Source organism: Pseudophryne corroboree, chromosome 4 (genome assembly GCF_028390025.1).
Source record: "Pseudophryne corroboree isolate aPseCor3 chromosome 4, aPseCor3.hap2, whole genome shotgun sequence".
Classification (NCBI taxonomy): Eukaryota; Metazoa; Chordata; class Amphibia; order Anura; family Myobatrachidae; genus Pseudophryne; species Pseudophryne corroboree.
Window position 1 is genome coordinate 390,125,816 of NC_086447.1, and position 72,089 is coordinate 390,197,904.

Below are 72,089 nucleotides of genomic sequence, written 5' to 3' on the forward strand. Positions count from 1 at the left end.
CGGGTAAAAGAGCAATGTCATGCCTTACCTGTCTGAGAAAGAATATTGGAAAAGCAATACCTACAGAACCATCCCATATCCCACCTGCCGGCGGCCCTTTCCAGGTAATACAAATTGACTTCATTCAATTACCCCCATGTCGAAATTTGAAATATGTACTTGTTTGTATAGATGTTTTCTCGAATTGGGTCGAAGCATTTCCAGCAGCTACAAATACCGCTATGTTTACAGCTAAAAAAATTGTACAGGAATTTGTATGTAGATATGGTATCCCTAGAATCATTGAAAGTGATAGGGGTACCCATTTTACCGGTGATGTCTTTCAAGGAATGTGTAAATTAATGGGTATTGATAGCAAGCTGCACACTCCGTACCGTCCACAGGCGAGTGCGAAGGTCGAAAGAGTGAACAGCACTATTAAAAATAAATTGAGTAAAGTAATGGCAGAGACAGGATTGACGTGGCCAGAAGCTTTACCCATTGTTTTGTATAGCATCAGAACCACTCCCAGGTCCCCTCTTAACCTGTCCCCTTTTGAAATTCTGTTTGGTCGACAACCGCATGTCATGATTAACCCTCAGGATGATTTGAAATGTAACAATGAAGTAACTGTAAAATACTTGATTAACATGAGTAAGCAGTTGAGGAATCAAAATGATAATCTGAAGTTGGTGATTCCTGATTTACCAGATAGTAATTGTCATGACATTGAACCTGGGGATTATGTAATGATACGAAATTTTCTACGCTCAGGTTGTCTTATTGATAGATGGGAAGGACCATACCAGGTCTTATTGACTAGCACCACAGCATTGAAGGTTGCTGAGAGAGAGACTTGGGTCCATTCATCCCACTGCAAAAAGGTTGCTGATCCAGAGAAGTCCCGTGATAAGGAACAGACGGTAGAGGTTGTATCACTGGAGTGTCTGTTCCAGGAGGACTGAGGCGGCACCTGAGCCTTGAAGACCGAAAGCAGTTGTTGACTCCCTTCTCCCTTTTATTGTTTTTCTCCACTCCCCATCCCCTCTCCCTTAAAATTTCTTTTTCCCCCTTCTCATTCTTCTCTATTTCCTCCTCAAAGATGGACTTGCCCCAAGAGACTGTGATCCGGATTTTGATGTTAACCATGATGTTGACCAGAGCAGTCTGTTCCGGCGAGAGTACCATAGAGGTCGAGAGAGGTTCTGGAATGGGTTCCGATTATGATGATGGAGGCGTAGTTTTCCAAGATCAACCAAACCAACAAGCAAAGGCGAGTATCAGAAAACGATCCGATAGAAGAAATTGTGATGGATTGTTAGCTGAAGAAAACTGTATCTGTAGGCTCTGTGACAATTTGATTGAGGATGGGTGCATAAAGAAATGCCAATCCAGTTTTAATATCCATATGGACCGGCATCCATTGAGTGACTATCACTCCTTAGTGGGTAACGTATTAAACCAAACAGATTGTTGGGTATGCTCTCAAGTACCTCAGGGTCATAGCAAATCAGGGCTAGTACCATTTCCTTTAACGTTAGGGGAGGTACTTGAGCTAAGTGGTGGGAGACCGGTGGACCGGAGGTTTAACATCTCCAGCCCTCCTAGTTTGAAGCTCCACCAATACCATGTGGATAGGTCCCTCTTATGTTTCAATATCTCCAATCCCCGTAAGCCGGGAAATTGGGAAGTGTCATGGAGCAACCTTACCATGACCTTTTCACACAGAGCAGATAGAATGCCTACAGATACAGAGCTTGTACGCCACATAGCCAGTAGAGGAAAATCTTTCCGGTATCGATATACCTTAGGAAATAGGATTACGAGAGTTGGAGAAGTATCACCAGGATACTGTGCATATATCGTACAAACTGATACATGCATTAAGCAGATGGAAGAATTAGGGTCAGGAGATTTCACCTGGAAGGTGTGTAATATGGTAATGTCCTTCTCTGTCCCATATGTTCTCCCCGATGATGCATATTTCATATGCGGGAGAAAGGCGTACAAGTGGCTTGCCCCAAACTCTGAAGGATTGTGTTATATTGGAAAAGTATTGCCTGAAGTGATGACGGTAACACATGACAAAATGAAGGACATACACCGTGGTGCCCAAGCTCCTTATACTCACACTCATTACGAGCACCGAGTTAAAAGACAACTGTCAGAAAGGTTAGAGCATCCGGCCTCTGATCTTATCCATGAATCCACCGGGATTCAGGTTCTGGTAGCGTTAGATTTCACTCGCACCGCTCGAGGAGTGATGAATTATAGATACATTTCCGCACTCGCCAATTTGTTAGATAATATCACTGAAATGTATGATGACACGTTCAGATACACTGGAAGAGAACTTCAAGCTTATAAAACAGAACTAGTTCAGCATAGGATGGTTCTTAATTATCTTACAGCAGTAACAGGCGGATATTGTGTTACATTGGCAACACAGTACGGCATAAAGTGTTGCACGTATATCACAAATAGCACCGAGGATCCGGTAGAGGTCATAGACCAAAAGATGGACGATATTCTCCAATTAAAATGGGAATTTCGCCGAAAACACAATCTCACCTTTGCCGCTGTAGGTAATGAGCTGACTAGTTGGGTGTCATGGTTGAACCCGCGAAATTGGTTCTCCGGTTTAGGAGACTGGGCTCAAGGAGTCATAATGGATGTTGGAAAGTTTCTCCTATGTATCTTAGGTGTTGTTATATCTATTGGATTGATATTTAGATGCGGGCAGGCTTTAATGAGGTGCAAACAAAGTACAAAAGTGATGAGCTTGAGGAGTGAGGAAACTGTAATTAACCTGGATTTGATTTATGACCCAATGATAGAAACCAAGATGTGATGAAAAATGCGATTATAAGGTCCGTTTCTTTCACCTGTTTTTCTGTTTTTTTTCTCCAAGATACAAAGACCCCCTTGGACAAGGAAGTAGACGAGACGCTATACAGACAACAGACAAGCACCAAAGATGAAGTTCTGACTACCTATGATATGGACACTTGATGAACTTTGCCATGGATCCCCAGTTTCCCTAGTATTTTTAAACTCACGCTAGCCCAACATTTTTTTTTGTAAATCTGATGGCACTGACAAAGCTATTTGCTCATGCCCAAGGAGCAATACAGCGCAAAGAAGACGACTCTCAACAGATACCGAACAAAACTTCAACGACAGATGTACATTTACCTGACATAGAATATCATTGCATTTTCCATAAGTGTTCTTCATCCTCATCTCTACAACCCTCAGGTAAAAACACACATAGTATAGGGAATACAGGCACAGATATCAGCAATCACATATTCCCCCATTCATGTATCATCAACTAAAATGTGCTCCCCATTCTGTTCAAAAGCCGAAAAGAGCTCGGTAAAGTTTGACAGCCCATCCACAGACCTGTACCACGGGATAAGAAGGAATTCAAATGTATACTTCGCAATACCTCGAAGCTTGATTTACCACACGTACGGCACGATGATACATGACCCTCCAAACATGGACTCATACACACATACTTCTGCTATCTCACTAGGTCATACCCTCTTCACACCTACTCCTCTCTTCTTCCTTACTCAACCATGGAAATGAATTAACCCCTGACTTATATTTTTCTCCTTTTTGAAATGTTTTGAAGGTGGCAGTTATTATTGACTGCCAAAGGGTGGACTGTCAAAGTCAGAAAAATATCCCCATACACTCTGCCATATTTGCACCGCACACTGGTCTGCGCTGCGCATGCGTACGCTCTCCCGTGAAGGCGCATACCCGCAATAGCGTGCACCCGCGGACGCACGGTATGCGTATTTACGGTAGAGTTTATGTAACCGTGGCGTGCAACTCATTCGTTACATATTTTCACAATTAATGTAGTTTGTAGACCATGGTCCCTTTGATAGATTCTGAAAGTTTGGTTAATATAGAATGTCCCTGAACGGAGGAATCCCTCTTTGTATTGTGCGAAGGGTCTAACAGGAATCATACAGCAGTGTTTGGTACCCATCGGAAGAGTATGTAATTAACAATATTCCGGTGTTGGTTTGGAGCGTACTAATCGCTCGTGCGGATAGTTATGGACATAAGAAGTTTATGTCCATTTCTATTATTTACTCATACTCAGGTATGCGGCGGGAAACCTAGTTTCCCACCCACCTGAGCTGTTTGAAATCGTCACAGCCCACCTGTATGAATCACCCTATGACCTTTTGTTATAATGCGAAGCCGAATTCCTGCGTCCAATGGACAATGAGGTTGTAGGGACCATTAGATTGCATTGTGTGAGTAGCATAAAAGACGGGCCTGTGGCATCCAGCTTTCACTTCTCATCAAACGGTTCTCATTGCTGATAATCGGGAAGCTGGATGTCCAGAGGCGCATGCGATCATACCCTTTGTGCGTAAGTTTTTCTCCGTAATCATATTGTCTTACTGTGAGCCAATCTCTCTCTCTCCGTCTCTCTCTCTCTCTCTCTCCCTTCTCTTTCTCTCGTATCTCCCATTGACTAGTATTGTATTGTATTAGATCAGCATAGTATTGTATTGCATTTCTTGTATAGTTATTCGGTTAGGAAGTCTCTGTTATATTGTAGTGTATCATTTGTACTGTGATTCTTTTTGCAAGTATAATAGTTATAATACAGATAATAGGCTTTGGACCCTAAACCAGTATCTGTGTATTTCCTATAGTTTTAAGTGTTCACTTGAGCGTCGGTGACGCTCAAGCAGCTTTGTAGTTAGTCAGGTTACACAAGGTTGCACTTACACCCTGTATTCACATTAAGGTATTCTGTGTATTTCATTGATAAAAGGTTTAGACATAAAGGTATAGCGTTGTGAGCATCTGCGCCGCTGGTGATCTCCTCGTGGTCTCGAGCGTCCGCTACGCCATAGCGAATCATTACTCTAGTCATCACCAATAACGTGCTGTCCTGTGATCACTGGGCCGTGAGCGAACGTGACGCTTGAGCGTCTCGCCTACGGCTAAGCGATCGTTACGCAACTAGCGTACCCTTACGGTACTTCTTAAGTAAACAGCGTACTGTGTTCTTAGACTTCATTAAGGGTTGTTTATACGACAAAGGAATTTAGCATTGTCAGTGTGTATCTGGCACTGTGGGGGCATATGTGTATCTGGCACTGTGGGGGCATATTGGTATCTGGCACTATTGGGGGCATATGTGTATCTGGCACTGCACTATTGTGTATCACGCCCCCATTTTCATTGGCCATGCCCCATGTGGCATGTGGCCACAATCAAAGGCGCGCGCACACAGTACCACTAAGATTTTTTTCTACTTGCACCACTGAGTAGTGCGCTGTACTGCACTTCTTTGCACTACTATTTGATTATACTACCTGGCCTTGGGTGGCATTGCCTCCTCAGCCAGGCCAGGCACTGCTGATGTCTCCTCAGTGTTATAAGAATTACTGTGTGGGCATAATGTGTAAAGGGAACTGCTACTGTGTGGGCATGATGTGTATAAGGGTTACTACTGTGTAGCGTAATTTGAATTGGGGGAACTATTGTATGGTCATGCTCCTTTCCCACAAGATCATGTTCCCTTTTTTGCACACGCACCTTCCCTATATCAAATATGGGGGGCGCCAGTCCCTTACTGTGCCAGGGACGCCCGGACCCATAGATACACCCTTGGATATAGTATACGTGGTGACAGTGCCAGCTCTCGACAGAATTAGCTTCTGTTATGTTAAATGCTGTGTTTAAAAATAGCCAGTTAGGAGCTGATTGGTTGTTACTCTTTCTTTTTCCACTTTATTTCTGTCCAAGCTTTGATAAATCTCCTTCCAATCTCCCCTAATCCTGAGAACAGTAATAGATCCACTCTCCACACTTTCAGATGCCTTTTATTTAAAAAAATAAATAAATACAATTTTATATATATTTGTATATACACTGCTCAAAAAAATAAAGGGAACACTTAAACAACACATCCTAGATCTGAATGAATGAAATATTCTTATTAAATACTTTGTTCTTTAAATAGTTGAATGTGCTGACAACAAAATCACACAAAAATTATCAATGGAAATCAAATTTATTAACCCGTGGAGGTCTGGATTTGGAGTCACACTCAAAATTAAAGTGGAAAAACACACTACAGGCTGATCCAACTTTGATGTAATGTCCTTAAAACAAGTCAAATTGAGGCTCAGTAGTGTGTGTGGCCTCCACGTGCCTGTATGACCTCCCTACAATGCCTGGGCATGCTCCTGATGAGGTGGCTGATGGTCTCCTGAGGGATCTCCTCCCAGACCTGGACTAAAGCATCCGCCAACTCCTGGACAGTTTGTGGTGCAACATGGCGTTGGTGGATAGAGTGAGACATGATGTCCCAGATGTGCTCAATTGGATTCAGGTCTGGGGAACGGGCGGGCCAGTCCATAGCATCAATGCCTTCGTCTTGCAGGAACTGCTGACACACTCCAGCCACATGAGGTCTAGCATTGTCTTGCATTAGGAGGAACCCAGGGCCAACCGCACCAGCATATGGTCTCACAATGGGTCTGAGGATCTCATCTCGGTACCTAATGGCAGTCAGGCTACCTCTGGCGAGCACATGGAGGGTTGTGCGGCCCCCCAAAGAAATGCCACCCCACACCATTACTGACCCACTGCCAAACCGGTCATGCTGGAGGATGTTGCAGGCAGCAGAACATTCTCCTTTGTGTCTCCAGACTCTCTCACGTCTGTCACATGTGCTCAGTGAGAACCTGCTTTCATCTGTGAAGAGCACAGGGCGCCAGTGGCGAATTTGCCAATCTTGGTGTTCTCTGGCAAATGCCAAACGTCCTGCATGGTGTTGGGCTGTAAGCACAACCCCCACCTGTGGACATCGGGCCCTCATACCACCCTCATGGAGTCTGTTTTCTGATCATTTGAGTAGACACATGCACATTTGTGGCTTGCTGGAGGTCATTTTGCAGGGCTCTGGCAGTGCTCCTCCTGTTCCTCCTTGCACAAAGGCGGAGGTAGCGGTCCTGCTGCTGGGTTGTTGCCCTCCTACGGCCTCCTCGACGTCTCCTGATGTACTGGCCTGTCTCCTGGTAGCGCCTCCATGCTCTGGACACTACGCTGACAGACACAGCAAACCTTCTTGCCACAGCTCGCATTGATGTGCCATCCTGGATGAGCTGCACTACTTGAGCCACTTGTGTGGGTTGTAGACTCTGTCTCATGCTACCACTAGAGTGAAAGCACTGCCAGCTTTCAAAAGTGACCAAAACATCAGCCAGAAAGCATAGGAGCTGAGAAGTGGTCTGTGGTCCCCACCTGCAGAACAACTCCTTTATTGGGGGTGTCTTGCTAATTGCCTATCATTTCCACCTGTTGTCTATTCCATTTGCACAAAAGCATGTGAAATTGATTGTCAATCAGTGTTGCTTCCTAAGTGGACAGTTTGATTTCACAGAAGTGTGATTGACTTGGAGTTACATTGTGTTGTTTAAGTGTTCCCCTTATTTTTTTGAGCAGTGTATATATATATATATATATATATATATATATATATATATATATAAAGTAGTATTTTCCCCTGTGTGGAGGAGCGGTCCCGTTCCACACACATAGCCCCAACAGCTTTAGGAAATAGGGATTTAAAGGGACAGGTTTGTTGTTTAATCTTGTACTTTGTTATTGTTATGTGTGCTGTTTTCTGTGGGTGTAGTATGTGTTGCCGGCGGTCTGGCTCCCGGTGACCAGCATACCGGCACCGGAATCCCAACCGCCGGCATACCGACAGCTGGACAAGCGCAAATGAGCCCCTTGCAGGCTCGCTGCGCTCGCCATGCCACGATATCTATTCTCCCTCCAGGGGGGTCGTGGACCCCCAAGAGGGAAAAGAACTGTCGGTATGCTGGCGGTCGGGATTCTGGCGTCGGTATGCTGGTCGCCGGGAGCCCGACCACCGGCAAAGTGAAGACCACCCATTTTCCATGCAGGGCAAAGTTTGTTTAAAGTTTGTGCATAGTTTGTGTTGCACCATATACACCTTAGCTACAGTAGTTTGAAGGCTCTGTAATGGAAGCTAGTGTAGCGGACGCACACTAGGTTATCTTTTGGACCCAAGTACAAGATTGGCAATGGTGAGCATCATCTGTGTCTGTCTGTCCCTGTGTCTGTCTGTACCCTGAGCGCCGGTTCAGTAGACCTTGCTCGGCCGTGCAAGGTCCAGCTACACCTCAGCGCGTGAGTGCTGCATAGGTGAGAGTTGGGTGGTTGAGGCTTAGTGCCGATGATGATTTTCATCTAACCGGTGAAGGTCGCCGCCACCCCTGGAGTATCCTCTTTTCCTTTGGAAGAAGATTTGATACTCCTTTATTGGTTTGCTTTCCTTCCTAGTGCGGCTGTTGTCTGCTTCTGCAAGGGGATCGCCGGGTCTGGGTCCAAGAGAAGGTTCCGGGTCTGTAGAAAGTTCTGTGACCTGAAGGTGAGAGTGTGACACGAGGTAAGCAGCGAGACTACACTTGCACGGCAGCAGGCACTGAACCCACACCCCTCTCACATTGCAGCAACGTGAATGCAGAGGACTGGGACCAAGGGGGTTAAGTATAACTGGACCAGGGCCATAACTAGGTGTGTGTGGAAGAGGCACCGCACATTGCGCTGCAGGGTAGGGGGCGCTGTTGGCGGCACTTGTCAATTATCTGTTTTAAATACTTTCACTTGCAACTTCCCCCATTTTTGAAGCCCAGAATCTCGTGACCACCTCTGTCTCCTACTCTGACTCATTCGGTCACTAATACCTATGCACCATTCATGAACTCAACTTGAGATTTCTTTGTTATTCAGTCACACTGTCCTTTATTACATTGCAAGATGCAGACATACCCGTGATTCCAACCCCTTGCATGTAGCATTGCAGTCAGACAATCCATTAATTAAGCTATCTTCCCTTGCATTAAAAGGTAGATAATTCTAAGCTACAGAATTCTAACTATTTTAAGCTTACCTTGTACTTTGTGAGCAAATGATCAGCATCCTAGCTGAGCAGAACTATGTAGTGTGTGGCTGCAAGGGATTGGATGTGTGGCTGCACACTACATATATCTGCTCAGTTGCAATGCTAATTATTTTCTTTCAAAGTACCAGTAGCTTCATATAGTGCTCATAGTTTTTATGAAGGATCAAATAGCTCAATGAGTAGGGTGTTTGATTAGAAATCAACAGGTTATAGGTTTGAATCCTGGGTATTGGCAGTATATTAAAATGTGTTATTTAAGAAAGGGTATTGTAACTGAATAACAACGAGCTCTCAAGTTAAGTGCATGAATGTGGTCTACAAATGTGTGTGTGGGAAGGTGCGTCATAGCATTGGGATTTTCTGGGATCAATCTTCTCATGCCCCTTCCCCGCAAGGCATGCACTTTATGTCCCAATTGAAAAAAATGGGGGGCGCCAAATCTCTCTCTGGCACAAGGCACCAAAAAGTCTAGTCATGGCTCAGAACTGTACTATAACTGTACTATAGAAAGAGGCATAATAAGATAGGAGGGGGGTACGTGTCCAGGTCTCCATCTGGCCCCCCTCCTCTCTAGCAGGCAGTGCCAGCACAGTTACAGTATACTAACTCTGAGCACTAGGTGTGTGCAAATCTCCACCATTTTCCTGCCTATTTTTCCTACTGGTCATTTGCAAAATTCCGGGAAAATGGCCATCAACACTATTGTACCTGTGATTTGTGCAACTCTACTGCGGCGACTCGGGACTCCGAGTGCTAAGTATTGAAAATATGGATGCAGGGAGTGCGATGTGGGCCCTGTTGGAGCCAGGGGCCTGTGTGGACCGCACACACTTTAAATCCATTATAGATGACTGGAGTGGCAAAACAGCTGAGGGGGTGGTACAGCTGGGTGGCCCAGCACATGCTGAATTCATTTATTTACTAGTGGGACATAAAGATAGACATACACACGAATGTGACAAACACACACACACACACACACACACACACAGATACAGACATACAGTACACATGATGCAAATGCTGATAGAGCTTCCAACATCTGGAATCTATATACTGTAGCTAAAATATCCAAAACATATGCACCATTCATGAACTCAACTTGAGATTTCTTTGTTATTCAGTCACACTGTCCTTTATTACATTGCAAGATGCAGACATACCCGGGATTCCAACCCCTTGCATGTAGCATTGCAGTCAGACAATCCATTAATTAAGCTATCTTCCCTTGCATTAAAAGGTAGAAAATTCTAAGCTACAGAATTCTAACTATATTAAGCTTACCTTGTACTTTGTGAGCAAATGATCAGCATCCTAGCTGAGCAGAACTATGTAGTGTGTGGCTGCAAGGGATTGGATGTGTGTCTGCACACTACATATATCTGCTCAGTTGCAATGCTAATTATTTTCTTTCAAAGTACCAGTAGCTTCATATAGTGCTCATAGTTTTTATGAAGGATCAAATAGCTCAATGAGTAGGGTGTTTGATTAGAAATCAACAGGTTATAGGTTTGAATCCTGGGTATTGGCAGTATATTAAAATGTGTTATTTAAGAAAGGGTATTGTAACTGAATAACAACGAGCTCTCAAGTTAAGTGCATGAATGTGGTCTACAAATGTGTGTGTGGGAAGGTGCGTCATAGCATTGGGATTTTCTGGGATCAATCTTCTCATGCCCCTTCCCCGCAAGGCATGCACTTTATGTCCCAATTGAAAAAAATGGGGGGCGCCAAATCTCTCTCTGGCACAAGGCACCAAAAAGTCTAGTCATGGCTCAGAACTGTACTATAACTGTACTATAGAAAGAGGCATAATAAGATAGGAGGGGGGTACGTGTCCAGGTCTCCATCTGGCCCCCCTCCTCTCTAGCAGGCAGTGCCAGCACAGTTACAGTATACTAACTCTGAGCACTAGGTGTGTGCAAATCTCCACCATTTTCCTGCCTATTTTTCCTACTGGTCATTTGCAAAATTCCGGGAAAATGGCCATCAACACTATTGTACCTGTGATTTGTGCAAGTCTACTGCGGCGACTCGGGACTCCGAGTGCTAAGTATTGAAAATATGGATGCAGGGAGTGCGATGTGGGCCCTGTTGGAGCCAGGGGCCTGTGTGGACCGCACACACTTTAAATCCATTATAGATGACTGGAGTGGCAAAACAGCTGAGGGGGTGGTACAGCTGGGTGGCCCAGCACATGCTGAATTCATTTATTTACTAGTGGGACATAAAGATAGACATACACACGAATGTGACAAACACACACACACACACACACACACACACACACACACACACACACACACACACACACACACACACACACACACACAGATACAGACATACAGTACACATGATGCAAATGCTGATAGAGCTTCCAACATCTGGAATCTATATACTGTAGCTAAAATATCCAAAACATACTGTAGACCACAAACACAAATGTGTTGAAAGAAATAGTGGAAAAAGTATAGAATAAATAAAATAAAAAATGATTGATTACAAGAGATCAGAGGAGATAAATGATATAAAGGCTATAGAAAAATAAAAGCAAATGCTAGATGCTGAAATATCAATAAAAGCATGTGGACATGTATCAAAAGGCAGCAGATTGGGGGGGATGAGAAACACACCCGCTTTCGCTCAGGTTTGACCCCCTCCACCGAATGTGCTGGATTAACAATGGGGTGGGTAAAACTGCAGACCCAGGCCCCCCATCCAAATAGGGTCACAGGATCTGCTGTTCTGCTGGAGACGGGATGTGATCACTGTGCAGCACTTCTTATCAGAGTCCTCATGCTGACTATTAAACTTGATACATCCGAAACAAAAATCCTGTTTGTCGCATTTGTTCACATTCATGATGTAACTAAGTGACCCATATGCTTTTTAGCAGAGGAGTTTCACTTTTACGTCATCATTTAGTGTCATTTTTCTTTTTTTATCATACACTGCTCAAAAAAATAAAGGGAACACTTAAACAACACAATGTAACTTCAAGTCAATCACACTTCTGTGAAATCAAACTGTCTACTTAGGAAGCAACATTGATTGACAATCAATTTCACATGCTTTTGTGCAAATGGAATATACAACAGGTGGAAATTATAAGCAATTAGCAAGACACCCCCAATAAAGGAGTTGTTCTGCAAGTGGTGACCACAGACCACTTCTCATCTCCTATGCTTTCTGGCTGATGTTTTGGTCACTTTTGAAAGCTGGCGGTGCTTTCACTCTAGTGGTAGCATGAGATGGAGTCTACAACCCACACAAGTGGCTCAGGTAGTGCAGCTCATCCAGGATGGCACATCAATGCGAGCTGTGGCAAGAAAGTTTGCTGTGTCTGTCAGCGTAGTGTCCAGAGCATGGAGGCTATACAGGTACGGCCGAACCACACACACTGACTGTCCGCCCAGTGGCATATTTCACTGGTTTTCCCACTTAATTTACAATTGCAGACTATGGGAATATTATATTGTAGCAGGGTTGACTAGCTTTGGCCATATAAGGCTGCACAATATAGCACATAATAGTATAACACATGCATAGTTTTACATTTGAAAAACCAATACCATAAAACAGTGGTTCCCAAACTGAATGCCCTGGGTTAGTGATCCAGGACCAATTCAAATTATTCATGGTCAATGTAACGGGCAAAACCAGTGGTTGTGGTCACAAGTGTAACTAGACCTTTGTGAGCCCCATAGCAAAATGTTGAAAGGGCCCCTTGCCACAGCGAGGGGAGGTACAGGGTGACACACAGACACAGGGGTAGAGTGAGGGTACATGTTGAAACACATGGGTACACATTTGTGTGTCACAAACACACACACAAAGGGGTAGGGGCTGTAAACTGTGTCATATACAGGGGGTAAGGGGAACAGGATTTTATACACACAGGGGTAGTGGGTGTACAGGGTGTCATACACCAGGTGTGGCACACATGGGTAGGGTATGTACAGTGCATCACACAGGTGGGGGGTAGGGGGAAAGGTTGTCACACACACACACACACACACACACACACACACACACACACATATGTAGAGGGGTACAGGGCTCCCCATGCCCTCACTGCTCTGTACTAGAATCCACCTCGATGTGAGCTGCAGGGTGTAGGAAAGGGAGGCCCGCAGACAGAGGTACAGGCCCCCACTGGTCTCCTCACACCGGGGCTGCCTCCTCTGTCACTTTCAGGTCCAGCCAGGTAGAGGCCGATGGTGAGGCCGGTGTCAGGGGTGGGTGTCCAGGTTGGACACTGAGCCGACATAGCGGCTACGCATCATCATGATGCTGCCCAGCCAGTAATGTCCGAAGTGTGAGGCCAGGGGCACTGCCAAGTCAACTCTTTTGGAACCTATACATATATATGTGTTTGTGTGTAAAAATACTCATATGTCACATGTCTAACCACTGACTTTGGCTTCTGGACTCCTGTTGACCACATAGAGCAGTTACTGTATACTGACAGGGCCGGTCCTTGCCCTGGTGGCGCCCCGGGCAAAAGTTAGGGGCGTGGCTTAATACGGGGGAGTGGTCAGTCATGCCCCCATTTGCAGTGCCGCTGAAAGGAAATAAAAAACAAAACCAAAGCATACTTACTATCCCCGCTCCTGATTCCAGACCTGCAGACCTCCGCCGGCGCCGCTCTTCTCCTCGGATCTATGGGAGAGACGTCAGTCATGACGTCTCTCCCATAGCACAGCATAGGCACTAGAGGTCAATTATGACCCCTAGCGTCTGTGCCACAATGCTGTGCGGTGCGCGATGACATCATCGCGCACCGCACAGCAAAGGTCCTCTCCATGAAGGGAAACTAGACGCTTAGCGTCTGATTCCCTTCACAGCGGGGGGGACCAGCGCCATGAAGGGAAACTAGATGCGTAGCGTCTGGTTCCCTTCTCACAGCGGGGTGGGGGGCATTGCTGGGGGGCACACTGCACAGTGGCGGATCTTGCCATGGTGCAGCGCCCTCTGGATGGCGCCGCCCAGGGCAAAAGTCCTGCTTGCCCGTGGCAAGATCCGCTACTGTATACTGATGATGGTGTGACATTTTAAGGACACTGGGGTAGGGAGACATGAACGCCCTCCCCCCACCCCTTTCCAAGTCCCAGAACCCAGGAGTACACATTACAGGGCCCTAACAAAAGCTCACCCGCTGCATCTTCCTGACCTGAGCACTGATCACATTGCAGAATAAATCTTAAGTGTGAGTCCGGCAAGAAGCGCTGCCGCTGCTTCAGTAATTACTTAAGAACAAAAAGGTTCAGGCAAAGTGAGAGCGAAGGCGCCGACGGTAACGTCCCCAGGAGCTTACTCCTGCCAATAGGGGTTGTTCATCTAATTCGGCTGGGTGCACCGCTCAGTCAGAACCACCCCTGGATCAGCCACTGATTGGGGGATGTGCAGTGTGACTGGGTGCAGGTGGAGCTGCGGGCCCTAGAGGCAGCTGAATCCCCTGCACCCATGGTAGTTACGCTACTGCTTGTGGCTTCCAATCATAAAATATGTCGACAAGTAAAAGCTAGAGTCAGACCACATACTGTCATGTATCCATTCTGATTGGATTCATGACTACAGTACGACAAAAGAATAGAATTTTGGGTGTCCACAGACAGGACTAAGAAAAGTAATGTCAGTAAGGCCTTTAGTCACACTTGCCTATTCCCCAAATAAAGTGGGCAGGATGGGGAGAAAGTCACCAAAATTGCGGTACTAGATAGAAGTTGTCACAATCCGGGTTACTGGATGCCATTATCTACCTTTCAGGTGTCTCCTGAGGCTGGCTCAGCGTTCCAGGGCCGGCTCTCAGTCATGCTGCTGACATCCTCACTTCACATTTCCTCTCTGCCACTCCACAGACACTGTTACAAAGAACTCATGTAGTAGTATGGCGTTCTAGCCCTCCGCGGCCTCCGCCGCCATTGCTGCATTGCCAGTGCTCTGATGGGTCCGCATGCCGTCTCCTGTCCGCTGCGGCCTCCGCCGCCATCTTTGTAAATCAAATGTGCAATCAAGTCTGCACGGCGGCTCTCGCCCACTACGGCCTCTGCCACAAGAGCTGTGATTAAAATGTGCAAGTTGTCGTCCATTGTGCTCCGCGGCCTCCGCCGCCATTATTGTAATTTCTCACATGGTGCAACAAGCTAGATTTCCCTCCAAGTGCTAGTATGGGCGCAGCCATGTTGTTTCCAGTCACATGATACTATCTGCACCAATCCACAGCACTGCTGGACTCTGCCTGATTGTCCATCCAATCCGTGCACTACTGCAGGTATAAAGATCCTGTTCCTGATAGTGATGAGCGGATTCGGTTTTACTCGGTTTTACTCGGTTTTACTCGGTTCTCAAAACGGCATCTTATTGGCTCACGGATGTCACGTGTTTTGGATAGCCAATAAGATGCCGTTTTGAGAACCGAGTAAAACCGAGTAAAACCGAGTAAAACCGAACCTCGCTCATCACTAGTTCCTGAACCAGGAAGTTGTCAGTGCTTTGGTGTCAACCCATGGTTAACAGTCTCCATGCTTGTGGTGGTTTGCTTTTCCAGGTTTCCAGCTCCTGCTTCCAACTCCACTAGAGACTCGCACCAAGTTATCATCCAGCGGTGCAGCCTGACTCCACAGTGTCATATATTGCTCTCTGCAATTGGCAGTGCTCAAACACCGGCTTCCAGTGGCTAACTTCCAGCGGTGTTCTGTTCTCAGCAATCAGCGGTGCTTCACCATCGAACACGAGCAATCATCGGTGCTCCACCATCGATTCACCATCGAACTCTAGCAACCATCGGTGCCCCGCCATCGGTTACCAGCCATCAGCGGTGTCCCATCACCGTCTGTTCAATTCCAATGATCCCTAGCATCATCCGTGCATCCAGTCTATACTCCAGCTACAGTGTATCTTCAATCCCTGCTCATTTCATCATTCAGTCCGGTTCCATCCGGATTCCTCAGCAACTAATTCATCTCTCCAACAATACAACCAGCTTCCAGAGAACTATCTGCTGGTCGGTTCCAGTAATCATTGCACCATTCAGCAACTGGGTGCCATTCATGGACATTCCATCTCCTACGTCTATCTAGATGGGTACCTATTGATACCGCACCCAGTACCATCTGCTTTCCAGTTGTATTCATTGGAACTGTGTATTGAATATTCTTTTACCATATCTCAAGTTGCTATCTATGTACCACCTGAACAGTGCTTGAAATAAACTTTGAAAATTTTACTCCTGTTGTCGTGGTCATGCCTTCGGGCTGGGTTACTGCATGTCCAAAACTCCTATGCTACCGCCCAGGTTTCACTACACCTCTGCCCCTGCAACTGAGGCTTCCTCTTGTCAGCTCCAGCCCTCAGTTGTGACAGAAGTGTGATAAGTGACCTGAATCACTGCATGTAGTCCTGCTCCCTAACCACAGACCAATGAATTGCGGTGGTTTTGTATCATTGGGGGTGGGGCCTAATGGCGTGTAAGTCCGGCCCTGCCCCCCAAAGCCTCTAGCAGCGTCTCCTCTCCAGGAAAATGTAGGGAAGTTTGATTTTATTCAAACACAATTTGAACTGTGGAATCTGTCATGCCAATTTAGGCCAGGTGCGCACTGCATTGCCTTAACATTTTTTAACACTAGTAGAAATATGAATGGAAATGAATGGAAAATACGCATGTCACACTGAAGATCACTTTGGGCTTCTCCAATGCATTTACCCACAGTACAATGGTGGTCATTCCGAGTTGTTCGCTCGTTGCCGTTTTTCGCAACGCAGCGATTAGGTGGAAAATGCGCATGCGCATGGTACGCAGCGCGCATGCGCTAAGTAATTTAACACAAAACTTTGGAGATTTACAGAAGCTCAAGCGACGTTTTTTTAACGCTCGAGTGATCGTAGTGTGATTGACAGGAAGTGGGTGTTTCTGGGCGGCAACTCTGCGTTTTCAGGGAGTGTGCTAAAAACGCAGGCATGCCAGGTAAAAACACAGGAGTGGCTGGAGAAACGGGGGAGTGGCTGGCCGGACGCTGGGCGTGTTTGTGACGTCAAACCAGGAACTAAACGGACTGAGGTGATCGCAGTCTAGGAGTTGGTCTGGAGCAACTCAGAAACTGCAGGTAATTATTTAGTAGCAGTTATGCTAATCTTTCGTTCGCTATCCTGCTAAGCTAAGATACACTCCCAGAGGACGGCGGCCTAGTGTTTGCAATGCTGCTAATAGCAGCTAGCGAGCGAACAACTCGGAATGAGGGCCAATATTATACTTTCTAATAACCAGAACACAAATGATACCTTACAATTGCAGTTCTTGTAACAGCAGTAATGGGTGTGATGGCACAAAAACTAGTGTCATACTCATTTACAGGCATATTTGTATTGCTACAAGTGATAGTAAAACATAAATAATAAATGCCAGGCTTTAGTGACATGCAAAATCAAATCATGGGCATGATGTCAGGATCCTGGCATTTGGGATGCCGGCAGTCAAAATAACGACAGTGGGCGGCATACCAATGCTCAAGATCCCAACATCTAGTAGGTAACAAAACTACACTTAATCCCTAACCTCCCTAACCCCCCTTACCCGCAGCCTAACCCTAACCCGACTCTCCGCACAGCCTAAACCTAACCCTCCCTCCCGCAGCCTAACCAACCCCCCACAGCCTACACCTAACTCCCTCGCCCCGCAGCCTATCCCTACCTCCCCCTTCAGCCTAACCCTAACACTACCCCCCGCAGCCTAACCATCCCCCCACAGCCTAAACCTAACCCTCCCTCCCGCAGCCTAACCAACACCCCACAGCCTAAACCTAACTCTCGCCCCGCAGCCTATCCCTAACTCCCCCTTCAGCCTAACCCCCCCCGCAGCCTAACTATCTCCCCACAGCCTAAACCTAACTCCCTCTCCCCATCAGCCTAACCCTAACCTCCCCTTCAGCCTAACCCTAACACCACTCCCCCCGCAGTCTAACCCTCCCCCTCAGCCTAAACCTAACTGCCCCACCGCAGCCTAAGCCTAACCCTCCCCCTGCAGCCTAAACATAACTCATCCCCCCCCCACACACACACACACACACACACGGCTTACCTCTGTGCAGTGCCGGCAGTCCTCTATTTGGGATCCTGAAGTTCAGGATTCCAGGACCGTCATTACGATCCATGTCGGGATCCCGACTTTGGCATTCTAAGCAGTGACAGGATTCCGACGTCAGTATTCCGACTGCCGAGATCCCTGAACGCCAGTATTCTGACCGAATCCCAAAATCATGCACCCTAATTTCTATACTGAACTTCTTGAGCACAAAAGAATATTTGAGTTTCATGCATAATCTGTGTGACAATACACTGTAACTTTGCTATGATTGCCTGCTGTCTTTCTGAATGCTAAGGATTCATCATGGTTTGCTTTTTGCATTTCTTTGATAAGGAACTTAATATTTCAGTCTTAGGGGGAATTCAATTAGCCCGTTTTTCACAATTTTTTTTTCAATTGTTTCGCAATTTTTTCATTTTATTTGATTATTCAATTAAACTCCTTGTTTTTGGTGCCATGAAACAAATTCAGTTTTTAGGTGAAAACACATAGAATCCTTGATGAGTTCACGGACCTATGTGTTTTCTGATTGCAGCTGTGAAAACAGGGATGATTATCTGGGATTTTTTCACCTGCAGGTTATAAAAAATCCCCACTGACTGCATGCTTTGGGGAAAATTGGCAATTAGCCGTGGGAATTCCCCCCTTAAAATTTTTGTGTGTTATGAAATAAAATTAGTTTTAGCCATTATGACTGTCTTCACAACTTCTGCCTATATGATCTGGACCTCCTGCCTCCACCAAGCTTGTAATAGGGTGTATGGACATAATTGACCCTGTATTTGCAAAAATACAGGTAGTTCAATGCTCTTTGCAGACAGGCATTTTTTCTGAACCACTAAAGGAAGCAATTGTTAGACCTCTCCGTAAAAAAACTAATTTAGATACCGACTGCAAGACCAGCTACGGACCGATATCAAACCTTCCTTTTCTAGGAAAGGTTATAAAGTGGTTGCAACTCAACTGGAAACCGACTGACAACCCATGATATTTACGATTCATTCAAATCAGGATTCAGGAGAAGACATAGCCCTGGTCTGTATGTTAAATGATTTTCTGATGGCAGGAGACAGAGGTGACTGTTCAATCTTAATAATTCTGTCTCTCTCTGCAGCTTTTGATACCATGGACCATGGGATTCTGACTGAGCCCCTGAAAAGTTTCTGTGGACTGGATGGCACAGTCATTAGCTGGGTACAATAATTTCTTACCAACAGGTCACGAAGAGTTTTGTCTGGCGTATACTCATCTTTACAAGTGCTACTGCCATGCGGTGTTCCACAAGGTTCTATACTATCCCCCATGCTTTTTGCAGTATACATGCTACCACTGGGTGAAATAATCAACTGCCTTGGCCTGGTCTACTACTGCTATGCAGATGATACACAAATGTACCTGTCCTTTGCTCCAGGTACTTAGAACCAAATTATAACCCTAAATAGCTGCCTAGCTGAGCTCCAGGAGTAGATGAGTGCCAGTTGGCTGCAACTGAATCTTGAGAAAACAGAAGTTCTTACCAACATCAAAGGACAAGACTGCAGCATAGCCAACCAACTGGATTTACACTTTGGGGTTCAGAATTGCAAAACACTGATCATGCATGGAATCTGGACTTTGCCCTGGTTAGTGGCTTGACACTTAAACATCAAATATCAGCCACAATCAAATCCTGATTATTTCATCTGAGGAACATATCCAGAATCAAGCACTTAATTCAGTGGTTCTCAAAGTTTTTTGAATCATGGTGCCCAAGAGTATCAGGATTTTTTCTCATGGCACACCTAGGTCAAAAGTTTCTTATTAAGAAATTTAGAAATAAATATTAAATTAAGTAAAGTGTGTTTATATATCTTTGTTAGATTTGCTTCTGTTTGTCAACATGTTTTATGATTGACAGCCACCAGCACTGGTTTTGCCTATTACATTGACCAAAAATAATTTTGATTGGTCCTGGATCACCAACCCAGGGCACCCCTGCAGTTTGAGAACCACTGACTTAATTCACTCTGAAGATCTGCCAAAAGTCATACATGCATTTGTGTTATCTTGTTTAAAGTATTGCAATGCCCTCTACCTTTGTCTCCCAACAAAAGACTTGCACTGCTTACAGCTGGAACAAAACGCAGCTGCTAGGCTGTTAACAAACCAGCCACGTTCCAGTCACATAACACCCATTCTCTACTCCCTCCACTGGCTGAATGTAAGGTGGCAGTTTGTTTACTGACTTACAAATATATAAGGGGACAATACACAGAGCTAGCGGGGGATTTATTTTTGGTAAAATCAACACAAAAGACGCGTGGACACCCGCTTATGTTAGAGGAGAGGAGATTTCACACACAGAGACGGAAAGGTTTCTTCACAGTAAGGACAATACGTAGTTGGAATTCCCTGCCTGAGAGAGTAGTAATGGCAGACTCGGTCATTACTTTCAAGAATGGGCTAGATAAATTCCCAATGGATAAGGATATACAGGGTTATGGCGGGTAAATTATACACTATAGTAAAAAATAAAAAAAAGAGGAATAGACATAATGGTTAAACATTCACCACGGGTAAAATTAGTCTTAAAAATATAGTGTAGGAGATCACTAACGGGTTGAACTCGATGGACAAATTATCTTTTTTCAACAGAGACTGTTACTTTCAAAACCCTACATAACCAGAGCCCCAGGTACCTGATCTGTAGATGAAGGACTTTTAGCAGTACCTAGAATCTCCCATAATTTATCTGGCGGTCAAGCTTTTAGCAATGTAGCTCTAACTCTTTGGAACTTACTTCCCTGCACACCACTCTAATATCCTTCAAAACCAGACTCAAGACTTTCCTGTTTACTCAAGCATTCCCTTAATATCCCTTTAGCACTTCCATGCTCTCTGTATTTTATAAAAAGCTTTTGTGTACTTCATTGTTTCTGTACTGTATTATGTTCATACTATCTGTTAAGTCCTTTTGGAAAAGGTGCTATATAAATACAATTATTATTATTATTATTATTATTATTATATATAACAGTGACATTATTTTTTATGGAACTACAGTAGATAAAAGTTAATTTGTTTTGTGGAATGACATCACTTCTTAACACTAGTAAGATACAAGATATTTAACAACATTGTACAATAAAGCTCAAATATAATAATTCTCCATTTGGTTATGCCTGGACAATACACAGAATAGCTGGGGGACAGGGACATTTGTACATCCTGTAAGCAGTGGAGGTTTCAGTAGTGGGCAACTTGAACTTTTACTACTTGGGCAATGGAGGAGATTATGTAGAAACTAAATACTATTATATAATGTTAATATAATTGTTTGTAATTAATTTAGTAAACACTGATATCAGTTGTAAAAGCACTCCTTTAATACACTGAGTAAATAAAATATACACACACATATCTGTATCTGAAATTTTTTATTTGCTCAAGTAATATTTTTCATGGAAAAGTTACCTATTATATAACTATTTATGAAATAATACGCTATTTCACATTTTTATGTACTTTGTGTCCAATAGCCAGTGTAAAGCAGTGGCTCCCAACTCGGTCCTTAAGTAGCACTAAGAGTTCATGTTTTCCAGGTCACCTGTGGATTTTCAGAATGTGACAGTTGGCGATAGACAGTGCACCTATCGGGTGACCTGGAAAACGTGACCTGTTAGTGCTCCATGAGGACCAATGCCCTTATTTATCAATGAGTGATAAATTTCACTGTCAGTGATAAATTGCACCAGCCAATCAGCTCCTAACTTCCATGTCACAGGCTGGGTTTGAAAAATGACAGGAGCGGATTGGCTTGTGCAATGTATCACTCACAGTGATATGTATCACTCATTGATAAATAGGGGCACAAGTTTGGGAACCAATGGTGTAAAGTATTGAATATAAATGTTACTGATTAATTGAGAATATACATATGTAGCACCTCTCCATACATTGAATCAATTTGAGTTTTGCAAAAACATTCCACTCCGTTCAAGAGAAAGGCACAAATTCCCCAGCACATTACTGTAGGTTGGCCAAAAAATCTAATTAAACATCCATATATTTCTAAATAAAAGGCAGGAGTTTCACACAGATCTGTAAAGGCACACGCCACTTCTCATCACTTTGCCCTCTCAGTAGTTCTAATTCTAAACAACTCTGGGAGTCCCTACTTTGGGTAACATATTTTCCAAATACTGGGTCATATTTTTAAATTGAGAGCAAGCTTACCTAGAGGTACCTCTGAAAACTCGAAAGTGTGACTACAAAAACCAGCAATCCCTGACAGCTAGTGACTGCTTGCATGCCCCAGTACAGAAATAGAGGTAGTTTCATTAGCTCTTTTTTTTACTGGTTGACAGCAATGTCCTGTGGGATTTGTCTTTTTCTTCCCCATATAATGCCTTTCTATATAATTTGTACTGACTTGTAATTCAGAGAGCCTCCTGCACTAAACTTACAGTATATTGTGTAATTACAATGATGTTTTCTATTGCCAAGCTAAAAACAATACCCTTCATTAAAAAACGTTTTTACATTTTGCCAAAGAATATAAAGCTTTGTGTTCCCTTATGGTTACAACTATTAAATACACACAAGTACTCTAAAACAATTGATAAACCTTGAAGGCAGATATTAGCCAACACAGCATATCATATAATGACTATCTACTGTGTGTGTCATAAATGATAATAAAGAAATATCCATAAATGTGACTGTAGTCTAATTCAAACTTCACAATATGCCTGTACGTTATGATTGTTTTTATCTAGGACTGATGAAAGATTATTTGGTGGGTTATTCCTGTTGCTTAGACATCATGCACTAATTTATCTTGTATACTACTTCCCTTTAAAACTAAAAAAGGTTTGTCTCAGTAGTGTTGTACAAGTTAAGGGAAGCTGTAAAACACTGAATTTGTTGTGGAAAAAATTGAAAAAAAAAAAACTATTAAGAAAAAATAATAAAGAGCAAATCTGTGCATAGGTCTCATGGACCCCAAGGGAATTAATATATTAAGTCAAATCACTTGCAAATATATCTCTTTATGTGGATTTCCATAATAAAAAAAAAAAAAATGTGACTTTGGCCACATAACCCAATCACTGAACAATTTATGTTAGGTTCCACATCAACTAGAGAACTACGGCACTTCTGCTTGTTAGGCCAATTTGGATTTTTAAACTGAATAAAATAAACAATTTTGGGTAGCAATTAGGAACCTGTCCTTAAACAGGACAAATACAAATCATTTCAGATTGGGAAACAAACCTTCAGACAGCCTGTATACAGAATGGGGAGGAGTCCAACCAAAACGTAAGGCACTCTGTAACCCCGCCTGTTATGTGATATAAACAAGCTTGTACAATGCCTTCTGAAACACTGGTGATCTGATCTGGAGTTATTAGCACTTGTGTGATGGATGTACCCAGTTGTAGGCTGGAGGAACTATAGACAGATTTAGAGCACCAAAATTTAAACAAACTACTGAGGGAATGTAAACCAATACAGATATATTTTTAAATATTTGCTTCAAATTGGGGAGCCAATTAGACTTTTGTTGATATGGGTACAAAACACCAGCAATTAATTTATGAAACGGATAGTAGGTGTGGTTAGGTGATGGCTATGTCCCTCTGTTTTTGCAGTGATCGTCCAATTGTGCTAATGTAGCTGGCCATATGCTTCTATTTATGGATAATGTCTCTGATGTTTGGCTTGAGTTGCCAAGGTCTCAGCGTTAACAACAGATCCCCCTTTGTGAAATAAATCTGAGGATGTGGGCTTCTGAATATTGCAAAGCTTGTTTCTTTAACTCCCAATCAATTAAAGTGAACACAAAACAATCAATCAATCAATCAATCAATCAATCACCACAAATGTGTATCACAATATTCTATGCCACTGCCCACACACATATGGCTTCATTGTAAGTCATCTGACACGTGAACTCTGACATGCAATACTTATCTTAACTACCTGCATTGCGTCTATGTAGCATGTGTCTTCTTTTTGGCTGATTTTTAAATGGATGCTCTGTTAACCTTATGTGTGGGCAGGGCTCTTTTATTTTTACATCACAATCACTGGACATACTATTAAGCCTTACTCAGCATTTGCCTAATGCTTCTAGCAATTCAAATGTCTCTTAAATAGCCAACATTGGGGGTAATTCAGACCTGATCGTAGCAGCAAATTTGTTAGCAGTTGGGCAAAACCATGTGCACTGCAGGTGTGGCAGATATAACATGTGCAGAGAGTTAGATTTGGGTAGGTTATATTGTTTCTGTGCAGGGTAAATACCGCCTGCTTTATTTTTACACTGCAATTTAGATTTCAGTTTGAACACACCCCACCCAAATCTACTCTCTCTGCACATGTTATATTTGCTCCCCCTGCAGTGCACATGGTTTTGCCCAACTGCTAACAAATTTGCTGCTGTGATCAGGTCTGAATTACCCCCATTCTTCAGTATATGAACATTCATCTAGGGCAGGCCTGGCCAACCTGTGGCTCTCCAGCTGTTGTAAAACTACAATTCTCATCATGCTTTGCCACAGTTTTGCTATTAGGGAATGCTAAAACTGTGGCAGGGCACGCTGGAATGTGTAGTTTCACAACATCTGGAGAGCCACAGGTTGGCCAGGCCTGATCTAGGGCAATCACTACATTCCCACCCTTCTTATTCAACATTCTGTACATGAATAGAGCATTAAAAAAATATATCACATGACACTAAGGGCTAAATGTACTTATCAGCTCTTTTCAAAGCCCCTGCACCTTTAGCAGTTTCAACTTTGGGATTTAAAGAGGCAATAATATCAAATCCAAATCCAAGCATCTATCAAATATTATTGCCCCTTTAAATCCAACTGCTGAAACCACTGAGGTAAATTTAGCCCTAAAAGACTATCTAGGCAATACGTCTTCAATCTAGTTTATGAGAATTTAGAGCCCTTTACGGATTGGCACTATCAAAATAATAACATGATAGCATTCACATTGTTTTGGGATAATTTAGGTTATATGTGCAGTAGCTTAAATAAATAAGTTATTAACAAACTACATCAGACATGGCCACATTCTGTAAAAATAGTAGACTAGTGGTTAGAATTTTATGTTACATTAGTAAACCCTAAGAATAAAACCTGTTTATTTGCCTTGCCATTAATAAAAGTATAGGATGTCCTTTAAGAAGATCCACTATCCATATAGCTATATGTTCTTTGATGCTGTTTGCAATGTACCGTATGTGAACATGTTGTCATCAATTTTGTACCATATTAAGGCCCAGATTTATCAAGCCTTGAAGAGTGATAAATAGCACGGTGATAAAGTACCAACCAATCAGCTCCTGTCATTTTTCAAACACAGCCTGTAACATGGCAGTTAGGAGCTGATTAGTTGGTACTTTATCACCATGCAATTTATCACTCTCCAAGGCTTGATAAATCTGGGCTAAAATCTTTACTTGATATCATGAACACTTATAGGGGTATATTCAATTGAAGTCGAAAGCTGCCGTCTGTCGAAAAGACGTCAGTTTTCGACTTTTTTAGGTCGGAAGGGGTTACAACATACTTGCCTACCTGACCCTCTCCATGAGGGAGAAAATGCTCTGTTCCTGGACTTTCCTGGTAATGTATGATTGCCATCACCTGTGGTGAGCTAGTTAATTGATAAGAAAGGTGTTTCACCACAGGTGATGGCAATCATACATTACCAGGAAAGTCCAGGAACAGAGCATTTTCTCCCTCATGGAGAGGGTCAGGTAGGCAAGTATGGGTTACAACCTATTCAATCTAACCCCAAATTTTTCGACAAGTCGAGGAATTCAACTAGTCGATAAGCACGTGGATCGGCGGAATAGCTGCCGATCCACGTGCTCGTGTCGAAAATGGGGTCAAAACCGATAGGTTTTGGCCCCCTTTTCGACCATCGCAATTCGACTTTAAAAAAAAGTCGAAGTGAGATGTGGAGAGCAGCACCGAAGATGAGGAGAGCAGTGCCGGAGAATGTCACAGCTACCGCTCAGAGCAGGGACCTCGCTTGCTGGAGCCGGGTGGACGCTGCTGTGAGCGGCGGCTGTGATGCGGGGACTGCCCGTCTGCCCGCGGCTCTCCCCAGTCTCCCCTCCCGCATCTCAATTCGAATTTTTTAAAAGTCGAATTGAGATAGCATTGAATAGCTCAGTTCGGATACATTCCGACAAATGAACGTCAGAATGGATCCAACTTCAATTGAATATATCCCATAATAACATACAAACGTGACTTAAGGGGCCTGTTTATTTTCTGTTGCTACAATTTATCAATAAAATATGGGCAAGGAGTATGTGCATTCATGACCCAGCTAGCCAGTTCTCACATGTGCAATAGATCTGAAAGTACAGCACTGTCTGGACAAAATAAATAAATGTACTGTTAAAAATATTAAAATATATATATTTTTACATTTGTACCATCCTTGTTAAATAGCTTTCACCATGTTTTACATGGAGAAGCTATTGCTGGCAAAACCAGCGTATAGAGTGAAGCCTTATTTTTGCTGGCCACAGGCTTGTTTGCCCTTTAATAAATAGACTCCTTAGTCTCACTTGTTTTTATCAGTAAGATTTTACTTTTATGTGGTTTAAACATGATGCAATAAAAAACAGTTAGGAGTTCATGTAACAGCCTGCTAGTTGAAAACACCCAGTTTAGCCACTGTATTTAAAGCGGCAATAATCTAAAATGAAAAATCAACCTGGTTTTTCTTTTAAATTGTTGCTGCTTTAAAACTAGCCACTAAATCAATGTAAACTTGAAAGTGCTCCAACTCACAGGCTATTACATTTACATCTCAGTATTTGTTTGTGGATGTTGGTACATCTGTCCAATTGTATATCACATTTGCATATAATTCCACTGTCAATTTTATAATCATACAAGGTTGTGTGTGTTATTTATTTCAGTGCCAAGTGAACATTTCACCTGTATATGCTTGTGAATTGCAGTACAGCCTAGCAGCACTGTGCACTAATGTCTGCATTATGGTTGCCTTTTTGAATTCCAAACATTATATTGCTTTGCAAATCATTGGTCATTGACGTGAAGAAGGTAGTTCTACCCAATACAACTGTGTTTACCATTGAGCCTAAAGTGTACATAGTGAACTGTTTTTGGAGCCATTCAGGTTGCAATCATCAATTTCATTACATGGATATTATCCAACGATGCACATAGGAACTGCTTTTAACAGATCTAAAAGCTTTTAAATGAAAGAAACGGTTCCTAAACACAAGCTATAAAATCCAATGGAGAACCACCAACGTGACAAATATGGATTTACTAGTCAACTGTGAAATGACATACCACTCCTGTTAGATTTTTTTCAAATGGTATTTAAACTAGATTTCTAATTGGTTTGCCCTAGTAATAAATCAAATAAAAAAAGTTAAGGGTGTTTATATTTACAATGTTATTAAGCTGGAATTTTCTAACTAAAAATACAGCATTGTTATTTGTTTTGAGTACTCTCTGCAAATGTCTATATGGCGCAACCTCCGGGACTCTGGCTAGGAGTAGAGACCAATGTAGGAAATGTTTTCCTTATGTGATAATGCAGCTTTAAACAGTATTGTACATCCAACAAATGTTATCCAAGCCACAAACCATTATAAATGAATACTTTGTAAATTAAAATATGTTTTAACAAGTAAGTTCATCCATATAACATTCACAGCATACATTTCAAATAAATAGCTATCATTACTATTGTACAGAAAGAATAATCACTTTTCATGCACCATAAAGAACTTACATAACCTTATTAAAATGTTGCCTCTACTGACAGTTTTCATTTCCATGAAATATAGGTCTGTCTTTAATTTATTCTATGTCATATTCTTATTTCTTAAAACAAACCTATAATTTCCAAAGCAATATATAATGCTGTAATTGATACATTCATTGATGGTACACATAATTCCTGCCACTAGTACATACAAACAAGGTATCATTTTCTCCTTGACACTGCTGAGTAATAAAAAATGGATGGGCTAAGACAATTCTTAAATTAAAATTTTTTACAACAGTTACATCAATTTTCTTTTTGTAATATTGGCCTTATGTTTGAGAAGTGATTGTGTTATAGTTGTGGTGCTTTGCTTTTATTTTGTTTGCATTTTATCAATCTTAAGCATTTATATACTGACTGGCACTGAGGACACTGAGCTTGCTCTGGAATCCCGTGTTTTAAAAGTGGGCATGGTGATCGAACAGCAAGATACTCCTACAGTTGCCTCAGGTAATTCATCTTCCTCAGTCCATTCATTAAGATCAGGGTTGTAGCTCTGAATGCACTTCTTGTATTTCTTTTCTACTTCATTCCAGCCACCTACTAGGTAAATTTTGCCATTAAGTGTTGAAGCACCTGCTGTGCTCACTCCACTTTGAAGAGGAGCAACGTAGCTCCATTGACCAGTGTGAGGGTTAAAGCATTCAACTGGGAGGACATCGACCCTCTCACCACGACCACCGAGTTGACTACCACCCATGACGTACACTCGATCACCAAGTGTAATAGAACAATGCCATCCTCTGGGTGTGCTGAGACTCGCTCTATCTTGCCAGCTATCACTAGATGGGTCATATATGCATGCAGAACGAGAGTATGCATTATTTATGTATCCGCCTATGACCAGGATCTTACCATCAATAACTGAGCTGGAATGGCAGCACCTTGCAACCTCCAGTGGTGCTTTCATTTGCCACTGGTTAGTTGAAGGCACATAACACTCAACTGATGCTAGGCACCCTTCAGAATTGCGACCACCAACTGCATAAAGGAGGCCACTGAAAACATTCAGGCTAAAGTGGGTACGTTTCTGGTTCATGTTTGCAAGGTGAATCCATATGTTGAAACGAGGGTCGTACCTAAAAATGCAAAAATACAATATAACTCAACCAATTAATGTAAGAAGTAAACATATACATCAATTATATCAGTACAACATGCAAGTAGGAAAACTGGACATATCATACACACAGAGTTGGACTGGTCCACAGGGGTACAAGGGAAGCCCCTCAGGTGGGCCTCCCTGCCTGGGGGGCCCACCTCCTCCTCTATGGATCAGGTTCCAGACTATGTTCTTGAATTATACATTATATGTTACCTTATACTGCACAGGACTATGGTTTAATGTCTACAGTGCATTGCTGTTATTAATCTGCTACATTATAATGCATGCACTAACAGTATTTACTAAATATATTTATCAAAGGGCACAGCCCATGCATTCTGTAATGGTTAGTTAAACTAATGTGGTGGTTGGCCACACCCCCTCTGGAGTCTGGACACACTCCTTGATATGGGCCCCTACCACTGTGCTCCTCTGGTGGGTCCATTATTCCCCAGTCTGACACTGCATACACAACTGTGTGGTCTATCAAATTGTGAGTGATTAGAGTAGAAACAGGTGGTGAGAACATGAAATGTCTTTAAAAAAGTTGTGACAGCTGTTTTTTTTAATAATGTTATAATTGAAGAAACTCTTGGCTAGGTTATACTCTAGTAAAATATATAACACTACTTTTAAGTAGATACAAAGTAAGAACACATAACAATGTTTACTTATTGGAAGGTTCGGGTACCTGCAGAAATTACTGACTGCATGTTTTGCTTGGTTCCTGGCATCATTCTGGTCTTCACCACCCGCAATGTAAAGAAAGCCATCCATCACTGTGACACATTGATTAAAACTCTTAGCTGGCAGCTCAGCTAATCTTTTCCATCCACTGTCAGGATCCCTGTACAAGATCTCTCTGCTGAGAGATTTTTCTGTCAATGCAGGTCGGCCCCCTACAGTTACAAGGACCCTTGTGCCTCCACGGATTTTTGTTCTTCTTGATTGCAAGGTGTTCTGATTATATGGGAGCAAGTGATAATTCATGGCTTCAACAAGAAGCCTATGACAATCTGTATCCTGCATCATTCTGGGCACGGACTGGACATAGTTGACCAGATCTGGTGCTGAGATAGTGCCAAATCTAATATTGCTCAAGAGGCCGGAGGCATACTTTATTCTCTTTTCATCATAGTCTAACCATTTCATTGCAATCTGGAAAGCAACAATTTCAGAAGGTAACTGTAAGTCGTCATCTATAAGGAGTTCATTTATTTGATCAAAAGTTAGCTTTAGGAACTGATCAGTTTCAGAGAACTCAATGAAGTTGTCCCTGATGAACTTTTGTGCAGATTCTTTCGTGCTTTTAAGTCCATAGGTTTCTGCAATATTAGCTACATACATGCAGTTTTCAACATTGATTTCTTGCATTAAAAAGTCACAGCACATGTTAACAAGGGTTTCAATCTGTAAGTAGATGGCTGAAGATAATGTACTGCCAATTGTGTACAAAGAGAGAGTGATCTTACCAGTATAGGCATAGGTTATTACAGTAGCTAGACCTAAAGGAGATGAATCATTGAGATCAACCCGTTGAGTGGTGGGATCTTTCTTCAGGATGTTATAGAAGTACTCACTGCAAGATGCCATCACAACCTTGTGAGCCATGAATGATTTTGTTTTGGTACCGATGGTGAGGTCACACAGGAAGCTATCTTGTCTCATTCTGCTCAACCCTTCCATGAGGTTGGAGCCATATGAGGAGTCACAGACCTCTGTGGAAATGTAACTAAATCCATTTCCTCCGTCAATCAAGCCACTGATCCCGTTGAGTTTGCTGAGGGGGCTATCTTCTACAATGATTGTCATCTCATTGATGTCTGACTTGTTTTTCTTCACATTCTTCTTCTTTGGTGCCATGACTGCAATGCAAAAATCACAGCCAAGACCGTTCTGTAAAGTAACAAAGATTGGCTATTATAATCAATTATTATGAATCAACACTATCAAAGCCACAATCTAAATGAACAAAATACTGAATTAATATACTTAATACTAATTAGTACCTCACATAATGACATCAATATATAATTATCTAATATAGGTTAGACATGTTTACACTGAGTACGTCGTTCAGTAAATGATCAGCTACATAGCTACGAGTTTTAAAACAATAATTATGCGGAAAATAAAAAAAGGTTAAAATCACATTTCAGGGATGGTCTGATTTTTTCTTCAGCATTGTTTTAGTTACAACCATATTAGATGTGTAAGTACACTTGTTTAAATGGTTTTATGATCTGATAGGTAGAACTATTGAATAATTCCAGCATCAAGATTCTTCTGAGCTTGCAGATTGGTTCCAATTCAGTGTTAGGGGGCTAATTCAGATCTGATTGTATATGTGCAAAATTTTGCACGGCTACGATCATCCACCCTGACATGCGGGGGGACACCCAGCACAGGGCTAGTACTAGTGATGAGCACCGGAAATTTTTCGGGTTTTGTGTTTTGGTTTTGGGTTCGGTTCCGCGGCCGTGTTTTGGGTTCGAACGCGTTTTGGCAAAACCTCACCGAATTTTTTTTGTCGGATTCGGGTGTGTTTTGGATTCGGGTGTTTTTTTCAAAAAACCCTAAAAAACAGCTTAAATCATTGAATTTGGGGGTCATTTTGATCCCAAAGTATTATTAACCTCAATAACCATAATTTCCACTCATTTTCAGTCTATTCTGAACACCTCACACCTCACAATATTATTTTTAGTCCTAAAATTTGCACCGAGGTCGCTGGATGGCTAAGCTAAGCGACCCAAGTGGCCGACACAAACACCTGGCCCATCTAGGAGTGGCACTGCAGTGTCACGCAGGATGGCCCTTCCAAAAAACACTCCCCAAACAGCACATGACGCAAAGAAAAAAAGAGGCGCAATGAGGAAGCTGTGTGAGTAAGCTAAGCGACCCTAGTGGCCGACACAAACACCTGGCCCATCTAGGAGTGGCACTGCAGTGTCACGCATGATGGCCCTTCCAAAAAACACTCCCCAAACAGCACATGACGCAAAGAAAAAAAGAGGCGCAATGAGGTAGCTGTGTGAGTAAGCTAAGCGACCCTAGTGGCCGACACAAACACCTGGCCCATCTAGGAGTGGCACTGCAGAGTCACGCAGGATGGCCCTTCCAAAAAACACTCCCCAAACAGCACATGACGCAAAGAAAAAAAGAGGCGCAATGAGGTAGCTGTGTGAGTAAGCTAAGCGACCCTAATGGCCGACACAAACATCTGGCCCATCTAGGAGTGGCACTGCAGTGTCACGCAGGATGGCCCTTCCAAAAAAAAACCCCCAAACAGCACATGACGCAAAGAAAAATGAAAGAAAAAAGAGGTGCAAGATGGAATTGTCTTTGGGCCCTCCCACCCACCCTTATGTTGTATAAACAGGACATGCACACTTTAACAAACCCATCATTTCAGTGACAGGGTCTGCCACACGACTGTGACTGAAATGACGGGTTGGTTTGGACCCCCACCAAAAAAGAAGCAATTTATCTCTCCTTGCACAAACTGGCTCTACAGAGGCAAGATGTCCACCTCATCATCATCCTCCGATATATCACCGTGTACATCCCCCTCCTCACAGATTATCAATTCGTCCCCACTGGAATCCACCATCTCAGCTCCCTGTGTACTTTGTGGAGGCAATTGCTGCTGGTGAATGTCTCCACGGAGGAATTGATTATAATTCATTTTAATGAACATCATCTTCTCCACATTTTCTGGATGTAACCTCGTACGCCGATTGCTGACAAGGTGAGCGGCGGCACTAAACACTCTTTCGGAGTACACACTTGTGGGAGGGCAACTTAGGTAGAATAAAGCCAGTTTGTGCAAGGGCCTCCAAATTGCCTCTTTTTCCTGCCAGTATAAGTACGGACTGTCTGACGTGCCTACTTGGATGCGGTCACTCATATAATCCTCCACCATTCTTTCAATGGGGAGAGAATCATATGCAGTGACAGTAGACGACATGTCCGTAATCGTTGTCAGGTCCTTCAGTCCGGACCAGATGTCAGCATCAGCAGTCGCTCCAGACTGCCCTGCATCACCGCCAGCGGGTGGGCTCGGAATTCTGAGCCTTTTCCTCGCACCCCCAGTTGCGGGAGAATGTGAAGGAGGAGATGTTGACAGGTCGCGTTCCGCTTGACTTGACAATTTTGTCACCAGCAGTTCTTTGAACCCCAGCAGACTTGTGTCTGCCGGAAAGAGAGATCCAAGGTAGGTTTTAAATCTAGGATCGAGCACGGTGGCCAAAATGTAGTGCTCTGATTTCAACAGATTGACCACCCGTGAATCCTTGTTAAGCGAATTAAGGGCTCCATCCACAAGTCCCACATGCCTAGCGGAATCGCTCTGTGTTAGCTCCTCCTTCAATGTCTCCAGCTTCTTCTGCAAAAGCCTGATTAGGGGAATGACCTGACTCAGGCTGGCAGTGTCTGAACTGACTTCACGTGTGGCAAGTTCAAAAGGTTGCAGAACCTTGCACAACGTTGAAATCATTCTCCACTGCGCTTAAGACAGGTGCATTCCACCTCCTATATCGTGCTCAGTTGTATAGGCTTAAAAGGCCTTTTGCTGCTCCTCCAACCTCTGAAGCATATAGAGGGTTGAATTCCAGATGATGGCAGGGCAGGTTCAGGCGTTTTTGGTGGTGCTCCAGTCTTATGTACGTGGTGCCTGTACGCCGAAAGTGTCCCGCAATTCTTCTGGCCACCGACAGCATCTCTTGCACGCCCCTCTCGTTTTTTAAATAATTCTGCACCACCAAATTCAAGGTATGTGCAAAACATGGGACGTGCTGGAATTTGCCCAGATTTAATGCACACACAATATTGTTGGCGTTGTCCGATGCCACAAATCCACAGGAGAGTCCAATTGGGGTAAGCCATTCTGCGATGATCTTCCTCAGTTGCCGTAAGAGGTTTTTAGCTGTGTGCGTATTCTGGAAAGCGGTGATACAAAGCGTAGCCTGCCTAGGAAAGAGTTGGCGTTTGCGAGATGCTGCTACTGGTGCCGCCGCTGCTGTTCTTGCGGCGGGAGTCCATACATCTACCCAGTGGGCTGTCACAGTCATATAGTCCTGAGCCTGCCCTGCTCCACTTGTCCACATGTCCGTGGTTAAGTGGACATTGGGTACAACTGCATTTTTTAGGACACTGGTGAGTCTTTTTCTGAGGTCTGTGTACATTTTCGGTATCGCCTGCCTAGAGAAATGGAACCTAGATGGTATTTGGTACCGGGGACACAGTACCTCCAACAAGTCTCTAGTTGCCTCTGCAGTAATGATGGATACCGGAACCACGTTTCTCACCGCCCAGGATGCCAAGGCCTCAGTTATCCGCTTTGCAGCAGGATGACTGCTGTGATATTTCATCTTCCTCGCAAAGGACTGTTGGACAGTCAATTGCTTGGTGGAAGTAGTAAAAGTGGTCTTACGAGTACGACTTCCCCTCTGGGATGACCATCGACTCCCAGCAGCAACAACAGCAGCGCCAGCAGCAGTAGGCGTTACACGCAAGGATGCATCGGAGGAATCCCAGGCAGGAGAGGACTAGTCATAATTGCCAGTGACATGGCCTGCAGGACTATTGGCATTCCTGGGGAAGGAGTTAATTGACACTGAGGGAGTTGGTGGGGTGGTTTGCGTGAGCTTGGTTACAAGAGGAAGGGATTTACTGGTCAGTGGACTGCTTCCGCTGTCGCCCAAAGTTTTTGAACTTGTCACTGACTTATGATGAATGCGCTGCAGGTGACGTATAAGGGAGGATGTTCCGAGGTGGTTAACGTCCTTACCCCTACTTATTACAGCTTGACAAAGGCAACACACGGCTTGACAAATGTTGTCCGCATTTCTGTTGAAATACTTCCACACCGAAGAGCTGATTTTTTTGGTATTTTCACCAGGCATGTCAATGGCCCTATTCCTCCCACGGACAACAGGTGTCTCCCCGGGTGCCTGACTTAAACAAACCACCTCACCATCAGAATCCTCCTGGTCAATTTCCTCCCCAGCGCCAGCAACACCCATATCCTCCTCATCCTGGTGTACTTCAACACTGACATCTTCAATCTGACTATCAGGAACTGGACTGCGGGTGCTCCTTCCAGCACTTGCAGGGGACGTGCAAATGGTGGAAGGCGCATGCTCTTCACGTCCAGTGTTGGGAAGGTCAGGCATCGCAAACGACACAATTGGACTCTCCTTGTGGATTTGTGATTTCAAAGAACGCACAGTTCTTTGCTGTGCTTTTGCCAGCTTGAGTCTTTTCATTTTTCTAGCGAGAGGCTGAGTGCTTCCATCCTCATGTGAAGCTGAACCACTAGCCATGAACATAGGCCAGGGCCTCAGCCGTTCCTTGCCACTCCGTGTGGTAAATGGCATATTGGCAAGTTTACGCTTCTCCTCCGACAATTTTATTTTAGATTTTGGAGTCCTTTTTTTACTGATATTTGGTGTTTTGGATTTTACATGCTCTGTACTATGACATTGGGCATCGGCCTTGGCAGACGACGTTGCTGGCATTTCATCGTCTCGGCCATGACTAGTGGCAGCAGCTTCAGCACGAGGTGGAAGTCGATCTTGATCTTTCCCTATTTTTGGAACCTCAACATTTTTGTTCTCCATATTTTAATAGGCACAACTAAAAGGCACCTCAGGTAAACAATGGAGATGGATGGATACTAGTATACTTATGGATGGACGAGCGACTGCCGACACAGAGGTAGCTACAGCCGTGGACTACCGTACTGCGTCTGCTGCTAATATAGACTGGATGATAATGATATAAAAAATATATATATATATCACTACTGCAGCCGGACAGGTATATATTATATAATGACGGACCTGCTGGACACTGTCAGCTCAGCACTGCAGACTCCTAAAGTAAGCTACTAGTATCAAGAAGATAGAAAAAAAAAAACACCACGGGTAGGTGGTATACAATTATGGATGGACGAGCGACTGCCGACACAGAGGTAGCTATAGCCGTGGACTACCGTACTGCGTCTGCTGCTAATATAGACTGGATGATAATGAGATATAAAATATATATATATCACTACTGCAGCCGGACAGGTATATATTATATAATGACGGACCTGCTAGACACTGTCAGCTCAGCACTGCAGACTCCTAAAGTAAGCTACTAGTAGTATCATGAAGATAGAAAAAAAAAAAACACCACAGGTAGGTGGTATACAATTATGGATGGACGAGCGACTGCCGACACAGAGGTAGCTACAGCCATGGACTACCGTACTGCGTCTGCTGCTAATATAGACTGGATGATAATGAGATATAAAATATATATATATCACTACTGCAGCCGGACAGGTATATATTATATAATGACGGACCTGCTGGACACTGTCAGCTCAGCACTGCAGGCTCCTAAAGTAAGCTACTAGTATCAAGAAGATAGAAGAAAAAAAAAACACCACGGGTAGGTGGTATACAATTATGGATGGACGAGCGACTGCCGACACAGAGGTAGCTACAGCCGTGGACTACCGTACTGCGTCTGCTGCTAATATAGACTGGATGATAATGATATAAAAAATATATATATATCACTACTGCAGCCGGACAGGTATATATTATATAATGACGGACCTGCTGGACACTGTCAGCTCAGCACTGCAGACTCCTAAAGTAAGCTACTAGTATCAAGAAGATAGAAAAGAAAAAAAAACACCACGGGTAGGTGGTATACAATTATGGATGGACGAGCGACTGCCGACACAGAGGTAGCTACAGCCGTGGACTACCGTACTGCGTCTGCTGCAGTGCTAATATAGACTGGATGATAATGATATAAAAAATATCACTACTGCAGCCGGACAGGTATATATTATATAATGACGGACCTGCTGGACACTGTCAGCAGAATGCGTTTATAGAATAAAAACACCACACGACGAGTGTTTAACTTTTTCAGGCAGACAATCACAATATACTGGTGGTCAGTGGTCACTGGTCAGTCACACTGGCAGTGGCACTCTGGCAGCAAAAGTGTGCACTGTTAAAATATGTACTCCTGCTATAACTGCTCCCCAGTCTCCCCCACAATTAAGCTGTGTGAGCAGTGAGCACTCAGCACAGTCAGATATACAGTATTACATAGATGATGCAGCACACTGAGGGCACACTGAGGCTGAGCACAGATATGGTATGTGACTGTGTCACACTGTGTATCGTTTTTTTTCAGGCAGAGAACGGATTAATTAAACTGGTGGTCACTGGTCACACTATCAGCAAGTAGTACTCCTAATATGCTCCCCAAAATTAGTAAATCAAGTGTCTCTACTACTCTCTAGTCTACTCTAAACGGAGAGGACGCCAGCCACGTCCTCTCCCTATCAATCTCAATGCACGTGTGAAAATGGCGGCGACGCGCGGCTCCTTATATAGAATCCAAATCTCGCGATAGAATCCGAGCCTCGCGAGAATCCGACAGCGGGATGATGACGTTCGGGCGCGCTCGGGTTAACCGAGCAAGGCGGGAAGATCCGAGTCTGCCTCGGACCCGTGTAAAAAGCGTGAAGTTCGGGGGGGTTCGGTTTCCGAGAAACCGAACCCGCTCATCACTAGCTAGTACGCCCTGCATGTCTGGCCCTCATGCCGCCACATGGGTGTGAAAGCATCGCACGGCGGTGATACTAGCGCACCCGGCGAGTAAGTCCCTACCTGCGCAGCATTGCTGTACTGTTAGGCGACTTCTCACTGCGTCCCGGGTCGCAGGTGCTATTTGTGACATCAAGCAGCTGCCGCGGCCCGCCTCCCACGCGGTCCGGGCATGCCTGCGTTGCCCGGACCACGCCCACAAAATGTCAGTCTAAAGCCACCGGCCCTTCCCCTCCTGCCCAGCGAATGCTTCTGCCTGTCAATTAGGCAGAGGCGATCGCTGGGCTGAGATGCCGATCGTATCTCTGGCATGCACATGCACACTGCGGCGCATGCGCAGTTCAGGCCTGATCACCCGCTTTGCGAAAATGTACAGAAGCGATCAGGTCTGAACTAGTCCCCAGGTGCAAATCAAAAAGAGGAGCAAACAAGGAGAAATTTTGTCCTGGAACAAATAATGTTGCAATGCAATGGATGTAAAAGCATTTATTTCATTTTATTTTATTGCATGCAGAGAAAATACTGTCTGCTTTTGCATGTAAAAAAAACTAATATTGTGTAGCTTTGTTTTTACACTGAAATTTAGAATTAAGGTAGAAAACACTTCTTCCAATCTCTCTGCACATTTCCATCTGTCCAACCTACATTGCTACATGGTTTTACCAGTGTGCGAATTGGTTTATATTTTTTGCTACTTCTTATTTGCTCCTACAGTAACTCTGAATCAGGACCAATATATTTAATTCGAAATGCCAGATGCAAAGCATAATGCTAATACATTAACAGAATCTGTGAGTATAAACAAATGAATTATAATAAACATGTAAACATCTATATAGTATATAGGTTCTATATTTTTAAAGCCCGCTATAAAAGTTCTCTTTCAATGTCTACAGTATGGCCCTCATTCCGAGTTGATCGGTCGCAAGGCGAATTTAGCAGAGTTACACACGCTTAGTCTACGCCTACTGGGAGTGTATCTTAGCATCTTAAAAGTGCGAACGAAGTTTACGCAATATTGCGAACAAAAAACACTTAGCAGTTTTAGAGTAGCTCCAGACTTACTCTGCCTGTGCGATCAGTTCAGTGCTTGTCGTTCCTGGTTTGACGTCACAAACACTCCCAGCGTTCGCCCAGACACTCCCCCGTTTCTCCGGCCACTCCTGCGTTTTTTCCGGAAACGGTAGCGTTTTCAGCCACACGCCCATAAAACGCCGTGTTTCCGCCCAGTAACACCCATTTCCTGTCAATCACACTACGTTCGCCGGTGCGAACAAAAAGCCGTGAGTAAAAATCCTTTCTTCATAGCAGAATTACTTAGCGCAGTCGCAGTGCGAACATTGCGCATGCGCTCTAAGCTGATTTTCACTGCGATGCGAAAAAAAAGAACGAGCGAACGACTCGGAATGAGGGCCTATGTTAGGAACATGCTGCCACTAAATTAATATATGGTGTTCTTTTTAATCTTAATGTGAACCAGTCACCATCAGTTTGTAGTTATACATTCTTGTAATGACCATCTTTTTATTCTAAGTTACTTTGTGGTTTTTGTTTTTTTAACTCTGTATACTTATTTTCAGAAGTTTGCCAGAAGTATCACTTATTAGGCCACTTATTAGGCAATACAGAAGGGAGTGGTTATACTGTACATAAAACAGAGACATGCAAAGTAGATAAAATAAATGCAGACAGGAAAATAAAGGGTAGAAAAAAACATGCTTATAAGAGATCTTATATTCTAATTGGAAGAGGACACAGCTTAAACAAGAGGACCGAGTGCGGAGAGTAAATAATAGGACAGTTGTGTCGGTGCATTAATATGGGTAGTATAGGTGTTAGTGGGGTGAGCTCTAAAGAAGAGATTTGTTGTCAGAGGCCATTTAAACTTTTGATGGCTGATTCGACTGTCTGGTTGGACATGGTCATTCATTCCAAAGGAGGATAGCAGTACAGAAGAAGTCTTGTAGGTGGGAGAGAAAGGTGGTTACCAAAGATAGGATGATATACAGATCAGAGGTAGTTTGAGATAAGATGTGAGATGTATGAATGGGTGGCGTTGCTGAGGGTTTTGTGGATAAAGGTTAGTAATTTGGATTCTGGAGGATATGTGTAGCCAGTGTAGGAATTTGCAGAGCGAAGTGAAGCAGGGAAAAGGGACGTGGGGTAATCTAAATGATTCAGGAGGCACTGGTTAGCACAAGAGACAGATTTTAATAAAATATATGAGCCAAAGGGTGCATGTGGGCATTATACACAGGTGCAGCAGTATAAACGCCTGGATATTTGGTGAGTTTTGATCAGAGATCAAAAAAGATAAGCAAGGGAGGCGCTGCCTCACCCGCCATAAACTTTTTACTCCAGAGATTTGACTATAAAAATGATTAGAATAATGCAAAGAAGATATTTCTAAGAAATTCTTTGTATTTTTCATATACTTTATACAGTCAAAACTCTGGCACAAACGTTAGTATGACAGAAAAGGCTCTGCCTTACCTGCCTCATCCCACCGCCCGTCACTGGAGAAGAGATGTCTTGTTACAGCATTTATGATGAATTGAAGTTATGATAGATGGTGAAGGTATGCCAGAGGGGGGGATATTGCAGTAATCAAAGAGATAGGCGATGAGACGGGAAATAATGTAACAGGAAATAATAGTTTCAGCTCAGTTGGATAAGAAAACAACATATAATGGCAATATTTATAAGGTTGATGGAACAGGCCAAGGAGACTGGATATGAGGGATAAAGCAGAGAGCCGAGTCAAGTTTGGCACCAAGGCAGCGGGCTTGGGAGGCTGAAACAATTCTGATGTCAATGATGGTGAGGGAAGTTTTAGGAGAGGTGGGAAGATAATAATCTCTGTTTGGGACATGATAATTTTTAGGTACAATTGGGACATTCGAGTGGTGATAGCAGAGACAGAGAGTCAGTTAAAAAAGATTCAAAGTTCTGTAGAGATGTATGCCAGCAATGATGATAATAGGCAATGTTGTTAAAGAATATTAGCTGTCAAGGATGTTTTCTGAATTGTCCTCATGTATGTATGACACCAAAAACATTACTAGAATTGCAGTGTGCACAGCTTTTAAACCAATTATCAATTAATTGTTATAAATATTTTGTACAGTTCAAATCTGCAGACAAGTGGGTTTTATGCATTTCAGGATACACTTTAGCAAATGACTGTAGATAAATAGGGTTTTCATTTGATCATCCAGTGTGTCCCAGATGATGATCAGTGGGGTCTGGCACTACAGTATAACTGTTTGTTACGTAACTAAAGGCTGGAATTCAAGCAGAGTCCTCTGGTTTCATGTCGCAAAAGCCAAACTTGCGGGTGCTATATTATTATCCAAAACATTTATGTACAATATGTGGCAAATGATTGAGATAATCCATAAACTTAGTTACTTACTCTCCCAGAATGTCTGTGAGACTGCCAAATTTACCCTTGGCTTCCTAAGAGAGAAGCTCACCTCCCGGAATGCATCTACTTCCCTTGTAAAGTGTGGGCATGAAGATGTTATTAATGGGAATGGCATCATTTAGCCTTGCCCTAGTTGAATGATGATGTAAATCTCCCCTTCCTAGGTCTACTAGAGGAGAATATCCCAAAGCATAAGCATGGCTATAAAGTATGATGTACTGTAGCTCGGTTAGAAGACTTCAACACTGAACATTTACATGACTATTGGACAAATATTGAGCCAGGGATTTTCTCAGATATACCAGCCAATATGACAGTTTTAAATATGTTTTCCTCCTTCTAGCTGTTTGTATTTCTTAGTAAAACAAAGGGATATGATGGATTTTCTAGAAAGAAAAGAGATTTGCACACCTGAATTGATGGATATGATGTTAGTTTGCTTCAATATGTACAACATGAGCGGAGTCATGCTTACTCCATATATTCCAGGTATCTATAACCAACATCAAATAGACATGTCTTAGTAGAAAGCACTGCAAGCATAATTCCAAAGTTGCAAAAATGAGGTATTACAATGTAAGTGCTGCTTTGTACCATCCTACACGAATTGTTGCAAGAGTTTACAGTTTGTTTGTTTGAATGTTTTTTCAATCGATAGAGCTATTTAACAAGTTCCAAAAATCAAATAGATTAAAACCAGGTGAAATGGAGTCTTGAAGTCAGCCAGCCACAGAACCTGTGTAATTAATATGTGTCCAGAATTAAAGGGATGTGGTGGTAACCCTACTCCCATCCCTTGCACCCCCAGCACCTACACCCTGATTGTGAGTGGGCCACTCTGAAAAGTATGGGAGATTTAGGGGGCCGAATATTTGAGTGTAATATAACACAAGTAAAGTTTAAAATGTACACATGTGCCATCAGAGTCACATCTGCCTCTTTCTATGCCATCAGATCCCTCCTCCGCAGGATGCCAGCATTTGTCACACATGTCCCCATGCTCACCAGCTACTGACAGTAGTGCCCCTTATTTCACATTATGCCACACAGTATGAGCTGAAATTCACAGAGTGTACTCAACTGAGGAGCAGCCAGGAAGAGAAGGGAGGGCTGGGCTGACACACACAGCCCACTCTGAGCCTGATGGGAGGGGCCGACCACGGGCAGACACTGTGAAGCAGTGCCCTGGCTGCTGGGTCATCTGCTTCACTGCTGCTCATCTGTTTTTTCCCCACACTGCACTTCTGCGCATTAAACTGATCGGCACACTCAGCGAGGGGGGGAGCGACTGGTCATTAGGGGGTGCCTGTATGCAAGAGGCATCCCCTGTGTGCTCGCCTATGCTTACCCATAAGCTGGTTACTCCACTTCTCTGCTTGTCCTGACAGAAGTTCTTTTATAATTTGCCCCAAACTTAACAGGCACATTGTATGAAGGTTCAAAATGTATCTAATACGAATATCAAAAATTCTGGTAATATTTATAAAATTTAAATTAGTGAATTAAGTATGTATAGTTTTCAGAACACCCCAGTGCCTGGGTAACCTTAATATGGCCCTGCAGGCATGGGAGTACAGTATGATTATTATTATTATTATTATTATTAATAATATTATTATTATTATTACCAGTTTCTTATATACTGCAGCAAATTCCATTGCGCTTTAAAATTGGAAACAACAGTGATAGATCAAAACTGGGTAAAATCAGAGAGGCATAGAGGTAGGAAGGCCCTGCTCACAAGCTTACAATCTATACGGAAACAGGCATTGATACACAAGGATAGGTGCTATCTATAGCAGAATGGTCCAGCCAGATTGCAAAGTTTCTTAGTCGGTTGTATGATGTGGTCACACAGCAATGTTGGCCAGGGGTTAGGTGGATGCAAAAGTGCAAAAAGAAAAGAAAAAAGTGAGGATGTATGTACTGTACAGAGGGGATGTAATTAGGAAAGCTTATGAAGGTTATGTGGGTGGTTCAGATAAGCCTGGCTGAAGAGATGAGTTTTCAGGGAACACTTGAAGATTTGGAGACTGGAGGAGAGTCTTATTGTGCGAGGAACAGCACTCCACAGAGTGGGTGCAGCCCAAAGAAAGTCCTGCAATAGTGAATGAGAGCGCATGCATGTGGATGAGAGACATAGATCTCATGCAGCGCGGAGAGATTGGGTTGGGAGATATTTTGAGGTAAGCGTAGAGATGTACGCTGGTGAAGTTTGGTGAATGGCCTTGTGTGTAAGTAAAAATATTTTATATTGAATACAGTAGAAGACAGGTGACCAATGGAGAGACTGACAGAGAGGATCAGCAGACAATGAACGTTTAGCGAAGAAATGTATTATTATATTATTTTTTTATATATTATAAGATAATTATAAGTATATGTGATGGCCTGCGAGTTAAAGGCAGGTGCAAGTTGTTGGTAATTAAGCCTCTAGATTTATTTGGCTTCAAAACAAATTGCCCTTTTAAATATAGCAGCAATATTGATGACTTCTTGCGGCTCCATGCAACTCAGGCTTTTACATATACCCCATGGTCTCCTTACTTGTGTACTGCTCCCTGGTCGGCAGGACAGAAATGAGTAGTAGGCAGATCATGCTTATGTGGCAGACAGCGACACTTTCTGCTTATTCTTATGGTCAGACTATGAGGATGCCTAGTTTGTTATAATGGGTCAGCAAACTTGATATGGTGGAGTGTGCAGAATAAAGCTGCAAGTGTGGGAGACTAAATAAATCATGACATGTAAATCGTCATGTTAGCATTATAACAAAGAAAACCAGATTTTACACATTAACCCATAAACCAAGAAAATAACATATTGTGAATGGTAACTGATTATCCCTAGTGACAGAGGACCTATAAATGTGTAATGAATACATTAGCAACCTACTGTAGGACATGAAGAGGCCAGACATTGGTTTTCATTAAGGTGTGCCTCTGACACATTTATATTTATTTCATGACTGCAGCTTCAGCAAGAGGTGTAGAGGTTACACTCCAGCTGTCCACTACCATATAATATTACTATTTATATGCCACAGCAGGGAATGTATTACACCCATGATATCCATGTATAGCTGTGAAATGAGGTCAGCATATACAGAACAGTAAGTGATCACATTTATAACCCTGTACTCTTGATAAAAAGCAATATAATAAATTAAAATGAAAAGAACTGCTCCAAGTTCATGATTTGTATAGCCACGTAGTGACCTTTGCAATGTGCTTATAAAGAATAGAAGCTTTTCTGTACCTAATTGATAAGGCTTCATTGCTGCGCAGCTACAATTAGTATGTGGCAAATGTAGATCAGTACCTCTATAATTGTCACTATGCATAAAGTGATTGTGACTGCTGAAGTTCAAAACTGTATCGATCGCCTCTCAATTGATGTTCTTAACTTGACTTCCATCAAATAAATATAAACAATCATTCAATTCAGAGATTAAATTTAGAGTGTATTTTTTAATTAATCCAATTCACGAAGAATTGATCCTATGTATCTCATGGGAAATGAGCAAAGCTGACTGTCTACGTCAGAGGTTCTCAAACTCGGTCCTCGGGGGCACACACAGTGCATGTTTTGCTGGTCTCCTCACAGAATCGCAAGTGAAATAATTAGCTCCACCTGTGGACCTTTTAAAATGTGTCAGTGAGTAATTAATACACCTGTGCACCTGCTGGGTTACCTGCAAAACATGCACTGTGTGTGCCCCCGAGGACCGAGTTTGAGAACCTCTGGTCTACGTCATCTACCAAATTTTAGAATGAGTTAAGTTCCAGCACTATATTTACTTATTACTGTATTTATGCATTTATTTATAACTTTATATATGTTACTTGCTTAGTTTAAAACCCAGGTTTTTTTATTCAACAAACATACAAGGCTGTTTCTTGAAAATTGGCACTCGCTATGCCACCACCATGGGTACACACTACTGCAATCATACTCCAGGAACGTGAGGCCCGGCAGCCACTCCCAACCACTTATCAGACACAGTAGTCAGGAATGTACAGTAAATGTAACAGAAGGCAATTTTGGTGTTATAGATTCGGTGCTGTGTCTTTGGATGTAGCACTCGGATCTGCAATGCCAGCAGGAGGCATCTGTTTTCTTCAGACGTCTCTTACAGTATACAATCATAAAGAAAAAGACAAAGGAGTCAGTTTATATACCGTAGGGTGCACTCATGTACATTGTTTCTAAAAAAAATAAAAAAAATAAACATTTCTAAAACCAAGTTTTATAAGATACAGTATGCTTTAAAATTAAGGTGTCAGAGTTCATATATTATAAGTAATATGATATGTATTGCTTGTGTTCCCAATTGCAAAAATATTTCAGTATACATTTAATAGGGCTAGTAAAACAAAATATTAAAAAGACAGAAAAGAAATAGTGTGATAAGAAGAAATTAAAAATAATGTGTTTAATTAAAAGAATGCTGAGTACTGTTTTTATTCATAAATACATTTGAATGATTGTGTGTGTGTGTGTGTGTGTGTGTGAGAGAGAGAGAGAGAGAGAGAGAGAGAGAGCTATTTCTATCAGAGAACATTATCAAATATTATACACAATGTTACTATTTGTTGAAGCTCTGCTAATGTAATAAATTGTTGCAAGTAGCTAGTAGTGTCAGACAGTACAGTTGCAGGCAAATCCCTTCATCGGACTGAATCAGCGCATCAATAACGAGATGAGGTGCCATTGCCAGCATTTAAACGCCATGGCAACGGCAATTTACACCCTTCACCGGCAATTGAATTCTCCCACATAAGTCACTGATTTCAAGATGTGTTTTACAGTACAATCATATGAGTACTCTTATTATCACATATATATATAAATATTAAATATATATATATATATATATATATATATAGAGAGAGAGAGAGAGAGAGAGAGAGGGGAGGAGAATCCTTTTGGTCCACACTCATGTTATGGCAAATCACTTGCTGGGGTGCCATCCAATGAGGGAAACCCAGTGGTCACCACTCCAATATAATCATGGCCACAACTAGGGGGGGGGGGGGGCTAAGGGGGCATGCGCTACGGGTGCAGAATCTGAGAGGGTGCAGGGATGGGTACTCTGCCTCCCCTCCTTCCACTCAGCCCTAAGGGGCTAACTTCTGCCGGGTCCAAGAACCCTTGCTGCAGGTACACGCTCCCCAGCACCACCAATGAAACTTCCCCCTCCCTGGCAACTGGAATGCTAATGAATATGGAAGGGGCGGTGACCATAGACTCTCAAGCTGCCCCTTTCATTTCCCAAGCGCTGGCCCATGACCGCTCACACACTCTTGTGCCTGTGTAAGTGATGTAAGCAGCAGCAGCAGCAGCCGATAATTAGTCTGGGCACTGAGGTGAGGTCTCTATATGACAATAAACAAAATACTTTTTTTTTCCACCTCACCTATGATGCATAACCTGATGAAAAGGCCGTAGAGCCGTGAAACGTTGTTTGTTGCACCATGGAAACATTTTTTTGAATACAGTTTGACTTTATTTAAGTAATCCTCCTTGGGTCCTGTGATAGGACCTCAATTGATGAAAAATAGGCGGCACTCCAAGGACTTAAATAAAGTCAAACTGTATTCAGATTTTTTTTTCCATGGTGCAAAAAACAACGTTTCACGGCTCTACGGCCTTTTCATCTGGTTATGCATCATAGGTGAGGTAAAAAACAATAAACAAAATACTTCGTTTTTTGCACTGGGGTCCACGTGCAAACAGCCTTCTCTTCCCCTGTTTTCTAGCAGGTGGCAATGTGGTACTTAGAAGAATTAGCTGGCCGGCTAGTGACTAATGTAACAGACGGTATGCTCTCCCCTGATCCTGACCTCCACAGGGTCAGGATCAGAGGAGTGAACCCCAGTGCTAAGGAGGAATAAGGAGTGCGATCTAATACCATTGTGCCTTTTTAACATACTAACAACAATAGGACTGTCTATATTGAACGTGTTGCATATTGCAGGGACGCCTGCACTGTGTTACAAAAAGCTGACAGGTAAACACACATACATACATACATACATACATACTGTACATACACAAGCACACACACAAACCCATATATGCATATGTTTAAACAGCGGCAACAGCACCCTATCTCACACCCTTTGCTCGCCCAGCCAAGTGCCAGATTCAAACAAATAAAAACAAAAAATGCAAGACTGCGCTTCACATTTAGGTATGGACATTTATTGCACAATACAACATATATTAAAAGTTACAACACCGGCCGGTATCTCAAAAAATCAAGTAATAAAACACAATATTAGTTAATTAGCAACAAACCTGACTATTAAACTTCATATGCACATATAACCAATATGATACTCCTTAATTTTACCATTAGTAACTGGTATCCTTAATATATAATGCATGCGTGTTAATATAACAGTTCAGCCATATAGGTAAACATGCAGGGGTTAATGGATGTATTAGTCTCTTATTAGAGCTTGTAACTCTGTATATATTGGGGGACATTCTGAGTTGATCGCTCGCTAGCAGTTTTTAGCAGCCATGCAAACGCTATGCCGCCTCCTACTGGGAGTGTATTTTAGCTTAGCAGAAGTGCGAACGAAAGAATCGCAGAGCGCCTACAAAGTTATTTTGTGCAGTTTTAGAGTAGCTCCAAACCTACTCCTAGCTTGCGATCACTTCAGACTGTTCAGTTCCTGTTTTGATGTCACAAACACGCCCTGCGTTTGTCCAGCCACGCCTGCGTTTTTCCTGGCACGCCTGCGTTTTTTCGAACACTCCTTGAAAACGGTCAGTTGACACCCAGAAACGCCCACTTCATGTCAATCACTCTGCGGTCAGCAGTGCGACTGAAAAGCGTTGCTACACCTTGTGCGAAACCACATCTTTCTTTGTACGTTAACGTCGCGCGTGCGCATTGCGCCCCATACGCATGCGCAGAAGTGCTGTTTTTTTGCCTCATCGCTGCCCAGCGAATGAAAGTAGGTAGCGATCAACTCGGAATGACCCCCATTGTCCAGATGTCAGATTTTTGTATAACAGTGCAGGCGTCCCTGCAATATGCAACAAGTTCAATATAGACAGTCCCAAGGGCAAACGCAGGATTTAGCGAGGGGGGCTTCCGTGGTTGGGTGTGTATGTATATGCGCAGGTATGTGTAATAAATATATATATATATATATATATATATATACACACACACACACACAAACATACATAATATATATGTACAGAAGCAGGACGGCACTCATAGAGACTGGTAAACCATAGAAAATTAGCACAGGACACTGAAGCTGTTTGTCAACGTTTCAGAGTTAGACTCCTTTAAAAGAGTCTAACTCTGAAACGTTGACATACAGCTACAGCGTTCTGTGCTGATTTTCTATGGTTTACCAGTCTCTGTGAGTGCCGTCCTGCTTCCATACATATTATCTGAATCTGACGGGCACCGGAGCATGTTGTGCGGTACTAGTAAGGAGTGCCATTCATCATTTGCAGATATATATATATATATATATATATATTTGTGTGGTCGCCTGGCACTCTGGATGATAAAAAGCAAAGATGCAGGGGTGCCCTCCTGAAATTAATATATATAACTGGTAATCCTCCTTGGGTCCTATGATAGGACCGCTATTGAAGGAAAATAGGCGGCACTCCACGGACTTAAATAAAGTCAAACTGTATTTAAAAAAGATTTCTCATGGTGCAAAAAACAACGTTTCAAGGCTCTACGGCCTTTTCATCAGGTTATGCATCTTAGGTGAGGTGAAAAAAAAAAGTATTTTGTTTATTGTTTTTCACCTCACCTATGATGCATAACCAGATGACAAGGCCGTAGAGCTATGAAACGTTGTTTTTTGCACCATGGAAAAAATTTTTTGAATACAGTTTGACTTTATTTAAGTCCTTGGAGTGCCGCCTATTTTTCTTCAATAGAGGTCCTATCACAGGACCCAAGGAGGATTACCAGTTATATATATATATATATATATATATATATATAAAACACAATTATATATACATGCACAAACTCACACATGTAAATACACATACATACATACATACATACTGTACATACACAAGCACTCACACACTACAGCTCCCTGTCCGCGATCGCTGCTTTTTCTGAGTCTCAAAACATTTTTTGGGGGTCATCAGGGGCGTTTCCAGGTACTCTGAAACCCCTCCTGCGTGCGCCACTGAGTCCTACTGTTGTCAGTATGTTAAAAAGGGACAATGGTATTGGATTGCACCCCTTTTTCCCCCTTAGCACTGGGGTCCACGTGCAAACAGCCTTCTCTTCCCCCATTTTCTAGCAGGTGGCAATGTGGTGCTTAGAAGAATTAGCTGGCCGGATAGTGACTAATGTAACAAACGGTATGCTCTCCTCTGATCCTGACCTCCACAGGGTCAGGATCAGAGGAGTGAACCCCAGTGCTAAGGAGGAATAAGGAGTGCGATCTAATACCATTGTGCCTTTTTAACATACTAACAACAATAGGACTGTCTATATTGAACTTGTTGCATATTGCAGGGACGCCTGCACTGTGTTACAAAAAGCTGACAGGTGGACAATGGGGGTCATTCTGACCCATTCGCACGCTGCAGTTTGTTGAATGGGTCGGAACTGCGCATGCACGGTGTTGCCCGGTGATGACTGTCGCTGGACAGCGACCCCGTCACCGGAAAAAGTGATCGCAGCAGCGATCACAAGAAGACTGACAGGCGGGAGGCGTTCTGGGGCATCAACTGACAGTTTTCAAGGCCTTGGTCTGAAAAAGCCAATTGAAAATATAATGGAAAGCGGCACCTACTAAAGTGCCGCTTTCATACAGGGACATGCTTTCAACCCATGAACGCTATGAGCCCAGTGCTGGCTGTTGCTCAGGAAGGGGGGACCCCTCTTAAATTTTTGGGGTCCCCACTTTCTGAGGAATGCCAACCCTGGGCTGACTGGTTTGGGGGGTGTTAATGTTATGGCAGGGGGACCCCATACTGAGTGTCTCCCCAGCTTTGGCATTATCCCCCTGGCTGGTTCAGCCCGGTGCTGGTTTTAGTGATGCAAGGGGGACTCTACGTTTTTTTTTTCGGGGGGGGGGGGGGGGGGGGGGCGGTTGGGTAGCAGCAAGTGCCTCCCCAGCCACTGACCTCACTGCACGTCACTGATGGCTGAACTGTTATATTAACATGCATGCATTATATATTAAGGATACCAGTTGCTAATGGTAAAATTAAGGAGTATCAGATTGGTTATATGTGCATATGAAGTTTAATAGTCAGGTCTGTTGCTAATTAACTAATATTGTGTTTTATTAGTTGATTTTTTGAGATACCGGCCGGTGTTGTAACTTTTAATATATGTTGTATTGTGCAATAAATGTCCATACCTAAATGTGAAGCGCAGTCCTGCATTTTTTGTTTTTATTTGTTTGAATCTGGCACTTGGCTGGGCGAGCAAAGGGTGTGAGATAGGGTGCTGTTGCCGCTGTTTAAACATGTGCATATATGGGTCCCAATTTATATTTAGGCAGAATAGACCTTATTGTTATTTTATAATCAAAACATATAGACCGAAATGTCACCTTCAAATAACAGGGGCAAATAGAGCAACCTATAATTAGTTTGCTTTTAAGCTTTCTTTGTATTAAATGCATACTTGCCTACATGACCCTCTCCATGAGGGAGAAAATGCTTTCCTGGTAATGTGTGATTGCCATCACCTGTAGCGAAACGCCTTTCTTATCAATTAACTAGCTCACCACAGGTGATGGCAATCATACATTACCAGGAAAGTCCAGGAACAGAGCATTTTCTCCCTCATGGAGAGGGTCAGGTAGGCAAGTATGATTAAATGCTAATTTTTACATGCATGGGCGTAATACAAAAATACGCAGTATAACAGACAAGAAAGCTTGACAATTATAAACTTGCTTGGGAGTGATTTGTGAACTTTCAGTTTAATGAATCTGGTGATTTGTATTCTGAGCACTGAAAAAAAAACACTTAGCTCTGGCAACTTGTATTTGAAAGTCACGCTTATCTTTTCTGCCAGTTTTCCAGTGATTCTACCTTTAATCTAGCAATTTGCAACACAGCCGAAAAAAATCTCTGAGAATCGGCAACTTGTACAAATTGCAGTACATTACATTTCCAGTTACGACAGAAACAGCTAGGGATTGTCAAAAATCGCTATCAGGCACAGCGCTTCCCACCCGCACACTGGTGCGCTACTCTGCAGAGGTCCAGTGTGCTAGCTGGCTGTCTGTCTCCCTGGATCCGGTGCTGTTCTATGAACCCCCATTCTGTGAACATCCGTTGTTCTCCCACCTTCCTGGACATTAAGTGCCACCATGTTGACAGGGATCAGCTGATCACTGATCCACCGACTAGAGCTCTGACTGGGTCAGCTGATTATCTCCACCAGTCACAGTGCAGCATGGGGGATATAAGGTCTGACTCTGTCCTTTGCAAAATACCTTGAACTACATTGCTTATTAGAGCTACATCTCCTGGCTCCGGTCCTCAGTGTCTTGCTGTTTTAACAGCATTCCGGTTTCTCAGTCTGTACTTTTGTCTTAGCCAACTCTCTCTGAATTAACTCATTCAGCCTATACTACCAAACAGGTGTGAACATTCAGTGATTTCTGCAGTTTCCCAGTGCTTATTACTTACTTGCTTCAGCATATAACCAGCTGAAGCATTCCATCTCCGCTAAAGATTCTCTGGGTTTAGACCTCTCCTGTCAGTTGTCTATAGTTCCCTCTTGCACTGTCTAAAACAATTTGGTTCTGTTTTATAATTCAGTGTGTCCAAACTTAGCTATACTCCCAAGTCATTGTACCGTCGCTTCCCGAGCAGTCCGTTGGTGTTTCTATATTGGGTGCAATGTGTGCGGTCCTTACACCCACGCTGGACGCTGTAGCCGATGCAAAAATCACACCCAAAATGTCCACTGCACATGCACAGTTGTTAAATTGGTCTCTGGAACATGGTGGGCACCATGGGGGTAATTCCAAGTTGATCGCAGCAGGACATTTTTTTAGCAGTTGGGCAAAACCATGTGCACTGCACGAGAGGCAGATATAACATGTGCAGAGAGTGTTAGATTTGGGTGGGTTATTTTGTTTCTGTGCAGGGTAAATACTGGCTGCTTTATTTTACACTGCAAATTAGATTGCAGATTGAACACACCACACCCAAATCTAACTCTCTCTGTGTATGTTATATCTGCTCCCCCTGCAGTGCACATGGTTTTGCCCAACTGCTAAAAAATTTCCTGCTGCGATCAACTTGGAATTACCCCCCATGTGTCCGGAGACCTGTGCATGCGCAGTAGACTCTGGCACAATGTTGGGTTGATATTTTGATTACACCGGTCAACAACAAAAAAAATATTTTTGAGTCTTTATTTCAATGACTATTTTATGATTCTCTATATCCAAAAATAACCAAAATCTTCGTTTATTTTTTTAAAAACTTTGCTTTTGTCTTTTTTACAATGATCAATAAATACTAAAGTTTTTAAATTACCTTATAAAGAGAAGCGTGTTTTAGTAAGTAAGGGAGGGGACGAGCAGGGGAAAGCAAGTGGTATTCTGACACGTAAGCAATGTGTAACTATTCAGATAGCTAAACCATGTCCATCTCTCAATGCAGAGATTTCTGGAACTGTAAACCTTTTATTAACAGACTGGAATGATAATCCATGATAGCTGTAGTTCTGCAGAATAGATCACTGTACATGTAACAAATAAGAGAATAAACAGTGCACGGAAATAAGATACAGTATAATTCTTCGGAGTAGAAGAGAATTAACACAGACTGTCAGCTACTCATGCACAGATAACAGAGTAGTAACAAAAATGGAGGATCTAACCCTTTGACCTGTCACATGGCAAAAGGCAGCTAAGCATAGACAAACAAATGCAGAAAAGATAACATGGGTGCCTATTCGGAAGAGCAAGGTCAATGTTTTCATCAAGATGTGATGGACTTTGAATGTTTTTATCAGGGGCAATACAATGAGAGTATATTTGAGGGCTATTACGAGAAAGTCCATACAATCACAAAAGAAATACGAAAAATATTAATTTCTAAACTTTTTTTCATATATTCTGTTACAGTAGTTGTTGTTTTAAAACAAATTTGTGTAAATAAAAGTAATTCAAATTCATAGCAAAAGTTTGTTTTATTTTTTACATACAATAAAGTTATGAAAATAGGGAAATTTTCTTAAAATCCATAATTTAATTCTGATAGCTACAAAAGCAAACTTTCTTCGGTAAAACTATATTTTCTTTAATTAGTAGCAGAACCCAGACTCAAAATTTGTGTTGACAGGTGTTATCGACAGAATGACCAGTGGTGCCGAGAGGAGGGGAGGAGCAGGAACTATTTACCTGGGCTCAGGCCTGATGAAGGGGCCCAGAAAAGACCCAAGTCCCCCCCCCCCACCCTTATGTGGCAGCAGCATTTGTACCTCTTCTCCTCAGTCCAGCACACTGCTGTGTGCTGGGCGACAGTGTGCCCAGAGAGGCACTTAAAGTGCTATTTATCCTGTAATTTTTTTTAAAGTGTGCAGGGCTATGCCTCCCATGATTAGGCCATGCCCCCTGAATAGTACCTGGGCCCGGCCAGGTCTCTACTGCCCTGAGTATGACTGGTGATCTTATGACTGCTGCTTCCTGGGCCCACCCAGACTGTATGCAGATCCTCTTGGTGCATGACTGTACTGGACCCCCCAAACAAACTTGCACATGAGCCTAGAATGTACATGACCATGCAAACCAAAAGTATCATATGGGTAGCAAAAAGTTATTCAATATGGCAATTTGTGCAGACAATAAGAAGCAGAGTTCCTGAAAGACATCTCAGTCCCTGGTGCTGCTGCAATGTCTTGGAGGAATGTGAATATGGGGATCGGTTACAAAATTAGACATCTGCAGGGATAACTTAGAAGTCAGTCTCTCGCTACTCTTAACTTTTTTATTCTAACCAAGACTAAAATAATTATGATTGCTTAGCTTTGTATAGATTGTAAGCCTGGATTTTACACTTATCCAGTAACCAGTAACATATACAGCATTGAGTTTAGTGTGATTACTTTCGTTCACTACTTTTAAAAACAGATATACTGAATGTTCTGTCATCTGAATTCTAATTGAGTTATTGACTAATGGATAACTTATAACATGTACAAGTACAATGTCTCATCCGCTGCTCTATCCAGAACAACACGATTCTCCTTTTAATAGCTACCTTCCATCACTCTATATAAATAGTTGCTGTACACGCCTGAATACATATTTCACAGAGAAATTATAATTCATTTATATTAATATCTAGTTGCCTGGTTACCATGATGTAACAAATGTCAGGTGTCCATCTCTTAGATGAAGATAGATGACACACTACAAAGCAACCACACCTGGCCTGTACATGGGACTGATACTAATAGATATACACATTTTAAATGTCTTTTATAAAACACAGTAATAAAACATACAAATGCCTTTGAGATTTACGACACCTTGGTATTTTTTAACTGAAAAATATTCTAATTGATCCAATCCCCACAAGTAAGTTGCAACATTTAATTAAAAGCTGAGATATACATTATATGTACTGTATAACATATGGTTATAGCTCAGAAGATATAGAGCACTACACCCTTATTTGATATGACCCCTAAATCTATTATTAACTATCATGGTATTGTATTTTAATGTGTCTTCAACAAATATTAACAATACAGTATTCTGAATATTAGCAGAGGCTGACCTTATCACCTAGAAGGGGTTCAGTATGAAATACCTGCAGCTGGGATGCCGGCCGTCAGTATACCAACAGCGTCATCTCAGCCACCAGTATGCCGGCAGCGGGGCGAGTGCTAGAAAGCGCCTTGCAGGCATGGTGGCTCGCTACGCTCAACACAGGTTATATTCTCCCTCTATGTCTTGGTCAGCCACAGAGGGAGAATAGCCTGTGGCACCAGTATTCCGGCACCGGCATTTTACCGCTAGTTGGGATTCCGGCATCGGCATTGTGACCTCCGGGATCCTGACTAGCGGTATTGTAACTGCTTCCCCCTAGAAGAATATAATGGATACTATTAACACAAAGCTATGGACAGTCTCTATATCCTTGTACAACAAGGATAGCTCACAGCTTTGCATAATGTTGTTCACCATTTAGCTAACAGTATGAAGTTGTTTTTTTAAAGATATTCTTTATGAGTTTTCAAACAGTAACAAAAGTGAGGAAGCATGAGGTTTATCAATGCAGCACTGTAAGCATTGTGTTCATTTAAAGGGAAAATACTCCTACAGTAATTATTTAAGGTGAAATCAATTGAAGTACAAACCAAATCAACAATTATATCCATGGGGCCCATTTTTCAAATAATATTTGCAGCATATTCACAGAAAACAGTCATTTTAGGGGTATACCCGCAAATATTAAATAACCGCCGATTGACTGCAGCAGATGTCTCTGATATCTTCTTCTATTTTTTAGGTTTCTATGTGGGTAGCAAAGTTGTCAGATTTACCAATCTTCAGAAATAAAGCATTCTGGAGCTTAGCCTATGAGCTACTATAACGCAAATGTTTCGTGAGGCCCCTGGTGACGCATGTACAGGCTGATAGCCAAGCATGAACATTGGCTGCCGGGGACCTGAACCAGGAAGCAGTATGACAGCGTAAAGCTATCACAGTGTTTCAGCTCTTCGCCAGGTCAAGCTCTTATCGCACAGGCTGACGGACAAATATGAGCTTTGGCTGCTGTGGACCTGAACCAGGAAGCAGTATGACTGCATAAAGCTATCACAATTGTTTCAGCTCTTCGCCAGGTCAGGCTCTTATCGGAGACTGTTTCCTGGCAAGAGAACAATGGTTAATAATTATCTTCATGTTGCAAATTTACCTGTAAAATAGTTATCACATCTTCATTAAAAATGTGGATTTGTGATAAATATGTATTTTTGTATTTTAGATCTGAAAGGGCCTATTGGGAGATTTTTAGGTTATTTTTGGGAAAAAATGTGCATACATTAAGAAGAACAGTTTTGAAAATTGCTTCTTCATCTACCTGTGTAGAAAATGACTTATTGCCAGTAGCAATCATTAAAATCCTGACGGGAAATGTAATTTTATGCAATGTGCCCCTACAATTTTTAGCTGCTAATGTAACCGAGAATTATGGCACACCAACATTTCTAATTTTCCTATGCACCTCTATGACCCCCTGCCAGTGTTCTGATTGCACTTCTAGTTCTAAGATATCTCCAGGCATTGAACTCCCTGCTAAATGTTTTTTAGTACAGTTCACAAGATGAAAGCAAAAATGTAACTGGTTGTCATAGTCAAAAGTTTTTATGACAGTTATCCATGGAACAATTTGCATAAATGTCCTCCAAAATGTCTGTAAGCTAGGTAAGTCAATAGTAACAACAACAACAACAACTTTAAAGCAATATGTTGCATCTCTTCATTTGCACTACTGTATGTTTATTTCTCCACACAAAATGCTTCGTCCCTGCATTAGTTTATCAAACCTTCTAAAAGGACAAGCAGAGGTGTTGCTGATAGCTACCAATCAGATTCATACTATCAATTTAGAGAATGTACTAGATAAATGATAGCTAGAATCTGATTGGTTGCTATGGAAAGCGTCTTTTCTTGTCATCTTTAAATCTCCTTATACAGGGGGTAGATGTACAAAGCCTTGGAGACTGATAAAGTGGAGAGGAATGAACTACCAATCAACCAGCTCCTGTCAATTTTGAAATACAGCCTGTAACATGACAGTTAGGAGCTGATTAGCTGGTACTTTATCTCTCCACTTTATGGGGGTTGTTATACTAAGTCTTGGATGGAGATAAAATACCAGCCAATCAGCTCTTAACTGTCATTTTTCAACTCAGCCTGTGACATGATAGTAAGGAGCTGATTGGCTGATACTATACTTTATCTCCATCCACTTTATCTCCATCCAAGGCTTAGTAAATAGACCCCCATCTCTCACCATGGCTTAGTACATCTACCCACGGTATGTCAGCTTTTTAAAGGCACAGTCTGTGTATCAACCATTTGTTTACAATATCAATATCTCTAAACTCTACTAAGCTAGTTAAAATGTTATATTACTGGGCAGTTGATTCGGCCCTATATTGTAGTAGGATTGGAAAGTTCATGCTGTTTTATTATTGTTAACATAATAACATAGCGCCAGCATACTCAGATGAGCCTTGCAATTTGGATTATATAGAATTTGAAAAGAAAAAAAATACCCCAGTCTATAGTGTAAATTTAAAACTGCGTCTTACTGTAAGTGAATGGTATTTGCTTCTTTTAGATGCACTGCCCGTAAAAAGGAGTTTTAAAAAAGGGGGCTCACTTGTTTTTCTGACTGTTAGTGTCGCTTGTGCCAAAACTGCACATCAGCTGCTCCATACTGTCCTGTCCGACCTCCCCAAACCATGCTTCAGCTCTCCCTCCCCTCCCTCCCCTACATTCCACCAGATGCATCTGTTACAAGGGATCAGCGTCAATTCCAGAAATAGCAGTATAGAGTGCTCAGATAGAGAACATCCAAAAATAGGCCCCTTCTCAGTGTCTCTCAGCTGGGACACATTCCTTTAATTTTCCTTGATTTCAGAAGCAAAGGGGGGGTCTTTTCACCAAATGGTGACATAAGGCTCAGTTTACAGAACGTTTCTTAGAATACATTACTTATATCATTTTAGAGAGTACAGAAGTTATATAATTACACTGGACAGATAGAAAATAAAATCTGACCTATGAGCTTTAAATTTTGAATTAAGCAGCAGGAGGTCACATAGCCAAATTTAATGCTGTATTAGTACTGTACTGATTGCATTAATGAGTTTGCAAGTATAAGTGGCCTTTGTCTGTTCTTTATGACACTCTTTAAGATAGGTAACAGTAAATGACATGAACTATAATCAAAGGAATAGAGAATAAAATTTTAATTTTATAGACTAAATATACATCATAGAAATAGAAATTTCTACAAACGTTTCATCTGATGAACTATAGAACCTTTTAGAGCACTATTCCCTTCACTATACATTGAAGACTTTGGTTTCTGAAACTGGGCAAATGCCAATAGTTGAAGTAAGCACTAACAAAGCAATAAGTATTTTTTTTTATATGACAGTTATAATAAATATCTTATATTTAGATTGTTAGAAGTCATAGTGGAACTAGTATTCCACCACATATAAAGAAACAGGCAATATTTAATACTTAACTTAAAACTTACAGTATAAAGCTACATTTGTCAACGATCAAAGACATTTTCGGAAATATTTAACAGTCTAATGTCATATGTTACAGAGAATTACCAGCTTTAGCTTAAAATACAATTCCAAGGACCCAAAAAAATAGAAAACAAGTACCTTATGTCTACTAAATGTTGAATAGTTTTGCTCAGCTTACCCTGTTAGGTCAGATGTGGTCTCAAACTGTAATCTTGTTACAAAAGAGATAATGAGAACTTCAAGGCAGACAGGGCACGATGATGGCAGTCTCTCACACTACCACACACAGCTGCCACCTGACTGCACCTGTCACCAGACAGCCGCCTCTACACCCTTTCCTTTCACTTTGAGAAGAGACCAAACTGAGTGCATCTTGATCCTTAAAACTGACTCCACCTCCCCAAAAGCAGCACCACCTACAGGGAGGGTTTCCAGACCTTGTGATGCTTGTGTTATTGGAAAATGACTTACTTTAAGAAACACTTTTTGTTGCTGTACAATGTTTGTATAAGGAACAAGTGAATAGTAGTATTGTAATGATGGAGTTAAAAGTTCAGTGGAGAAATATATGAAAATGACAATATAACATAGTATACTGGTAAATATAGAATGGGCTGACTGTAAATGAAAGAACATCAAACATTAGAATGGAGTCCTGAAACTGGGATCTAATAACCCAATAAAAAGTATGTTTTAACCTTGTTCATGTATAAAAGATTTCTAACTAATTTCAAGAGTGCGCCCACACAAGAGTCTTGTTTTCTTCTTTGTCTATACAATTTACCTACTGACTCTGGGTGCACCACCAATTTGACAAAGATTGAGGGGATACCCCCTCTATTGTCCATTGTTGGTCTGGATATCTATATGATGATTGACAGATCGGTGCGGTATTACCAACATTCTTCGATCTAATTCCAATACAACTGACTATGAAAGAGACTGTATTTTTACAATGTTGTCATTTATTTTGTTTAATTACCTTCTCAAGTATATGCCTTAGAATAGTCTTTGTTCTGCTACATAGGCATAAAACCTTCATTAGAATAAAAGTGAAGTCTCCTCTTAATGGGCTTGAGTTGCTCGCAAGTGGCAATGTGCGTGCATCTCATGGATTTCAGCATACTGCTCATATGCCAAAGAGGGTAATGGGCTTCAGGGAATGCACCAGATTAGGCATTTGGACACGGAGGGAGTTTGTTAGTGCACTCACATTGATCTGTCCATCGATGAAGCACAGTATCCGCAAAATGGGTGTTCCTGAGTAGTAACTGGGCTGTGACCATGCAAGTGTACAGAGTCTTGTGGGAACATCATGGGTGTGTATTCTGGTTACCATACTTGATCAGGGCATACAGTTGCAAATTGCAAGCCTTTTTCAGGTGGATCTTTTGCACCCAGCATGGGGCTGGTGAAGTCCAGATACTAATGGTGATGGTTGCAGCTGCAGATGTAAGAACAGTGGCATAGGCATATCTATAATGGGTGCAAGGTTATGCAGTGCACATGTGCCTCTGGGCCCAGGGGGGCCACACTACACACCAGACACCTATATAATTATACTTACCCCTTCACGGTGAAGGCCGGTGCTGCAGACATTAATCACTGGGAAAATGTCAACCGCCATTTCCCCAGTGATTTGCACATGTGCAATAGAGATGTCCCCAGGAACAAGGAGCGAATGGGCACTATGATCCCAGAGACTTGTATATGTGCAGTAGACTCTGGCATAATGCCAGAGTCTACTTGCTGCCAGAGAGGAGAGGGCCCGCACGAAGCCTGCGCACAGGGCATCTCCTCTCTTATAATACCCCTGGACTACTGGTATATTTACAATGGGTGCAGTGTGGGACTGATTCAGGTGTGTTTGCAACGTCAATGGTGTCACAACTGAGTGATTATCAGCAGACTGTGAAAAGGTAGCTTTGTGATGCCACTTTCGGTGAGGAATCAGCCACAAAATGACTGACAGGAAGAGGCCATTTGGGGAAGGAAACGGGGAGTGTCTGTAAAAATGCAGGTGTATTGTATCCGTTTTTGGGGCCATCACATACGTATAAGACATGGAGTCAGCAGCGCCACTCCCGCAGCTATTCTGCGTGGACATGGAGACACTCAGGGAGTTAATGTTCCTTGCAGCTGTGTCGTGGTTGCGATGGAGCAGATAGCTGCTCAGCAAGTTGCGATGGCTTCAGTGGGAGTCTCTATATTTTTGTGGGCAGCTTCTACACTTGTGATGCTTCACAATTCCATCACTAAAAACTATTGCTGTTGCGTCGGAATTGCAACCGTATCTGAATCAGGCCCAGTCCGCAGGGTTGGTCAGAGTAATGACAATCCAACTGATTTAAATGAGACAATCATCTGGAAAAAACAACAAAAACCTTTTGTGGCAGTATCACCAGAGATAGCGCGGGTGAGCAGCTGAATCGGTGTGGTGCTGGAGTGATCTGTCTACACAGAGAACAAAAGGGGTGTGTGACCACACCTGGAGGCTGCCCTGTGGAGACAGTACTCAGTAGGGGTTCTAGCATTGATGTGTGGTGGGGTAGGCCAGGTGAGGCAGAGCCTTTCCAGTTATACTAACGTATAAGCCAGAGTTTTGACTATATAAAGTATATGAAAAATACAAAGAATACCTTTAGAAATATCTTTTTTGTATTATTCTAATCGTTTTTATAGTCAAAACTCTGAAGTAAAAAGTCTACGGCAGGCGAGGCAGTGATTTTAACATCCAAGCCTGCGGATTCATTATCCAACAAAAATATGGTGGTTAAAATTAGAGATGAGCGGGTTCGGTTCCTCGGAATCCGAACCCGCCCGAACTTCATGATTTTTTACACGGATCCGAGCGACTCGGATCTTCCCGCCTTGCTCGGTTAACCCGAGCGCGCCCGAACGTCATCATGACGCTGTCGGATTCTCGCGAGGCTCGGATTCTATCGCGAGACGCGGATTCTATATAAGGAGCCGCGCGTCGCCGCCATTTTACACGTGCATTGAGATTGATAGTGAGAGGACGTGGCTGGCGTCCTCTCCGTTTAGAGAAGAAATAGATAGGAGAGTGAGAGTGAGACAGTGACACTTCATTTACTGGAGCTTAGGAGGAGTACTCAGACAGAGAGTGCAGAATTATAGTGACAGAGTGAGACAGTGACACTTCATTTACTGGAGCTTAGGAGGAGTACTCAGACAGAGAGTGCAGAATTTTGCTAATAGTATTAGTTAGTTATACTAGTGACTGACCAGTGACCACCAGTGCAGTTTTATATTATTTAATATAATCCGTTCTCTGCCTGAAAAAACGATACACAGTGACTCAGTCACATACCATATCTGTGCTCAGCCCAGTGTGCTGCATCATCTATGTATAATATCTGACTGTGCTCACACAGCTTAATTGTGGGGGAGACTGGGGAGCAGTTAGGTTATAGCAGGAGCCAGGAGTACATATTAAAATTAAACAGTGCACACTTTTTTTCTGCAGGAGTGCCACTGCCAGTGTGACTGACCAGTGACCTGACCACCAGTATAGTATACTATATTGTATTGTGATTGACTGTCTGCCTGTAAAAGTTAAACACACGTCGTGTGACTTGTGTGGTGTTTTTTTATTCTATAAAATAAAAAACTCATTCTGCTGACAGACAGTGTCCAGCAGGTCCGTCATTATATAATATATACCTGTCCGGCTGCAGTAGTGATATATATATATTTTTTATATCATTATTTATCATCCAGTCGCAGCAGACACAGTACGGTAGTTCACGGCTGTAGCTACCTCTGTGTCGGCACTCGGCAGTCCGTCCATAATTGTATACCACCTACCCGTGGTTTTTTTTTTCTTTCTTCTTTATACATACTACATCTCATTATCATCCAGTCTATATTAGCAGCAGACACAGTACAGTACGGTAGTCCACGGCTGTAGCTACCTCTGTGTCGGCACTCGGCAGTCCGTCCATAATTGTATACCACCTACCCGTGGTTTTTTTTTTCTTTCTTCTTTATACATACTACATCTCATTATCATCCAGTCTATATTAGCAGCAGACACAGTACAGTACGGTAGTCCACGGCTGTAGCTACCTCTGTGTCGGCACTCGGCAGTCCGTCCATAATTGTATACCACCTACCCGTGGTTTTTTTTTCTTTCTTCTTTATACATACTACATCTCATTATCAACCAGTCTATATTAGCAGCAGACACAGTACGGTAGTCCACGGCTGTAGCTACCTCTGTGTCGGCACTCGCCAGTCCGTCCATAATTGTATACCACCTACCCGTGGTTTTTTTTTTCTTTCTTCTTTATACATACTACATCTCATTATCATCCAGTCTATATTAGCAGCAGACACAGTACAGTACGGTAGTCCACGGCTGTAGCTACCTCTGTGTCGGCACTCGGCAGTCCGTCCATAATTGTATACCACCTACCCGTGGTTTTTTTTTTCTTTCTTCTTTATACATACTACATCTCATTATCATCCAGTCTTTATTAGCAGCAGACACAGTACAGTACGGTAGTCCACGGCTGTAGCTACCTCTGTGTCGGCACTCGGCAGTCCGTCCATAATTGTATACCACCTACCCGTGGTTTTTTTTTTCTTTCTTCTTTATACATACTACATCTCATTATCATCCAGTCTATATTAGCAGCAGACACAGTACAGTACGGTAGTCCACGGCTGTAGCTACCTCTGTGTCGGCACTCGGCAGTCCATCCATAATTGTATACTAGTATCCATCCATCTCCATTGTTTACCTGAGGTGCCTTTTAGTTGTGCCTATTAAAATATGGAGAACAAAAATGTTGAGGTTCCAAAATTAGGGAAAGATCAAGATCCACTTCCACCTCGTGCTGAAGCTGCTGCCACTAGTCATGGCCGAGACGATGAAATGCCAGCAACGTCGTCTGCCAAGGCCGATGCCCAATGGCATAGTACAGAGCATGTCAAATCCAAAACACCAAATATCAGTAAAAAAAGGACTCCAAAACCTAAAATAAAATTGTCGGAGGAGAAGCGTAAACTTGCCAATATGCCATTTACCACACGGAGTGGCAAGGAACGGCTGAGGCCCTGGCCTATGTTCATGGCTAGTGGTTCAGCTTCACATGAGGATGGAGGCACTCAGCCTCTCACTAGAAAAATGAAAAGACTCAAGCTGGCAAAAGCAGTAGCACCGCAAAGAACTGTGCGTTCTTCGAAATCCCAAATCCACAAGGAGAGTCCAATTGTGTCGGTTGCAATGCCTGACCTTCCCAACACTGGACGTGAAGAGCATGCGCCTTCCACCATTTGCACGCCCCCTGCAAGTGCTGGAAGGAGCACCCGCAGTCCAGTTCCTGATAGTCAGATTGAAGATGTCAGTGTTGAAGTACACCAGGATGAGGAGGATATGGGTGTTGCTGGCGCTGGGGAGGAAATTGACCAGGAGGATTCTGATGGTGAGGTGGTTTGTTTAAGTCAGGCACCCGGGGAGACACCTGTTGTCCGTGGGAGGAATATGGCCGTTGACATGCCTGGTGAAAATACCAAAAAAATCAGCTCTTCGGTGTGGAAGTATTTCACCAGAAATGCGGACAACATTTGTCAAGCCGTGTGTTCCCTTTGTCAAGCTGTAATAAGTAGGGGTAAGGACGTTAACCACCTCGGAACATCCTCCCTTATACGTCACCTGTAGCGCATTCATAATAAGTCAGTGACAAGTTCAAAAACTTTGGCCGACAGCGGAAGCAGTCCACTGACCAGTAAATCCCTTCCTCTTGTAACCAAGCTCACGCAAACCACCCCACCAACTCCCTCAGTGTCAATTTCCTCCTTCCCCAGGAATGCCAATAGTCCTGCAGTCCATGTCACTGGCAATTCTGATGATTCCTCTCCTGCCTGGGATTCCTCCGATGCATCCTTGCGTGTAACGCCTACTGCTGCTGGCGCTGCTGTTGTTGCTGCTGGGAGTCGATGGTCATCCCAGAGGGGAAGTCGTAAGACCACTTTTACTACTTCCACCAAGCAATTGACTGTCCAACAGTCCTTTGCGAGGAAGATGAAATATCACAGCAGTCATCCTACTGCAAAGCGGATAACTGAGGCCTTGGCATCCTGGGTGGTGAGAAACGTGGTTCCGGTATCCATCATTACTGCAGAGCCAACTAGAGACTTGTTGGAGGTACTGTGTCCCCGGTACCAAATACCATCTAGGTTCCATTTCTCTAGGCAGGCGATACCGAAAATGTACACAGACCTCAGAAAAAGAGTCACCAGTGTCCTAAAAAATGCAGCTGTACCCAATGTCCACTTAACCACGGACATGTGGACAAGTGGAGCAGGGCAGGGTCAGGACTATATGACTGTGACAGCCCACTGGGTAGATGTATGGACTCCCGCCGCAAGAACAGCAGCGGCGGCACCAGTAGCAGCATCTCGCAAACGCCAACTCTTTCCTAGGCAGGCTACGCTTTGTATCACCGGTTTCCAGAATACGCACACAGCTGAAAACCTCTTACGGCAACTGAGGAAGATCATCGCGGAATGGCTTATCCCAATTGGACTCTCCTGTGGATTTGTGGCATCGGACAACGCCAGCAATATTGTGTGTGCATTAAATATGGGCAAATTCCAGCACGTCCCATGTTTTGCACATACCTTGAATTTGGTGGTGCAGAATTTTTTAAAAAACGACAGGGGCGTGCAAGAGATGCTGTCGGTGGCCAGAAGAATTGCGGGACACTTTCGGCGTACAGGCACCACGTACAGAAGACTGGAGCACCACCAAAAACTACTGAACCTGCCCTGCCATCATCTGAAGCAAGAAGTGGTAACGAGGTGGAATTCAACCCTCTATATGCTTCAGAGGTTGGAGGAGCAGCAAAAGGCCATTCAAGCCTATACAATTGAGCACGATATAGGAGGTGGAATGCACCTGTCTCAAGTGCAGTGGAGAATGATTTCAACGTTGTGCAAGGTTCTGATGCCCTTTGAACTTGCCACACGTGAAGTCAGTTCAGACACTGCCAGCCTGAGTCAGGTCATTCCCCTCATCAGGCTTTTGCAGAAGAAGCTGGAGACATTGAAGGAGGAGCTAACACGGAGCGATTCCGCTAGGCATGTGGGACTTGTGGATGGAGCCCTTAATTCGCTTAACAAGGATTCACGGGTGGTCAATCTGTTGAAATCAGAGCACTACATTTTGGCCACCGTGCTCGATCCTAGATTTAAAACCTACCTTGGATCTCTCTTTCCGGCAGACACAAGTCTGCTGGGGTTGAAAGACCTGCTGGTGAGAAAATTGTCAAGTCAAGCGGAACGCGACCTGTCAACATCTCCTCCTTCACATTCTCCCGCAACTGGGGGTGCGAGGAAAAGGCTCAGAATTCCGAGCCCACCCGCTGGCGGTGATGCAGGGCAGTCTGGAGCGACTGCTGATGCTGACATCTGGTCCGGACTGAAGGACCTGACAACGATTACGGACATGTCGTCTACTGTCACTGCATATGATTCTCTCAACATTGAAAGAATGGTGGAGGATTATATGAGTGACCGCATCCAAGTAGGCACGTCACACAGTCCGTACTTATACTGGCAGGAAAAAGAGGCAATTTGGAGGCCCTTGCACAAACTGGCTTTATTCTACCTAAGTTGCCCTCCCACAAGTGTGTACTCCGAAAGAGTGTTTAGTGCCACCGCTCACCTTGTCAGCAATCGGCGTACGAGGTTACATCCAGAAAATGTGGAGAAGATGATGTTCATTAAAATGAATTATAATCAATTCCTCCGCGGAGACATTGACCAGCAGCAATTGCCTCCACAAAGTACACAGGGAGCTGAGATGGTGGATTCCAGTGGGGACGAATTGATAATCTGTGAGGAGGGGGATGTACACGGTGATATATCGGAGGATGATGATGAGGTGGACATCTTGCCTCTGTAGAGCCAGTTTGTGCAAGGAGAGATTAATTGCTTCTTTTTTGGGGGGGGGGTCCAAACCAACCCGTCATATCAGTCACAGTCGTGTGGCAGACCCTGTCACTGAAATGATGGGTTGGTTAAAGTGTGCATGTCCTGTTTTGTTTATACAACATAAGGGTGGGTGGGAGGGCCCAAGAACAATTCCATCTTGCACCTCTTTTTTCTTTTATTTTTCTTTGCGTCATGTGCTGTTTGGGGAGGGTTTTTTGGAAGGGCCATCCTGCGTGACACTGCAGTGCCACTCCTAGATGGGCCCGGTGTTTGTGTCGGCCACTAGGGTCGCTTATCTTACTCACACAGCTACCTCATTGCGCCTCTTTTTTTCTTTGCGTCATGTGCTGTTTGGGGAGGGTTTTTTGGAAGGGACATCCTGCGTGACACTGCAGTGCCACTCCTAGATGGGCCCGGTGTTTGTGTCGGCCACTAGGGTCGCTTATCTTACTCACACAGTCAGCTACCTCATTGCGCCTCTTTTTTTCTTTGCGTCATGTGCTGTTTGGGGAGGGTTTTTTGGAAGGGACATCCTGCGTGACACTGCAGTGCCACTCCTAGATGGGCCCGGTGTTTGTGTCGGCCACTAGGGTCGCTTATCTTACTCACACAGTCAGCTACCTCATTGCGCCTCTTTTTTTCTTTGCGTCATGTGCTGTTTGGGGAGGGTTTTTTGGAAGGGACATCCTGCGTGACACTGCAGTGCCACTCCTAGATGGGCCCGGTGTTTGTGTCGGCCACTAGGGTCGCTTATCTTACTCACACAGTCAGCTACCTCATTGCGCCTCTTTTTTTCTTTGCGTCATGTGCTGTTTGGGGAGGGTTTTTTGGAAGGGCCATCCTGCGTGACACTGCAGTGCCACTCCTAGATGGGCCCGGTGTTTGTGTCGGCCACTAGGGTCGCTTATCTTACTCACACAGTCAGCTACCTCATTGCGCCTCTTTTTTTCTTTGCGTCATGTGCTGTTTGGGGAGGGTTTTTTGGAAGGGCCATCCTGCGTGACACTGCAGTGCCACTCCTAGATGGGCCCGGTGTTTGTGTCGGCCACTAGGGTCGCTTATCTTACTCACACAGTCAGCTACCTCATTGCGCCTCTTTTTTTCTTTGCGTCATGTGCTGTTTGGGGAGGGTTTTTTGGAAGGGACATCCTGCGTGACACTGCAGTGCCACTCCTAGATGGGCCCGGTGTTTGTGTCGGCCACTAGGGTCGCTTATCTTACTCACACAGTCAGCTACCTCATTGCGCCTCTTTTTTTCTTTGCGTCATGTGCTGTTTGGGGAGGGTTTTTTGGAAGGGCCATCCTGCGTGACACTGCAGTGCCACTCCTAGATGGGCCCGGTGTTTGTGTCGGCCACTAGGGTCGCTTATCTTACTCACACAGTCAGCTACCTCATTGCGCCTCTTTTTTTCTTTGCGTCATGTGCTGTTTGGGGAGGGTTTTTTGGAAGGGACATCCTGCGTGACACTGCAGTGCCACTCCTAGATGGGCCCGGTGTTTGTGTCGGCCACTAGGGTCGCTTATCTTACTCACACAGCGACCTCGGTGCAAATTTTAGGACTAAAAATAATATTGTGAGGTGTGAGGTATTCAGAATAGACTGAAAATGAGTGGAAATTATGGTTTTTGAGGTTAATAATACTTTGGGATCAAAATGACCCCCAAATTCTATGATTTAAGCTGTTTTTTAGGGTTTTTTGAAAAAAACACCCGAATCCAAAACACACCCGAATCCGACAAAAAAAATTCGGTGAGGTTTTGCCAAAACGCGGTCGAACCCAAAACACGGCCGCGGAACCGAACCCAAAACCAAAACACAAAACCCGAAAAATTTCCGGCGCTCATCTCTAGTTAAAATGTGGTGTTCCATGTGGAGATAAGGAGCATGTGTGCACCTAATTTTGATGATGGCCCTCATTCCGAGTTGTTCGCTCGGTATTTTTCATCGCATCGCAGTGAAAATCCGCTTAGTACGCATGCGCAAAGTTCGCATTGCGACTGCGCCAAGTAACTTTACTATGAAGAAAGTATTTTTACTCACGGCTTTTTCTTCGCTCCGGCGATCGTAATGTGATTGACAGGAAATGGGTGTTACTGGGCGGAAACACGGCGTTTCAGGGGCGTGTGGCTGAAAACGCTACCGTTTCCGGAAAAAACGCAGGAGTGGCCGGAGAAACGGTGGGAGTGCCTGGGCGAACGCTGGGTGTGTTTGTGACGTCAACCAGGAACGACAAGCACTGAACTGATCGCACAGGCAGAGTAAGTCTGGAGCTACTCTGAAACTGCTAAGTAGTTAGTAATCGCAATATTGCGAATACATCGGTCGCAATTTTAAGAAGCTAAGATTCACTCCCAGTAGGCGGCGGCTTAGCGTGTGTAACTCTGCTAAATTTGCATTGCGACCGATCAACTCGGAATGAGGGCCGATGTTTTTAGTGAGGCATTGCCTGGTTAACGGTTAGACACATAGATTTCCTTGTACAACAAACACATTACATTTTCTGGCTTGTCTAAGAGGAAAGAAACCTAACCTCAGATTTAGTATGATGGATTTTCTGGGAATAAAGGCCCTCATTCCGAGTTGATCGCTAGCTACCGTTGTTCGCAGCACAGCGATCAGGCAAAAAATCAGCATTTCTGCGCATGCGTACGGGCCGAAGTACTTTCACACAAAACTATGCAGTTTTACACAAGGGCGAGCTACGCTTTTCTGTCGCTCTGTTGATCGGTGAGTGATTGACAGGAAGTGGGTGTTTCTGGGTGGTAACTGCCCATTTTCCGGGAGTGTGCTAAAAAACGCAGGCGTGTCAGGTAAAAACGCAGGCGTGGCTGGGGAAACGGGGGAGTGGCTGGCCGAACGCAGGGCGTGTTTGTGACGTCAAAGCAGGAAGTAAACTGACTGAAGTGATCGCAAGGTAGGAGTAGGTTTGGAGCTGCTCAGAAACTACATGAACATTTTTTCGAGCAGTTCTGCTAACCTTTCGGTCGCACTTCTGCTAAGCTAAGATACACTCCTAGAGGGCGGCGGCTTAGCGTTTGCACTGCTGCTAAAAGCAGCTAGCGAGCGATCAACTTGGAATGAGGGCCAAAAACAGCACAGAAATGGCCATGGGGCCTTACCTCTGCTTAATGATGTGTTACTCCATACTGCTGTGATAAGTACACTCTTTTCATACCCCTGTGGAAATGTTGCTTGGTTTACAATATAAATTCTTTATGGCTTTAAACTCAAAGTTTCGTGTGCTGGTATTATTTTCTATGCCTCCTTGCTGAGGATTAGATAGATTAGATAGATTAGATAGATAGATTAGATAGATATAGTAGATAGATTAGATAGATTAGAAAGCCAGATTAGAAAGATAGATTAGATAGATATATTAGATAGATTAGATAGATCAGATAGATTAGATAGATTAGATAGATTAGATAGAATCCACAGGCTCGGCACTGCAATTTGTTACATATTATATATATGACATACCTTGCCACAGCCTAGTCCTACCACCATGATGAGAGCTCAATAAAGAGGCAATAAAGAGAGAAAATCAAAGTTTATGTTGATGTTTATGATTTTCCCATTGATAGCAGGGGACCAATGTTTCTCCACCGTGGATGATTTTTCTGCAATGGTCACAGCAATGTTTTCAGCCCAGTATTCATGTGTTCAAAGTGCCAAGCCACATCCCCACACCAAGACTCCTCCATCATCACCTTCTTGTGGGATCTTGGCAGCAATATTTTGCACAGACAGAATTTAGGTTTTGCCACCTACTTGGAAGAATAGGAGCCATCATCCCATAAAAAATGTTGCGGGTAGCGGAGGGTCTAAACCATCAATGATTTCAAAAGATGGTACTGATGGCACTAAGGAGGTCATTCAGATCTGATCGCTAGGCTGCGTTTTTTGCTGTCCTGCGTTCAGATAGTCGCCGCCTACAGCGGGAGTGTATTTTCTCCATGCAAGTGTGCAATGCTATGTGTACGCTGAGCTGCTAAAATTCTGTGTGTGCTGTCTCTGCGCAGCCCAGGACTTGCTCATCCAGTGCAATAGAATCAGGCTGATCGTGGCCGGAGCTGACGTCAGACACCCTCCCTAAAAACGCTTGGGCACGACTGTGTTTTTTCGGACACTCCCAGTTACCACCCACAAACTGCTTCCTCCTGTCAATCACCTTGCGAACACCCGTGCAAACGGATTTTTCGCACCATCCCATCGTTGACCGGTGATACCCGTTGTTGTTGTCCGACATGCATGCGCATTGTGGTGCATATGCATGCGCTGTTTTGACCTGATCGCCCACTGTGCGAAAACACAGCCCAGCGATCAGATCTGAATGACCACCTTAGTACATGCAGGTAAATCCATCACGCAATACCATCAAGGAGGTGTCTGATTTGCTCCAAATTTATTCTGCAGCAAGACAACAACCCCAAACATACAGTTAATGGGGGTCATTCCGAGTTGATAGTAGCTGTGCAAAATTTTGCACAGCTACGATCATCTTTCCTGACATGTGGGGGGATGCCCAGCACGGGGCTAGCCCGCCCCGCATGTCAGTCTGGCCCCCCCTCGCATAAGTGCAAAGGCATCGCACAGCAGCGATGCCTTGGCACTTCAGGAGTAGCTCCCAACCAGCGCAGCTTTAGCGTGCTGACCGGGAGCTACTCCTCGCTCCCTGGCCTGCAGCGGCTGCATGGATTCTACTGGACAAGGGGACCGAGGATCTCCGTGGGCCACTAGGTAAGTATGTGTGTGTAAGTGTGCATGTATGCTAATTAAAGCTTTACTTTCACGGTGTGTGTGTTGTTTTTTTATTTGGGTATTTTTGTTGTTGTAGAACTACAGGTACCAGCGCGCCCGTTATTTCTCCGCATGCTGGTACTTGTGGTTCTCCAAGTACCAGCTTGCGGGGGAGGCTTGCTGGGACTTGTAGTTCTATGACAAAAAACAATACTCTTTTTTTTACACAAAGGCTATCAGCCTCTGCTTCACCCCTGGCCCTTGGGTGCTTGGAGGGAGGGACCCCTTGATTTAAGGGGTCCCCACTCCTCCAGGGAATCCCAGCCAGTGGTGACTAGTTGGGGGGGGGGGTAATGCCACAGCCGCAGGGACCTATATAAAAGTGTCCCCCGGCTGTGGCATTATCTCTCTGGCTAGTGGAGCCCGGAGCTGGTTTAACAAATATGGGGGACCCCTACAACTTTTGTCCCCATATTTTTTGAACCAGGACCGGACGCAGATCCCGGTGCTGGTTGTATAAATATGGGGGGACCCTACGCATTTTTCCCCTGTATTTTTACAACCAGGACCGGCTCAAAGAGCCCGAGGCTGGTTATACATAGGAGGGGGGACCCCACGCAATTTAAAAATTTTTTTTTTAAGGAAAACAGACCCTTTCCCACAGATAATCATGCACGGATCTCACTGATCCGTGCATGACTGTCCAAACACGCCAGGAAAAATTAGGTCTATTTTTTTGCTGCTTTTTTTTTACGAAGTCTATGCTTTACCGGCAGTGTTTGGCTATTGTCGGCAGTGATTGAGAATACAAATTCTTAGTAAATTACTGTGTTGTATGATCAAACAGCCGTGTTTGACCGATGGTCTATTCATTCATATTTCTGACCTCTGCCATGAAAAACATTACGAATAGCCCCAACACTGCCGAGATTTGTGCTTAGTAAATTCCCGTGTTGACACTTTGAAAGAAAAAAAAACTCGTACAAGACAAAATCGTGACTTTAGTAAATAAACTCCCTGATCTCAACATCATTGAGTCTGTCTGGGATCACATGAAGAGACAGATGGATTTGAGCAAGCCAACAT

At 43.3% G+C, this 72,089-nt stretch overlaps 1 protein-coding gene across 2 annotated transcripts; it reads right to left on the reverse strand.

The window, feature by feature from the left end:
* Window positions 1-26,628: 26,628 nt before the first annotated feature.
* Window positions 26,629-58,664, reverse strand: KLHL31 (kelch like family member 31). 2 transcript variants are annotated; one of them, XM_063916716.1, is made up of 4 exons: window positions 58,479-58,664; window positions 41,437-41,518; window positions 29,666-30,870; window positions 26,629-28,948 (listed from the first exon to the last, which is right to left on the reverse strand). In XM_063916716.1, the coding sequence occupies exons 3-4, from the start codon at window positions 30,835-30,837 to the stop codon at window positions 28,216-28,218; spliced, it is 1,905 nt and encodes a 634-aa protein (XP_063772786.1). In that variant the 5' UTR covers window positions 30,838-30,870; window positions 41,437-41,518; window positions 58,479-58,664; the 3' UTR covers window positions 26,629-28,215. The 2 variants fall into 2 exon arrangements, with proteins under 2 accessions (XP_063772786.1, XP_063772785.1); XM_063916715.1 differs by lacking the exon at window positions 41,437-41,518.
* Between the last annotated feature and the right edge of the window lie 13,425 nt (window positions 58,665-72,089).

Excerpts from the sequence above, each read along its gene's own strand:
- KLHL31 (XM_063916715.1), bottom strand. The coding sequence starts at position 30,837 with ATGGCACCAAAGAAGAAGAATGTGAAGAAAAACAAGTCAGACATCAAT. Across the intron at positions 28,949-29,665 it reads GCAGTCAGTAATTTCTGCAG|GTACGACCCTCGTTTCAACA; the intron begins GTACCCGAACCT and ends TTGCATTTTTAG.